The 51,097-nt window shown below is 43.4% G+C and overlaps 1 protein-coding gene across 1 annotated transcript; it reads left to right on the top strand.

Moving 5' to 3' along the window:
- The first annotated feature begins 2,807 nt into the window (after positions 1-2,807).
- Positions 2,808-45,389, top strand: erfl3 (Ets2 repressor factor like 3). The gene is made up of 6 exons (XM_088999417.1): positions 2,808-3,071; positions 3,164-3,362; positions 32,572-32,806; positions 40,808-40,923; positions 42,441-43,531; positions 44,305-45,389. The coding sequence occupies exons 2-6, from the start codon at positions 3,341-3,343 to the stop codon at positions 44,905-44,907; spliced, it is 2,067 nt and encodes a 688-aa protein (XP_088855543.1). The 5' UTR covers positions 2,808-3,071; positions 3,164-3,340; the 3' UTR covers positions 44,908-45,389.
- The last annotated feature ends 5,708 nt before the right edge of the window (positions 45,390-51,097 follow it).

Consider the following 51,097-nt stretch of genomic DNA (forward strand, 5'->3'; position numbering starts at 1 on the left):
CGCTGCTATCCCGCAGAAAAAAAATATCCTGTGACTGTGTCTTTGAGGTAACATCCGACTTACGACCGAGTTCCTTTCCGACCAAACGGTCATAAGTCAAAATGGTCGAAATCTGTTCAAAATATTGAATAGAGACTCGGAGGCTAAATGACTCGCATACTCCACCCTCTGGTGCCATCACGCGGTCGATTGCTGTGCGAGATTTGAGATGCTGACTGGCCAAACTTGTCGTACGCGTTGCCGTGTATGAGAATTAAAATAAAAAAAAAATAGAGTCTGAAGGTCGTGGTCGTGAGTACGGCTGGTCGTAAGTCGAGCTGGTCGTAAGTCGGATGTTACATGCAAAAAAAAAATAAATAAATAAAAATAAAAATAAAAATAAAAATAAAAATAAAAATAAAAATAAAAATAAAAATAAAAATAAAAATAAAAATAAAAATAAAAACAATACAATACAATACAATATGATACGATGCGATGTGATGCGATTCAATGCAATGCAATGCAATAAAATAAAATAAAATAAAATAAAATAAAATAAAATAAAATAAAATAAAATAAATACAATTCAATACAATACAATACAATACAATACAATACAACACAATACAATACAATACAATACAACACAATACAATACAATACAATACAATACGATACAATATGATACGATGCGATGTGATGAGATTCAATGCAATGCAATAAAATAAAATAAAATAAAATAAAATAAAATAAAATAAAATAAAATAAAATAAAAAATAAAACGGATCTGAACTCTGTGTCCACTGGAACAGATCCTTCATTCTTTGCCCCTGTAGACTGCATGTAGTCGGCGCGCCACGCAGGATGACAACATAGCCCCTTTGCCTTTGTTTTATTTTGGATCCTGCTTCTTATCAGGCGGCGCAGAGCTTGTTTCCTGCGTCTGTCAGAGAATAGCCAGTGAGCGCAGAGGGGGGGAAAAATCCTGTTGGTAAATCACACCGCAGGGACACTTGTTTTTGCTGGGGGGTAAGGCGGAGGGCTTTGTCGATTTTACTACTACTGTTTCAAGGGCTGCAATGCAATAATAATAATAATTTGGGGCATGTATTAGTGTTTAGGATGAACTAATCACATTTGAACCCATGTCAGTGAGACACACTCAGCATCCGGTGCATTGGATGAACTCCAAAAAAAAGTTCAGCTGTTCTAGTCGACTTGTCCTGACATTTTTAAATACTACTTAGTGACTAAATATGTATTTTTGGTCACTGATCATTGAAGCTTCAGCTCTCCACACACTTACAAATGATTACAAGTCCCGTATAAAAATTGTAGTGTGCCGTTCATGATCTTAAATAATAACAAATGCTAACAATGCCAGGTTAAAATGTACAAATTAACTAGATGGCTATCTAGCTGGGTATCTATCTAGCTAGCTATTTGCTATCTATTAGCTATCTGGATAGCTAGCTTGCTATCTATTTGCTATCTATTAGCTATCTAACTAGCTAGCTGAATATCTAGCTCGCTATCTACAGTATTAGCTGTTGAGTTAGCTATCTACTGTATTAGCTATGTATTAGCTAGCTAGCTAGCTTTCTATCTATTTGAGTTACTTCCAGGATGAGTGAACGCTGGTGCGTGTGGCTGCCGCTGCTCACCCACAGAAAAACTTATTCTCTGACTGAAAAGTGCCCTGGAGAGTTTTGAAAGGCGCATAGAAATGAAATATATTATTATTATTATTATTATTATTATTATTATTATTATTATTATTATTATTATTATGAGTTAGGTTACAGTTAATTTTAGCCTCAGGATTTGGATGCGTTCACAATTAACCAATTAACATTTTTTTAAATGACTTTAGATTGCTTTTATTATTTCAAGATGGCGCCGTGAGTGTGGCTGACTTTCCCGCAGCTCCTGCATTTTATTTTTCTACTTCTTTCCTTCCTTTCCTCTTCCTTTCACGACTTTGCTGCTGTGTTACTTCCAGGTAGAGTGAACGCTGGCTTGAATGGCTGCCGCTGCTCAAAAAAAACAACAAAAACAAAAGTTCTTATCCCGTGACTGTAAAGTGTCCTTGAGAGTTTTGAAAGGTGCTTCGAAATTAAATGTATTATTATTATTATTATTAAATCTTATTTAATGACTTGTGTGGTTACAATTAATTTTAGCCTTTGGATTTGGATGCGTTCAGAATTAACTAATTAACATTTTTTTAAATTACTTTAGATTGCTTTTATTCCATAAACACTAGCATACGATGTTTACACGTTTTTTTTGCTCACACCAAAACAACCATTTACGATTTAATGGAGGAAAAAAACTTTTTTTTTCAGCAGTGAAATCAATCATCAATATCAAAACGCTGTTCATAACATATTTTTCGTACCCTAAAATCATACTATGTACGATTCTTCAAAACGAAAATTTCAATGCGACAATCCGGGTCACAAATATGAGACACGTGACGTCGGATATGACGTCACCACGCCAGCTTGCTTGGGCAAGTGTCCATGGCAACGACGTGCTTGTGCTGGACGCCCCTGACGCCAACTCAAAGCGAGGAGGGGGAGAAAGAAAAAGTAGGAGAGAGAGAGAGAGAGAAAGAGAGAGAGAGAGAGAGAGAGAGAGAGAGAGAGAGAGAGAGAGAGAGAGAGAGAGAGAGAGAGAGAGAGAGAGAGAGAGAGAGAGAGAGAGAGAGAAAGGGCGGGAGAGAGGAGGGAGATTAGCCACATTAGCCCCTCCACCAGGTTACGAAGCCCTCCGCCCTCGAACTCCTCTCCCTCCCCGCTTCCCACTCACTGTGGGCGGGCTTCGCGCGGAAGCGAGGGAGGCGAAACACGACACCCAGCGGACAGATAGATCTAGGCGAGAGGGTAGAAGAAGAAAAAGAAGAAGAAGAAGTGAGGGGGCAGGACGGAGGAGTAGGTAGAAGAAGAAGAAGAAGAGTTGCCGCGAGTGGCGTGAGCGCCAGAGAAGCGGGAGGCTAAGCAAGGGAAGAAAAGAAAAAGTCCGACGAAAGCGACGTCAAAACTCGGAGACATGTCGAACAGCGACGAAGATGCGGCCGAAGCGAAGTAAGCATTGGCCGGAGAGTTCGCCAAATAAGTTCCTGGAAGTGGGAAAGCGCTTTTCACATAACCTCGACCGCCTTTTTTGGGGCTTGTAGCTGAGAGGAACTTTACCAAAAGCACCGCCGAGAACTACCGGACGGGACCATAAGCCCCCCTTAGTTCACCGGAAAGTGAGCCCCTTCGGTCGGGCTCGGACAAGCCGAAGTTCTCCCGCACCAAGCGGTGAGAGTCGAACTCCAGTCACCGGAGTTTGACCAACTTTTACGGGGAAAATGAAGACACCCGGAGACAACGGTAAGTGTATTTTTTTCCCTACTTGTATTTTTTTTGCTTCTTTAAACAAACTTCTACATCTTTTTTTGTAGGTATACGCATCCGAAACGAGTGTTTAAAAAATCATCCCAAAAAGTAAAACGTATACTCTGCCATTTTCCCCTTTCGTCGTCTACACTTTTTATTTTGATACATACATATTTTGATACATATATACGTACATATTTGATACATATGTCGAACGACCACTCCGAACCTGTTGATTTCAACCACGCAACAGCGTGTTTCTTGTCTGGGTGGCTACGAATCATTTGCCATTTATTTTTCTTCTGTTTTGACAAGGAAGTGGATTGTGTTGTTTCCTGTCGGTAATCGAAATGCTTTGAGGTATATTAGAAGATATGAATTGAACGATAGAAAATAATCCACTGAGTATTTACAATATGTTCGTTGTATGTATAACAAAGTGTGTGTGTTTGTGTCATTAACTGAGACTGAGAGCTTACACAGACGTTTGTGTCCAATTCTTCATCTGGCTAAGACAACCCCGAACCCTTTCAGAAACTAAAAAAAGGAAGCGTGAGTATTTGTGCCCGTACATAGTTTATTATGTGAGTGAGTATTACAAAATAAACTTTTCCCCCTAGATCTAAAAAAATTTACTCATCTTCTATGAAATCCCTTTCAGGCAGTGCGATCAGACGTATCACATGAATTTTCTGTGCACATATTTCACAATCCCCCCCCCCCCCCCTCTGTGGAGTAGTGGGACCACTTTTTTGGTCCCTTCCCCCCACCGCCATGTCCCCTCCTGACTCCCACTGCACCCATGGTTCAACCGCCCCCTCCACCCCTGGCTCTCTACATTCCTACACACACACACTGCAGTAAGACAGGGCTATCAGGACATCCCCACGGTGAACTTGTCGACCTTTCATTACAAGGAACTCCCGTTAAGTATGGCCTTCTGGGAAGATACTAAATATTGATTGTGTTTATGGGTTTGATGTTTACAGCCCGCGCGCATGCTTGAGTGTTGTCTGTGGGTCATATGTTGTGTGAATGTCAAAAGTTTCCTCTTCTTCTTTTGTTTCTGTTTGTGTTATGGTAAGGAAATGTTTTCAGCAACACTGCAGATTTGTTATTGTGCAAATACGAGGCGTCGAATATGAATGTCACTTTCGGGTGAATTTCAGTGTCTAATACAGAAACTTTGTAACAGTGTCTGAAACCCATGACAAAAAGTTAGCGGACACCAGGGCAGACAACTCTGAAAACTTGCCTGCCCAGCCATAAAGTTACCTGCCCCATTTTTCTCAACTTGAAACGCAATAAAACGACTAATCGCAACAACAAAACAAAATATGGTTGTGAAGTATATATTTTTTTTTTAATTAAGGAAGTACCTACCACAAACGCTCCCTTGCTTAATTTATGTTAAATATACCTTGCTGAAGATTTTGCTCCAGTTGTCGTCATGGTGCACAATGCAATGTTTGTGTTACGTAGTCTGCTAAAAGCCACGTGGACTCCTCTTTCTAAGCGGCTTTCAAAACTCTCGAACGAACGTTCGTTTGGCAATTTGCATAGTCGGCACGGCAGCCAATCAGAAGCCGGCTTCGTGTTTCCGGACTATACCCTGACTGTAAAGTGGACTTGAGAGTTTTAAAACGCCCTTAGATAGTGGAGTCCACGTGGCTTGTAGCGGTTTGCTTGTAGCTTTTGCTTCATTGAATAAAACAAACGTTTGATTTGAAAAAAATGTTTTTTTTTTTTTTTTTTTTTTTTTTCTTGAACTTGTCGGCCACCCGGGCCGAGACGTTTTGAAAGTTGTACGCCCGACATAAAAGTTGTACGTCCCGGGCCTCCAGGCAGATGTTATTTCGAACACTGAGTCTAAGTACCTCGAGGTACTTCCATTGGGGATTTTAGTCAACCTTTGCAGAGGACAGGCATGGTTCTAAAGTCTCAAAAGTCAGTCTGAAAGACCCACTTGCCTTGAAAAATTAATGGATCTGCTCATCCGCACAAAAAAAATCATGTGACTGTAAAGTGTCCTTGAGTGTTTTGAAAGGATAAATTAAATGTATTATTATTATTACAGTAAAGTCTCGTTATATCGATATAAGTTATATCGCTAGTACTGCTTATTACGATACTATTTCTATGAATGCAAGGAGAACATTTACATGCCGCAGGATTGGGTATATCGATAGTCCGGTTATATCGATATTTTTTCCGACTCCTGAGAAATTCGATATAACGAGTCTTTACTGTATTTTGTTTCTTGAACAGGGTGACAAGATTCCCCCGCCCCCCCAAAAAATGGCAGTCTTTCAATAGGTCTGGTCGGAATGGTCGCTGTAAAACCGGGGTATCACATACACAATGAATTTTGAAAATTCAAGATGGGTTCCAAACAACACATCATCGCACCTCCATGTTGCCTATCTTTCCTTCTTTTAATTGATTAATCCCATGTGGATATGTCTCTGAGACATTGCCCAACAACAAATCTGACCTTTTGTCGTGCCGTTTATTGAACTATTTAATCTGCCGCTGCCCCCTAACCCTACTCCCTGATCTCCTGCTGTTCCCCACATCTGCAATCAGAACGCAAGTTTTAACCCTTAACCCCATCCTCTGCTCCGCTGACTGAGTTTGTTGCAAACGATTACGCCGCTTGTTACGTGAACTGTTGCTTTATTGCCCGAGCCACCGGCACTGATGGCTTTGCTCTCATTTGACGACATGCGCTTTGAGAGGGCATTGCAATTTAGCAGTTTACATTGGTCTGGAATTCAAATTCAATGCCCATATTTGCTTTTTTTTTTGGATTGTGTTTTTACATGCGTGTTTCACATATGAAGAGGCAATTGACTTGGACAGATGCCCAACCTGCACACCTCATTCACTTCATAAACATCAACGCCGGGTGGAAGTAAATAATTATAGAAACAACAACAATAATAATATATAATTATACCCCCGCGACCCTAATGAGGAATAAGCGGTTCGGAAAATGAATGGATGGAACTAAATCTAAATCATCAAAGTCATCCGAACATAAAAGTACGAAGTATCAAAGAAAACCATGAGTAAAAATCTGCCAAGATGAAACAAACCTGACAGGGTGCAGCAAACACATACAATGACCCGACACGGAATGGTCGTGCCGGGAGTCCTTTTAACTGCCCCTGATCGGAACGACTAACACCTGTGCAGGTGCAGGCGGGGCCGACAGCGCCACACGTTGGTCGCCAACCAGATCGTGACGCATAGAATGTCCTCGCATTGGGCTGCTGTTCACCACAGCTCGCACCCAGACGGTCACTCTGGACCATAACCGGCCAACCGGATCGTCCAGTTTTGTTCCAAACCTTGTGAACCTTGAAGACCTGTTTTTTTAAAACTCTGATGACTTTACCACCACTATCACGTACTATATTTTCCGGTGTATTCCATTGCTTTTTGTATAACAATTCACCACAAGTCTCGCAACTACTGTCAGCAGCCACGACTCACTTTGTAGTAATGCCTCTCTTGTAGCGCCTCATAATGCGGTGCGCCTAATATTAGAAAAACTTTAACATACTACATATATTACATTTGGAAAACTTTTGTCATTCATTGAAGGTGCGCCTTATAATACCGTATGCCTTATATATGGAACAAGTTTGAACATACATTATTCATTGGGGGTGCGCCTTATACTCTGGTGCTCCTTATACACCGGAAAATACAGCACATTGCTGTATAATAATAATAATAATTAATAATAATAATCCATTTCATTTCTAAGCGCCTTTCAAAACTCTCTAGGTCACTTTACAGTCACAGGATAAGTTTTTCTATGGGTGAGCAGCGGCAGCCACACGCGCTAGCGTTCACGCAACCCGGAAGTAACTCAAATAGATAGAAAGCTAGCTAGTTAATAGAATGCTAGATAGTTAGCTTATAGATAATTAGCTAACTGGATAGCTAATATGTTTCCTGACTCAAATAGCTAGCTTGTTAGCTGAATTGCTAATAGCTATCTCTCTAGCTAGTTAGCTAATAGTTTTCTAGCTCGATAGCTAATGTTTCCTGACCCGTCTTGTTGCAAATGTAAGGCGAAAAGTTTGTCTGACAAACATTTATTTCCCATTAGAAACCATTAAAATGAGAATAATCCGTTCCCAGGTCCCCATAAAACATCTTTTTCTACCAAATAAAACTACACAAAATATACCTTATTTTATGTATAATAAATCTCCTATTGTATTGTAATTAAAGAAATAAACTGTACTGTATAATAAAGTCATTTTATTTACCTTTGTGATGATAGTTGATGGCTTAATGGATTTTGGCTTAGATACAAATTCGGGTCACTTTGCTACCGGAGGAACAAAACTTCACTATGGTCGTAGAGTACTCTACTACTCCCTTCTCCTAGATATCAGCGCACATGTACTTAAAAGTAGCGTACTGTATTATTATTATTATCCTTGACGACACACCCGTCTCCATTTTCGTCCTTTCAATTATCTCTCCCCCTGATGCGATCCGGACTGGTGTGTGTCTTTGTGCGATGGAATTGCATAGTAGCTGGACCCCTGGTCTGGAGTGGCCATTGTGCGTTATGTGTATATGGAGGGTGGGTAGAGGGGGGGACAATGGTGGTAGAGGCAAAGCAGGCCCCCGTGGCTGATTGTGCGAGGGCTCGTGGGGGCCAGGGACCTCTCATTGTCCACGTAATGGTGCCGAGTGGCGGGTTGCGTGCCGCCCGCGTGGTGAAGAGCGGACACTCCCATGAGCAACTTTCGCCGTTCAACAGTTAATTCATCAATGACCTCTCGGAAGGCCCCACTTCGAGGTGTAGCGTGAAAGGACTGCTCGGTTAGCGCAACGACCATGCCTACACTTTTGCTCTCGCTGCTGACTGCAGCAAAAAAAATATATATAGATATATCAATATATTTCATTTATTTTCTCACCCATTATCCAGAAACAGTTTTATAGAATGATTTATGGGATGGTAAACCCTCCAGAGATCACGCTCGGCCAACATGGCTCAAATAGATGGCGTCTATTATGAAAAAACACTTATCTTCTCTACGATCAGCAGCGAGAAACACGCAAAAAGCCCTGAGGAGTGACATCTTGTTTTTTTATTTTTTTCAAAGATTATTATTATTATTTTTTTTTTAACTCATTTTATTGTACACAAAAGCGTGAGTTTTATGGAATCGTAATAGTAAACGGCCCCGGGGTAACGGTACTTTCAATAAGTTTTGTTGTGATAGGCAGTGAAAGTAGCCAAAGTACACTGCCATTTTTCAAAAGCCTTTCACCTTACACAAAAGTGTAAGGTGAAAAGTTCGTCTTTCAAACATTTATTTCCCATAAGAAACCATTAAAATGAGAATAATCCGTTCCCAGGTCCTCGTAAAACATAATTTTCTACTAAATAAGTCTTAAAACTACACAAAATAAACGGTATTTTATGTATAATAAATGTGCTATTGTATTGTAATTAAAGAAATAGACTGTCTTCTTCTTTTCCTTTCGGCTTTTCCCTTTAAGGGTTCGCCACAGCAAATCAGTTTCCTCCATCTTTAGAGGTTTGATCCGCAAACTCTACTGCATAGTAAAATCCATTTATTTACCTTTGTGATGGTCGTTGATGTAGTTGCCTCTTGATGATATCCGAGTGAAATTGTTGTGCTTTCTCGGCGATACTACCCTCACTTACACTGTCCCCTGCTAGCTGCTTTTCGTTAATCCAAATCAAGAGTTTTTCAACCTCTTCTATTGCCAGAGACCCTTGCTTCGACAACGCAGAAGCACCCTTAGCGACACGTAGCAATGGTTGACTTAGCATACTGGTAGTGGGACGCTAAATTACACAAATGCACACCTTGTTCGTGTTTTTCGATGATCCTGTGAGAAAATCTTCAAGATCCATTTTTGCATAAAATGTTTATCTGGGGCTTGAATGCGCTTAGCATATTGACTAATGCAAAAATAAATGCAATACAATACATATTGATTTAAATAGCATTTTAACAACAGCTGTAACAAAGCACTTAACATGGACAGCTATCATATACAGGAAATAAAGCAGTCACAAAGATAGTAGAAAGCACCAAATAAAGAAACAAAACAATTTGAAACAAATTCCACGTGTTCTAGTAAGATGACAAATGGCTTTTTGAGTGCGGTAGAAGGGGGGGGGGGTCTAATTGTGAAAATATCTGTATTTAGTCAGGAATGTGACCAAAGGGAACAATGTGCTCAGCCAGTCGACACTAATGGACCTCCCTGCTATTAGTCGCCCTTGACCATCAGGACCACTGGGGGTGAACAGAGGTTGGGTTGGGTAAGGGGTGACATGTAGAGGCCCCCCGCAACCAATGACTAACAAGGTGACGTTACCCTTGACAGAAACCACATTAACCCCCCGCCCACCCGAATCTGGCTATTGAAATGTTATGGATTATCTCCTGTTGCTGCACCAAATAGCTCCTGAGTGAAGATGTCCATTTCAAAGTTTGCTACACAGCAAATCCCAACGTGTCCTCAGGGTATGTCATCAAACCATCGATTACGGACACGGCGCGACCCCATATTGACCGTATTGGTTACTGGCTGCCTGTGCATGCCCGAGCGCGACGGTGCTGTTGACTGATAACTTTTGGCAAACGCGTACAAGTGAGTAATAGCGCACACACAAACACACAAACTACCATTTTCTTGTTTTGTTTTTGTTATTGGAATTCTTGGACCTCCCACATTCCTGCTTAGAAGGTTAATAGTTGCCGGCTGTGTTGGATTACGCACGAGGGGAACCACAACAGTCGGTATCTCCGAAAGCCGTTCCAGAACCCACTCACGGTCGACTCGCAGGAGGCATTACGTTTGTACACTTGTTTATTCCTGCTGCCTCCCGCAAATAGTACTCATAATAATCCTAATAATCATAATAATAATACATTTCATTTATAAGTGCTTTTCAAAGGTCTCAAGGACACTTTACAGTCACAGAATACGAACAAAAAAAAATGTTTTTCTGCAGGTGAGAAGCGGCAGCCAGACGCGCAGTAACACAAACACATTTAACGCAGAATTCCCACTTTTAACTCATAATTCCCACTTTTAACTCAGAATTCCTACTTCTAACTCAGAATTCTGACTTTTAACTCTAACTCACTAAAATGACGTGTAGGGCCAGATCTGGCCCTCGGGCCTTAACTTTGACTCCTATGATCTAGCACATTTCTGAAGTAAAATTAACCTGCACCTGCCCATGTCGGTATTCATTGCATGCTTGCACATTTTATTGTGCGTGCGTGCATGCGTATGTAACATATAACGGGGGTGGTTACATGGCGGCATTGGTGATTTTTCTGTAAGAGTATATGGGGTGTATACACAAAAGAGGTGATACTTTTCTGGCTGGCTGAGCATCTGTGACATGCACGAGGCAGCTCGTGTGAAAGGTATGACTTGTGAACAAAGTGCGTGGGGGTGTATTGCAGGTGACCACAGCGTCGCCAAAACTGATCTGAGCACAAACACACACACACACACACACACACAGATCCGATAACCGTATTCCCGCAATCCTTCCAAGATGAGAGCTTTTATCACGCACGCAAACAAAACGATCACCTGGCCCGGAGACTTTCTGCTTCTTTCCTCGGAACAAAGTGACAAAACGGCCGCGTCGTTTAGCACTTGAGACGCCATCTCTAATGACATCACAGCCCCCCGGGTTTCTCATAATCCCGCCTTCGCCCCACCGACGGTAGCCGGGGCCGCTGTGGCGCCGTTGTAATGTATCCTCCTAATCGTCTCGGATTAGCCCCAATAATGCCGGTCATGCTGAGGGTATCGTTAAAATGGTAATGGCTCAGCGAGCAAGTCAACCTGATCACGTGCATTCCAGGCAGCAACTGGGCTGCGGACCAGTCTGGGATTCTGGAGAACATGAAATGTGACCCAAAAAAACCACCCTGGGTATCGGGAAAGCAATAATAATACTATAATACTTTAATACTAATACTTTAATACTCGCGCTGAATCTTCAGGAAGTCTTGTTTATGAGTTGGTGATGAGTCCTCACGTCACGTCACTGAAGGAACGCCCCTGACCGAGAAAGGACACATTGTAGCAGTCCTTTCATCACGCCAATGCATTTTACGGTACTTTGTTTGGTCTGAAAACTTCGTGTTGATGGGGAAATTAGAAGGAAAACACATAAATAACCCGCTGGTGAATCCTTGTGTGTTGCTCCGAGCATTTGATATTTGCTGACAAAAATTCTGCGGAAATAATCAGCCCGTTTCCACGGACTTTGTCGCCATCTTCTGCCTATGTAAGCTTTACTCTTCAGAACTATTTGAATCTGGATGAGTAACAAGAAAGCATCTTCTCCGAATCTGAAGCCATTGCTTTGATTCTTGAGCAAGGCAAGACATCTTGGCGTGACACCACGAACAAGGGGGCGGGACCTTCTGAAACTGGCCAAACTGGCTGGAAAAGGCTAATAATAATAATGTTTAAAAAAATGTAAGTAAAATTGAACCCCCAAAATTTGATATCTAACAGATTTGTGTTTTGTGTTGCACCAAGACTACTATTCGACACTAGTTGACAAATTCCCAGCAGACAAATCAGCACATTTCCAACGGAGCTTGGGCGCCATCTTGTGCATTTTCTGGGTACTACATTGGAGTTGGTTGTCCTTTAAGAGTTCTTTTCAAGATCTTATTTGTTCTCAAATCTTTAAATGGCCTCGCTCGTTCTCACCTCTCCGAGCTCATCCACCTCTACGCACCTTCCCGGCACCTCAGGTTTGCTGACCAGACATTACAAGATGTCAAAAATTAAACGGAGGCTCAGAGGGGATGCAGCCTTTCACTTGTACTCTTTGGCATAATTCCCACTTGATCTTGATTTCACTCCCTGGTGCTTTTTGCTATCTTCGTGACTGCTTTATTTCTTGTATTTAAAGGTTTGTCCATGTTAAGCACTTTGTATCAGCTTCAGCATTTGTTAAAGCGCTATATAAATCAATATGTCTTGTATTGTATTGTATTGTATTATCCTAATCTCAAGTGCTTGTCAGTTCCATGTCAAGTAACGCTCACGTTACAGTCACGGCCTACCCACGGGTATACAATCAGGGTGGGGTCTGTGTGTGTGAGACAATGATCAGACTGACCTACTGTCCCCGGGCTGTCAAGGCGACGAGTGGTCCTCCTAACCCCTCTCTAACCCCTCAAGTCCACTCCCTAAAGAAAGCCAGCGGTGTTGGAATAGTTCCCCCGGCTATTTTTATCTGGGAATCTGCCTCTATGCTGGTCCGGGGAAGGAACGGGGGGATTTGGGGGGTTGGGGGGGTGGATCGTGCGTAGGACAAATATTGAATCTAAATTTGGCTGATGGGAAGTCAGCAAAAGAACCTCAGCCCCGCTCGCAGAGTGGCAACTGTACGCGTGTCTGCTTGGGTGTTGGGGTAATGAAATGCCGTCTGGCGCCAAGTTAAACTTACCCCCCCCAACCGCCTCACTTTTCCTCACCCCCCCCTCCACTAACCCGCCGCCTCACACAAGGAATGCAAGCTCACGTTTGGATTTTTCTCAGCCTTTCGTCTCAACCTCCGTGTTCAGACTCGTTCCCCCCTTCCTTGTGTTTGTACTGTGAGCCGCCGGCTCGCGGTGCAACGTGCCACGTGTTCTAAAAGGTGCAGCTTTTGGGTGGCGTTGCCGCGTCAAAGCTAAAACGCGCTGTTGATCAAGAGTTGGAAAAGAGCGGGTGAACTTGCGGCTTTTGAAACGCGTTGCTGGAATTCTCGTTTCGTGAGCTCAACAACAGCTGGGCTGTCTTTGAAGGTTCAGGTGCAGATGCTGCCCAGAACCGCATGCCCCTCAAAAATGCCGCTTGTCTGGTTCGGTCGTAAAACTTTATTTATAGCTACGTTTCCACCAAGCTAGGGGTCCAATGAGGTTCTCTTTGCAATGGTATCATTTGGAACGGTAAACCCTGATCTGGCTTGATAAACCTGATCTGAGTTTCCTTTGTGGGTAGTGTTGGCGTCGTTGAGTTTAACTGAAACCAGATTTTTGCTATGCATACTGTTATTGTTTGTACACGTATGAAATAAGAGGAAAAAACTAAAGACTGTAAAGATAGTAGGCACAAGATGAAATTGTCCGATTTTTTGGCAGCACCTGCGTGGAAGTCAACGGACAATTGGTTGAAGTTGATCAGCGAAATTTCCCAGCTTCTGACGTATCAAAAGCAATTATCACTGTCCCCAAACAGCCCAGCTCGAACTTTCCACGTGAATTTCTTAATCGTTTCCGAATCAACTCAGCGACGATCAAACGAATCAGCCCGAACCTCCGACTGTTCAAAGTTGCAACGACTGTGACTGCGCGTCGCTTTGGTGGAGTTTCTAATGATTTGAGTTTTTCCCTTCATGCATGTCACCACCGATTTGATTTATCGAACTGATTTAATTGAGTTTTAATTTCATTGAGGTTACGTACGACAACCAACCAACCGCTGACTTTACGGAATCTCGCTCCACCCTGACACGCCGTGCCTCACTTCAAACGTTTGGCGGTGGACACAGTCCGCTTTACCTCAGTGGCTTGGCTCTCAAACCAAACCAATCTTCTGTCTGTCTTTCTTCCAGATTTCTTTCGATTTACCTCAGGTAACCTCTCCGAGGATCGCGAACAATGGCTACCGTTCGTTACCAGGCGCAGCTATTCGACCGCTGGAGATGTTGTTTTGGAAGCAACTCCGGCGCGTCGGTACACGCGCTCACGCACGGCCATGCGCACAACTCTGCAGGGGGAGTGAAACCTTTTTAAAGCATCGATTGACCTTCCCATCCCTCCATCCTCTGATGCCTCTCGCTTATCGCTTGTGTGTCACCAATCCAAGCTGGAATACCCCAGTGGCGGCTTCTCTTCCATTAACCTCCTCCTCTTTCCAGCGCTTCCCCATTACCGCCCCTCGTTCTGCCTTTGTGTTTTTGTCTCTTTTTTGCTTGCACGGCGCTGATTTTGGCTTGGCAATACTTAGCGGCGATTATCTGTTGACGAGACTGTTCCTTGCCCAGGAAGTCACTTTCACAGAGATCTACTGAAAATGACGCCTGTAACTGGAGATATGGTGATACCACCCCCTTCGTTATCTATCTAGATATCTAGCTATGTAGCTATCTCTCTATCTTGCTGTCTAACTCTCTAACTCTTGAGCTGTCCAGCTCGCTAGTTCTCCAGCTCGCTAGCTATCTAGCTCTCTCGGTCACTAGCTCTCTAGCCCTCTAGCTCGCTTGCTCTCTAGCCATCTAGCTAGCTCTCTAGCTCGCTAGCTCTCTCGCTCGCCAGCTCTCTAGCTCACTAGCTCTCTAGTTCGCAGCCCTCGAGCTTGCTAGCCCTCCAGCTCGCTAGCCAATCTAGCTAGCTAGGTCTCTAGCTTGCTAGCTCGCTAGCTCTCTCACTAGCTATCTAGCTATCAGTTTATTTGTTTATTATTTAATCTGTTTATTTGTTTACTTATTGTTTATTTATTTAATCTATTTATGTATTTGTGATTATTCATTGATTTTATATATTTCTTTGTTTATTCGTGTATTTCTTTATTTTATTTTGTAATTTTTGTTTATTTAGTTGTGTAGTTATTTCTTTATTTTGTTTTTTTTAAGACCGACAAGTATTGAAAGTTGAGGACTCGGGGAAAAAAGTCGCCGATACCAAGCACCAATACTTGACAATAGTCATAGTCATGGCTGACGATTTAACGTTTTTCAAACAGGCTAGCCATCCGTTCACCTAAATTTGATCTATACCAGTCATCCCCAACAAAAAAAAAAATATTTTGGAATCTAAAATCTGTTTTATTTTGAAAAATACCAGATTACCCGTAATCATAGGCCAATGTCAAGCACACTGATTAGAGTGGCAGACCCACATCTGCAAATTCGGAATTTGCAGTAATTGCTCGGCTTTGTCATTGCACGTCTAATAGTTGTTCATCGTGACAAAAGGAAAAAAATGACAATGTCAAGTGCTACTCAACAATCTTGTCCCGCCGTAGAAAAACTTTCTTTGGCGTCTCACCGCTGTTCTTTGCTCTACAATTATCGAAGAATGTGGAAAAGTACCAGGCCGACTTTGTCTTGGTCGACGGTGTTTATACAGAACAGACATGCAGAAATGTGTGTGTGCATATATGTGTGTATGTGTGTGTTTGTTTGTTTGTTTGTTTGTGAGTGAAATGGCATCTGACTCTGGACCTACAGCTGCTACCAGGTCCACATGGCTTCTTAAATCTTTTTTACCTGCCAGCCCATCCACCTCTTAAAAACACCATTTTTGTTTTTCTTCTTTTCTTTCCCGGTGTGTGTTCAAGTGTTAGCGCGCGTGTGTGTGCGCGTACGCTGGCCTAAGAGAAACTGAATAATGCATCCGATCATCGGAAAGGTATTTATAGGAAAGCAGAGGGATAAAATTTTAATGAGCGCGTCGGCCATCAGCGGCGAGCATCATGTAGCTGGTCGGGCTTTAGGGCGCACAAACGTCAACGGACACACAAGTGGACACGCACTTGGTAGCCGACCGGTGGTGTAAAACCTTTCGGGGGGGGGGCTAAATCGACTTCCGCGTTCCGTCATGGAGTGCTGTTGTGGAAATCCTCCTTCCTGAGTTTACGTTTACTTTTTAGATTGAGCTCATGGCGAGTGGTTTGCACGTCAACAACACAGAGCAGAGTTCGTGACTTCAAACCTGTATCCGGCCTTCCTGCGTGAAGTTTGTGTCTTCTCCATGTTACGGTCATTATTAATGACGCAGGAATCAAAAGTAAAAACAAAAAGATTCTTTAATCTTTGGGATGGCATCAAATGTAACTGCTTGACTTCGAGGGGCAGGCAGTGGAGAGAAAAAGCTGAGAGAGAAAAAAAAGTGGGAGGGGCTCGTTGGAGGAGCTTTTATAAAGACGGACAGGATGTGACATCATGACAGGAAGTCCGAGAAAATAAAATGATGTAAAGACGGACAGAATGTGACATGATGACAGGAAGTCCGAGAAAACAAAAAAAGATATATAAGGAAATCGAAAAGATGTTTAAAATGTGTTCTTATAGCGAACACTCCACAACCCTGTGTGGGTTTTCTCCGGGTAGTCCGGTTTCCTCCCACGTTCACAAAAATTGCATGGCAGGCTGATGGGACACTCAAAAATTGTCCCGAAGTCTGATTATGAGCGCGGATGGTTGTTTATCTCTGTGCGCCCCGCGATTGGCTGTCAATCGCTTGAGGGTTTCTCCCGCCAACTGTCCGTAGACAGCTGGGATAGGCCCCAAGCTGGAATGCTGTAATGCGCCCTTGCGTCTATAAATAAAAACCACCTCATTAACAAATAGTGACGCTCGCGTCACTTTTGTCCAGACAAATTATATTCGCAGAGGAAGCACGTAGCCTATACACGACTTTTAAAAAGCTTTGCGCCTCGGAACAATTGCTGACATTTGTACAAGATTATTTATACATCTAAACGTGGTTTTGTCGTAACCGCATTATGACAGATTGGATGCCGTTCGTTTCCCACGACTTGAAAGCGGCGTAACCAGTTTGGTGTGGCAAGAGGGGAGCGCGTGAAGATTCAAAATCGCTTCCGCTTGAGCCTTGTTGCTATAATTTGATGAGCTACGTTCAGATAGCCGCCTTAATCCAATCACATTTGACACATGTTGACTACTGGGGCGTTGTGAGAGTGTGTGTGTGTGTGTGAGAGAGAATGAGACAATACCCTCTGTGTATGTGTGTGTGTGTGTGTGTGTGTGTGTGTGTGTGTGTGTGTGTGTGTGTATATATATATATATATATATATATATATATATATACAGTAAAGTCTCGTTATATCGATATTCAAGGGAGTCTGAAAAAATATCGATATAACCGGGACTATCGATATATCCGACCCTGTTTGCATGTAATTTTCTTCGTGCGTGCATAGAAATAGTATCGATATAACCGGGACTATCGATATATCCGATATCGATATAACGAGACTTTACTGTATATATACAATAAAAATAATAATACATTTTATTTCAAGCGCCTTTCAAAGCTCTCAAGGACACTTTACAGTCACAGAAAAGCATCGATGCAATAATAAATAAAATGCAATTATAAATAGAAACAAGAGAGAGCTACACAGAGAATGCAATTTTAAATACGTATATATATATATATATATACAGTAAAGTCTCGTTATATCGATATCGGATATATGGATAGTCCCGGTTATATCGATACTATTTCTATGCACGCACGGAGAAAATTACATGCAAACAGGGTCGGATATATCGATAGTCCCGTTTATATCGATATTTTTTCGGACTCCCTTGAATATCGATATAACGAGACTTTACTGTATATATATATCTGACAGTGATGCCGCGTGTTTGTTGTTATTCCGCGCCAAGGTAATTGTGCGTGTGCATCCGTACACGCTGGACGCTTACGTAACTGCATGCAGCCACTGACTGAGGGTAGAAAGTTCATTTCTCACTCTGCTGCTATCCCTCGTCTTCCCGCTCTGTCTTGGGCAGTCGGTCTTTTATCTCTGCCAACTTCCTTCCTCTCCTTGACCTCCTGCTTATTGGCTCGCACTTGCTGCTTTGGTGGTTTTTTTTTTGGGGAGGGGGGGGGGTCGGTTCAGACTTACAGGAACCGTTTCGCTGTCTTCCCTCGCTATGTCACAGGTCATTGCTGGGTGGCTCACCAGCTCTCTCTCATGTTTTCGAGAGATTGTCAATGTGTATGTGTCAGTGTAGGGACACTCTGTATGTTTCTCTGAGGGCATTAGCGGGCATTGGTCATCTTGTCTCTCGGGTCCTTCAGAGAATCCTGACGAGATACAGTAAGGGACGGCCTCTGTCTCTCTCTCGCTGATACCCACTTGCCTCCATTTGCTGTGTTTTGCTCGCCGCTTACATCATCATCAGCCTTTCACTCAAAGCTCTTGCATAACATCCAGCTTTATTTTCCTCCATTCGCCGATTCTAATCTTCCCCGTTGAGTCAGAGCGAAGCTGACTTGCTGCTCTTTATTGAATTAAAGGTGAGGCAAAAAGGTTGATAATGATACTGACTTGCGAGTCATTTCGCCTCCGAGTCTCGATTCAACATTTTGAATGGATTTCGACTTACGACCGTTTGGTCGGAACGGAACTCTGTCGTAAGTCGGATGTTACCTGTATTTATCTATTATATTTGGAAAACTTTTGTCATTCGTTGCCTTGTACTCCGGTTCGACTTATACATGCGAAACAAATGAAAATACACTCATTCATTTTGGGTGCGCCTTATACGCCAGTGCTCCTTATACATGGGAAAATACGGTAATTATTCTGCTTTTCACTCTATATTGTTCAATGATAAATGTGTAATTTTAGATTATTATTATTATTACAGTAAAGTCTCGTTATATCGATATCAGTTATATCGATAGTACTGCTTATTACGATACTATTTCTATGAACGCAAGGAGAAAATTTACATGCCGCAGGATCGGATATATCGATAGTCCGGTTATATCGATATTTTTTCAGACTCCCGAGAATATTGAGACTTTACTGTATTATTATTATTATTATTAGTAGTAGTAGTAGTAGTATTTGTTATTACAGTAAAGTCTCGTTATATCGATATTCAAGGGAGTCCGAAAAAATATCGATATAACCGGGACTATCGATATATCCGACCCTGTTTGCATGTAATTTTTTCCGTGCGTGCATAGAAATAGTATCGATATAACCGGGACTATCGATATATCCGATATCGATATAACGAGACTTTACTGTATTAGTCATCTTATTATTATTAGTCATTGCATAATTTCCCACAGAACCCCGACTGAACTCTCATCGGCACGCTGGTTGGGAACCACTGGTCAAGCAACGAACTCACTGACCTGAAATGTGATTGCTATGGGTGCCGGGAACACAATGTGAATTTATCATTAAATGGCACACTTGTCAAGTGAATCAACAGCCAGGTAGCACGTGCCGCACTTACGGACTCCAATAAAGTTCATTCGCAAGGTTCGATGTGTGCGCTACAAACACTGACGCTTTCATTCATGCCTCAGATTTTCTCTGAAAGATTTCTAACACACACACAGACACACACAGAAGCACAAGAGAGTGTTGCGACTGGCACGCTGGATGGCTGGCAGCGATGTCTGTGCGAGGTAAGCGTTGCGTAAGGCCGCTCAACAATACTTAAGCGCACCCTCTAAAGCTGATTAACAAGCCGGCTGGGCGGCGGGGACCACGGGGCAGCGTCGGGAAGCTGGGTATGGGGTGGCGGGGGGTTTTGCTAGCACACGTAGGGAACACGGCGACGGGCGTGACGTTTAGTGTTTACGACGAGATCAACACGGACGCATAAACACGGTGGGATTTGCCCTTTGTGGCGCACTCTGAACTTGTAAACTCGTGTGTACTTGTGTACGCATCGACTTAAGTATTTTTACTGTATGGCTATGAGAGCCAAGTTGACCGTAGGTACCACGGGGTTCTAAATCCACGACTGTCAGTGCTAACGGTTAGCATGTTGACGCCATTTTGCGTAGTTTTTTTTCCATCAAGTTAATTTGACAGAAATGCTGCCAAATGTTAGCTGATCAATTGGATTTTACATAATATGAGAGTGCTTAGCTTATTTGAGTTATACCAGGTTATTCCAGGTTGAGTGAACGCTGGCGAATGTGGCTGCCGCTGCCCACCCACAAAAAAAAAACGTATCCTGTGACTGTAAACTGACCTTGAGAGTTTTGAAAGGCGCTTAGAAATTAAATGTATTATTATTATTATTAGCTTGCTTGGGCAATGTTAAAGACGAAGTCACTTAAAAAAATATTTTGCTATTTTAACTCTATACATACATCTGCTTATGAAATTAATTGGTTCCAGAATAAATTTCGAAATGAGAAAATTTTGTAAATACCGTAATCAAGCCCTCTCAAAAATTTAGACATAAATAATTTTTTAAGCATAAAAATGCATTCAAAATATGTAACAGAAACATGATACAAATAAGATTAGAACACAATAAATTACGGTTAATCAAGACAAGAGCCCTGAAAATCCTACTGGACCCTATGCACCCTGACCACCACCTTTTCCAGTGGTACATCTAATGAAATTAATTGGTTCCAGAAGAAATTTCTAAATGAGAAAATTTTGAAGACACCATTTCCATGTAAATGCCCTAATCCGTTTTAAGCCTTCCAAAAATGTAAACATAAATATTTTTAAAGCATAAAATGCATCAAAATATGTAACGGAAACATCTTACAAATAAGATTAGGACACAATAAATAAGGGTTACTGAATAAATAGACATATATGTATCAAGACACACACACATCACACAAGACAAGAGCATGGAAAATGCGACTGGACCCTCCGCACCCTGCCCACCACCTTTTCCAGCGACTCCCCTCATACAGGCCAATAAAGATGATTATGATTCTGATGATTCTGATTCAGATATACGGTAGAGGTCCCTCTTAGCCAATGAGGTGCCAGACTGATGCTAGGTCACATCTAATGGCAGAGTAGCTAAAAGTATGTGGTGTTCAGGAAACTGACCATCCTGTATTTTAACCTTTCGTATCTTGAAATTCCATTTGTAACTAAAGGCAATATTTTCCTGTTGAGGCTTTTCATAACTTGAAAATTTTACACGAAGAGACGTTCATAAATTGAGGTAACACTGTGCTTTGATTTATTGAGGTTTTGCTCGCGTAAGAATTGAGCGGATACATCCACCATTTTGTATTGTACCGCCCTCCCCGCTGTTTACAGAAAGTGACATTGAACCGGCCTTTGGGCTAGTATTGCAAACGATACGTCTCCTGTGTCACGTGACGTTTACAATGTGTGCCCAAGGGCACTTTGACATTCATCTTGGCTTTTTTTACAACATGTGTGATGTCCTCAAAATGAAAAATGACATTTACATGACTCTCGTCCCCGCTTCTATTGCACAACAGGGACGTCAACTCGGACGGAACGCCGTAATTACCAATGGATTAATTGTCAGTTGATTTTTTTCTTTATACAAACCCCACATGCTGCTAAGTTTGTCTTTTTTCTCCAGATGACATTTTCCCACTTCGCCTCTTTTAATACCCACCCTTGCTCACATAAAAACGCACGCTCTCACACACACGCACGCGCACACCTTTTCGAACAGATGCGGCCAAAGCTTTCTCGCGCCTCCAAAATTAACCGCAATAAAAGAATGACAGGAAAGTACACAAAAGGGATGGAAGCACAAACACAACCGATGGACAGAAACGGAGGAAAGAACGTCGGGTTGATGGGACGCGTTGAAATAGCCCTGGTGTATTTTTGGGTGCTGTTGACACATGCTGCTGACGCACAGGAAGTGCTGAGGGCGCAGACGCTACTTGGTATTTATTACGTATTGTTTGTCGGACGGTGTTAAAATCGTTAATGTGGCGTGATGCCTTTTAACAGTCTCATAATATTCGATGTAGAATCAATGGTGGGTTCATGAAATCTGCTGCTCAGATTAGCAGGCCATGTTTTATTATCTTTCATATCTTCAAATTTCTTTCGTAACAATAGGCAATCTTTTCCCGTCAAGGCGTTTCATAACTTTTTGTAGAAAATATTGTAGGTCGAGCTACCACCGTCATAAAGTTTGTCTTTCATGAAGACACAATACTCCCCCGCCCCCGAACTACTTAACTCAATCACTGCCAGAGGATGTGGAAAAATGTGTCCACTCCAGTGCCAGGGTTTTTGTCATTGTCACTCCAATTCCAGGACTTACAGAATATTGATTTTTTTTTTTTTTTTTTTTTTTTAGGACTAGATAAACATTCAATGCAGCGTAAAAAAATGGATGGATAAATAAATGGATAAATAAATTCATAAATGGATAAATAATGGATAAATAAATGTATAAATAGATAAATGGATAAATGTATAAATAGATAAATAAATGAATAAATTGATAAATAATTGAATAAATACATAAGTGGATAAATAAATACATAAGTGGATAAATAAATAAATAAATGGATAAATAAAAAAATTAAAAACAAATAAATAAATACAATAAATAAATAGGTAGGTAAATACATGGGTAAATAAATGAATCAATAAATGGACACATAAATAAAATTAAATAAATTAAATAAAAACACGGCTGTTTGCGCTCGGTTGTCTCTGATAAACAGCCATGTGGCCTGTTATTTTTTTCCCACACGGCGGTCGTGATGTGAAGCTGCCGAGAGAAAAGTCATTTTTTGTAATTGTGCTTCCATTAGCACCTTTAATGCCACACGCGCCCGCCAACGCCTCCTCTCCCCCCCCTAAGCGTTGGGAAGGTGTTAAGGACAACATTGCCGGTTGGCAAGATGTCTATGTCCCCTGTTCTCTCAGCACCCAAGGGCCTATTTTTATTTCGATTACACCGATGATGGACAGCGGCATCAGTGTCACTTCCACCTTGTTGTCCTCGTCGTGTGGGTTGTGTTGTTTTGCCGCTCGCTTTAGAAAGCACTCAGGGCTACTGTTTGCGCAGCTTGCTCTCTTTTTTTTTTTTCACCCCTGAATACCTTGCGAGTGTCAGAGCCATAACCGGGAACAGCGCGGCGGGGAGAAAAACACCGTTCCCCCCTGGGGGGGAGGCGGCCAACTATTCTACTCACAACAGCGTTAGCGCTCATAACAAGAAGCACACGCAAAACCCAAGCGTGTAAAATGCGTCCCGTGGCTGACAGGGAAGTCTTCATCTCATTTTTATTATTTTTTTTCTTGCCACATGAAACAAAAGCGTCCAAATGAGCCTATATGTGGCGGTCCGGCATTATTTGGATTTTGGATTTGCCTTTATTAGTCTCGCAGTGGAGAAATGTACATTTCACAGCAGCAAAGTTCTGAAAGATGAAAGCAGTATAGTATAGTTAGAAGTAGAATATTCTACAGTAAAGTCTCGTTATATCGATATTGGATATATCGATAGTCCCGGTTATATCGATACTATTTCTATGCACGCACGGAGAAAATTACATGCAAACAGGGTCGGATATATCGATAGTCCCGGTTATATCGATATTTTTTCGGACTCCCTTGAATATCGATATAACGAGACTTTACTGTAATTATTAGTCACGCAGATGATTGCTGTGCGAGTGAGTGACATGCTGGCTGGCCAAAATTGTAGTATGCATTGCCGGCTGCTTGCGCGTTGCGGTAAGTACAGGTGGTCGTAACTCGGACCGGTCGTAAGTCGGATGTTACCTGTAATATAAAAATTGGCGCTGAAAGTGGCCGCCATGATTCAAGGTGAGACTCACCTGTTGAACCGGCTGCGTTTTCTCGCCACGACAGCTGGAACGAATATGGGTGACGGTGACTCAGGATGAAAAGAACAAGAAAAACGAGTCAGCGGCCGGCGATGCTTCCAAACTAATAATCTGCGTAAAATTTGTATGACGTGTGCGTGCGTGCGTGCGTGCGTGCGTGCGTCAGTGCTGACTCAGTACGCCAATGCGTTTGAAATTTCGCTCTTGACGACGCAACCCACCATCACCCTGGTCTCTGTTTCGCACTCTCGCTTGGCACCGTCTGGTCTCCTAGCAACCAGACATTTAAGTCCTGAATGCCCCCCCCCCCCTTACGCCCCTTGCCAAATAAATGCATTGAACAAACCAACAAAATAAACCAAATGAACGATAAAGATGGCGATCCCTCCGCGGTTTTTGTTTTTTAAGAGAGCAGGACTTCACGAGCGCCCGGCACAAATGGCAACAGGTAGTTGTCAGGAGACGGAGCACACATGCCGCGTGGGTGTGCGTTGACTCTCCTCCATGATGCCGCTGCTCGAGGCAAACAAGTCTGAAGCAAACGAGCCTGGCAAAAAGAAATCATTCACATTTCAAATCATCCGTTCCCATTTTCTTCAATGGGATTTTTTTTAATCTGTTCAATCTGCGGCGCATTTCCTCTTTATCGCCATCTTCCTTTTGGAAAGCCTCACAATGCGGCGGCCGTTGGTTCTTTACATGCTCTGGTCTTCCTATGTGGAGTTTGCATGTTCTCCGCGGGCTTTGCGTGGGTTTTCCCCGGGTACTCTGGTTCCCTCCTACATTTCAAAAGCATGCATAACAGTCAGATTGAACGTCCAAAATGTCTGTAAGGTGTGAGCGCGGGCGGTTGTTCATCTCTGCCTACCCTGTGATTAGCTGGCAACCCATTCAGGGTGTCCCCCACCAAAAACACCCCCCCCCCCCCCCCCCCGGACCCTTCTGAGGATTGAGTGAAACAGAAAATTGTGCCACAATTTATTGACTCATCAACATTGCATTGTGTCATTTTTAATAATAATAACAATAATAATACATTTTATTTCTAAGCGCCTTTCAAAACTGAAGGACACTTTACACTCACGGGAAATGATTTTTTTTTGTGTTTTTTCATGTATACAATGCCCCCCCCCCCCAGCACAGAAATGAGCACTCAGGCAAATGTGAGCAGAGCAGCAGCAGTGAGTGTAGGCAGCAGCGTGTTGTTGAACCGGAGGTGAAAGTGTCAACTGGCAGCTCTCAAACTGCTGGCTGGAGAAGTGCATTAACACCAGTGCGCCGGCGACTGAAGAGGGGTTCGTGGTGGGGTGGGGTGGGGGGGGATACAGGCGCCTGTGGCTTGTAACATTCTCCTGAAAAGCTTTTCTCCAAAAGTAAAAGGAAGAAAATTAAGACCTCGTCATACAAAGACCATTTTTAAAGTTATTTCTTTATGTGATTTTTGTGGAATTACAAAAACTCAAAACTCGTCACTTGAACAAGTGTTTTCATCCTAGACAAAAAAAAATTGGCTTCTACGCACCTCATGGAATGTTTTAAAAGACAGTAATTCTGAATGCCGAAGGTCAGTGAGAAATGGCCTGTAGATGCGCAAAATTTGGTAGACGTGACCCACTAAAATGTCTCAAGAACCTACACCCAAAATCACGCAATAATGTCTTCAGCAACACATTCCTCATTAAAACTGTATGCGATTACTTCAAAACTTACACTTCCACTCCAGTGCCAGGGTTTTTGTCATTTTCATTCAAATTCCAGGACCCGTATAATATTGAGTTTTAGCACTACATAAACATTCAATGCAACATAAGAAACCTTAGACCCTCTTCTTTCATCAGAAAAAAAGAATTAATAATAATAATAATAATAATACATTTAAATTATAAGCGCCTTTCAAAACTTTCAAGGTCACTTTACTGTCACAGATTAAGTGTATCTGTGGGTAAGCAGCGGCAGCCACAGACGCCAGCGTTCACTCAACCCAAAAGTAATTCAAGTAGATAGCTAGCTAGATAACTTGCTAGCTAACTAGAAAGATATATAGCGAGCCAGCTAGATAGATCAGAATCAGAAAGATAGATATTTAGTTAAAAGATAGCTAGCTAGGTAGCCAGCTAGATAGCAAATAGAGGCCGGGGTTATGCACGACTTCTTCTACAGGGGGAGTCGTTCGCCGCTGACAGTAGTTGTTAAATAATTTATTCCATGTCATTTTGAGGGGGAAAATGTGGCACAGAATGTGTGTCATCTGGAGGGGGGAAATGTAGCACCGAAAAGAGGCAGAAGAGGGCGTCAAAGCTCCGTGGAAAGCTCCGTGGAAATGGGCTGATTAATTCCTTACAATTTTTATCAGTGTATATCAAATACAGTAAAGTCTCGTTATATCGATAGTCCCGGTTATATCGATACTATTTCTATGCACGCACGGAGAAAATTACATGCAAACAGGGTCGGATATATCGATAGTCCTGGTTATATCGATATTTTTTCGGACTCCCTTGAATATCGATATAACGAGACTTTACTGTAGATGCTCGGTGCCACACACAAGGATTCACCATCGTGTTATTTATGTGTTTTGCTTCTAATTTCGCAAATCAACACAAAGTTTTCAGACAAAACAAAGTATTGCAAAATGCATTGAGGTGATGCAAGGTATGTCCTTTCTCGCTGAGGGGCGTTCCTTTAGTGACGTCCTGTACGGACTCGTCACCAACTCAAAAACAAGACTTCCGGAATATTCAGTGCGAGTCTTAAAACGTAAAATATAGCTATATGCGGTGGAATCTTTGTAAAATACGCTCTGTAGAATCATTTGAAGCTATTTTACAAATTATGGACACAACTTGTCCGGAGACGTCGGTTGTCCTTTAAATGTGGCTTTCTTGCCCAAAAAAGAAACAATGACATAATATTGTTCTGATCTGTTCTCTTCAACACACTCGGGGGAGCACATTGCCACACACTCCCACCAGGCTTGTTTAGAAGTGTGATTATGCACCTTAAAAAAAAAAGTCAGAGGCACCTGAGTGCCGCCTCAGGTGCAACGCCGCTGGGCATTTGCGTGTGTTTGCTCCCATGTTTTTTTTTCTCTTTCTCTTCTGTCCGCTTGTACTCTTTTTAGCCGTGTCGTTCCCGTGTGAAAACGCTGGCCTGTGTGTGTACCGTATTTGTGTGTGTGTGTGTGTGTGTGTGTGTCTTTTCTTAGAGCTCCCAAGAGCCGGAACGCCCGCTGTGTCTGTGTGCGAGCGTGTACATGTCGCTTAGTTGCGTGGTGTGCGTTTAATCTTCCCAGGGGATCTCAGACCACTGCGTTGCTCGCCCATTATCTCACCGGTGAGTTCAGGCTTCAAAACAGGTGTTTAAAAATTCATCAATTTTAACGTCAACCCTTGCGTTCTGTCACTCGTTAAGCACATACAGTAAAGTCTCGTTATATCGATATTCAAGGGAGTCCGAAAAAATATCGATATAAGCGGGACTATCGATATATCTGATATCGATATAACGTTACTTAACTGTACTTATGTGCCTTTTTATTGACAAAGTGGTGTCCGCACATGCTGATTTTTCTCAAAGACATGTCCGCGCACCTAATACCAAATCCACAATAATATTTTCGATTTTTGCTGATTTTGATCAAAAGAGATAAAAACGCTTAAATGAACTAATAAATGTGCAAAATTCTGTCCACTCCCACTGTAAGGTTTTTTTGTCATTGTCACTCGAATTCCAGGACCCACAGAATATTGATTTTTAGTACTATTAGATTAGATTAGATTAGATTAGATTAGATTATCCTTTATTCGTCTCACAATTAATAAATGTGCACTTCACAGCAGCAAAAACAAAAAAAAAACTGGAGCTGCAGGAAAGGCAGCCACTCGCGCGGCACCATCTTGGAAGTCAAAAACAACATTAAATAAAACAAAAAAAAATGTAACACAACACAAAGGACACAGACAGTCTTTCAATCCTAAGAACTTTCTGCAACCTCTTTAATACATGTAGCAGTTCTAGATGAAAGAGGAAAGGATAAAAGCCTCCTTGTCACCAGTGGTTCAGGGACGTCATGGTGGAAAGTGCACATTTGCTATAAGTTAAGTTATATAAACATTCAATGAAGCGTAAGAAACGTACACCACAAAAGAGTTTTTTTCCTAAATGATATGGGTCTGGAGTTATATGAGCTTGAAATGAGGGCAGTTGTCCAAAATACAATGCATATTGGTTTATATAGCTTGAACAACAGCAGAAGCTGAAACAAAGCGCTTACATGGACAAAAAGGAAATGCTGCCCCCTTGTAGAAAGAAAAAAACATTGCCAGAGGCCATGACCAGTGCTTTATCGGCCCCCAAACATGAAAAACCAAATTCGGCAATGGCGCTTCTACGTATATTTGTATGAAAATATACAAATTTGTCCTCAATTGTCAGCCAACATATATGTGCCTTGCTCGCTTTCAAAGTGAACTTGGCACACTTTGAAACAAACGTCTCAACTAGCGGCTACTTGTTCGGACACAAGGGGCTGAATGTCCGGGAAGCGGCCATTTTTTTTCCTCCGCTGCCCTTTAATTCCCGTTGGCTGCAGATGTCGTTGTCCAGCGAGCGACCACATCTGACATCTTGCCGTCCTAAATCTTCCCTTCTTCTCCTCCCTTCTGTCCATCCTTACTTTTTGCTCATCCTCCTTGGAACAATAACGCCACTGTGTGTGTATGTGTGCATGTGTGTGTTAGCAAGAAGCTATTTTTGGCCTTCCCAAGGCCACAAAGACCTCTCTTCTTCTCTCTTTTCTGCGGCTATATGGCAGCTCATAAAAGCCTATAGACGACCTCTAGGAATGGCTTAGCAACCTTCTCTCCGATGTTTGTTTAAGCGTACCTACTCGCGTCTTTGTGAATTATTCAAAAGAAAACATCCTATCGCGCATATCACTGCGTGAACGACGCGTTTTCCCAGAAACGAGCATTGAACTAAGTCAAGTGAAAAAGCAAAAAACAACAACTAAACATTGTTTTTTTTTAGTTGCAGAAAATGATACGTTCGTGGGGTTAAAACCTTTCTGTGTATATTACGTAAAACTTTGAATCTGAATGTGTACTTTGTCACGTTTAAGGGCTACCTGAACTCGGACAATTTGCTTTAGAAAGGACGGCTTACCATTCACATCTATACCGTCCACCCATTATCTGTCTGTCTGTCTGTCTCTCCGTCTCGATTTCTCTCTCTCTCTGTGTCTTTCTCATTTCATTCATTCTTCATTTTCTCTTTGTCTCTCTTTCCCTCTGTCTCTTGATCTCTCTGTCTGTCTCTCTCTATCTCCCTCTCTACCTCTCTCTCTCTTTTTCATTTCCTCTGTCTCTCTCTCTTATATATCCGTCTCAATCTCTCTGTCTGTCTGTCTGTCTGTCTCATTCTCCCTCTCTGTTTCTCTGATTTTCTCTCTGTCTCTCTCTTTCCCTCTGTCTGTCTCAATCTCTCTTTCTGTCTCACTCTCTGTCTCTCTCTCTCTGATTTTCTCTGTCTCTCTCTCTTTCCCACTGTGTCTCTGTCTCGATCTCTCTGTCTGTCTGTCTCTTGTTTGTCTCATTCTCTTTATCTCTCTCCATGTCTCTAATTTTCTCTCTCTTTCCCTCTGTCTCTATCTCGATCTCTGTCTCTGTCAGTCTGTCTGTCTCCCTCTGTCTCAATCGCTCTCTCTCTCTCTCTCTCATTTTCTCTCTGTCTCTCTGATTCTCTCTCTCTGTCTGTCTCTCTGATTCTCTCTCTCGTTCTCTTTCTGTCTTTCTCTTTATCTCTCTGGCGCAGCAACTGCACTTTTGAATATTGTGTACTGTCCAAAAAATGTTTTTCGTCTGAGTTACTTTAAGTACATCGCACCTCCAAACTGCTTATAAAAATAATCATAAAAAACAGGTAGCAACCAGCAAATATTTGGACCTAAAATCAAAATTACTGATTCAAACTTCTTGGTGTCAACTGTTGGAACTGAGGTGGAGTGCATCAACCTCACAGTGTATGGGGATTTTGGGGCGGGGGGTGTGAAAGTGGGGGTGGGAGGCGTCAACAGCAGCGAGCAAGCAAGACCCAAATGACCGCATGTAATGTGAGCCACTGGGCGTTTGCTGATCTCTTTGACTTTGGCGTGGACGGCATAGCGGTCACCGGAAGGTGGATCGCGTTTGAACTTCCGCTTGTTGTTCTCGTCACATCATATCATTTTTTTTTCATTTATGTATTTATTTTTGTTTTTACCAAATCTGTATAGTACTTCTACGTGAAGAGCAGTGGAAGATGAGGCGGTAGTGACCTAACCCCCACCGTCTTCGCTTTGACCTCTCCTCTCCCTCTCTCAACCTCTTTTTCCTCCTCGACTCAGTCCCTGGGGAATTTAGGGGGGGGGCTGATACCAGATAGCCATTACGTCTTACGCACACACAATCTGCATCAATAATGTAGAGGTTTGTGTGGAGCCCTTGACGAAAGGGCTGCGTCTAATCTCTGCCCTGGGACGGTGAAGAGAGTGCAACAGCATCGTTGAGGGGGCAGGTGGAAGAAGGGGATGCAAAAGTGGGAGGGGGGGATTAGGGGTGAGTGGTTGGGGGGGACAAGGGGCAATAAAAGGGAAGACGAGATGGGGCGAACGGCCCGACGGGCGGAGAATCGAGGAATGAAAAGTAGCATGGAGGGGGGGACATTAGGGGAAAATAGTGTGACGAGCGCGGGACAATGGAGGCTGCGGGGGGGGGGGCTAGCAGGATTAAGGGAGCGATGAGATCATAGCTCGTCTGCTAGTCTGTTGTCATCCCCGATCGTATTGCTTAACCCCCTCACGACCACCAACACCCCCACAACGCCCATCTCCTTGTCTTCTCCTGAAGTGCGGATGGCGCTTTTCCTCATTGTGAGACCCTCTGCCACCCATGGGGGGAGGCAAAAAAAAAATACAAACTGGGGGATCAGTGGTCATGTTCTCACCGAGGGACAATTTTGAATGTTCAATCAGTTCTTGGAACGTGGGAGGAAACCAGAGTACCCGGAGAAAACCCATTCAGGCCTGAGTAGAACATGCTAACTCCACATCAAAAATTTGGACGCCTCCTCCCCTCCCATATAAAACCTTAGAACATCCATTTTCCAGACCGCTTAATCCTCATTCGGGTTGCAGGGGGTGCTGGAGCCTATCCCAGTCATCTTCGGGTACTAGGCGGGTGACACCCCAGACAGGGAGGCCGGGCCGGGTCTGGAACTCATGACCTCTGCACTGTGAAGTTGGTGTGCTAACCACTTGACCATCAGGCTGCACCTTTTAACTTTTTTTTGCGCTTCGGATTGCAGTCCAGAAACCTTTCTGAACTGGACAGCAGCACGCCCGCCCCAACCCCAGAGTCAGAATTTTTCTGCCCATCGCTCATTTATTCCTCTCAGCCTTGATTGGAAATTGGTCTGTCGAGCTCTTGACTTGAGTGTCTGGTGAAATCGGACATTTTCAAATGTGGAAATGGGGGCAGAATGTGCAATCGCAAAAAAAAATCCAACGACTGCTGAGGCTAACATGTACGAACCGCCCTGTCGTATGCGTGCGATCTTAGGTCGTTACCAGCAGGCTTCGTCATGATAATGAGGTGATACCTGAGCTAATGGGGCAATCAGATCCAGGCGTAGGACATTAGAGGTGATCGGACAGACCAAAAGAAGTAATCAGATTGAAGAAACCTTTTCAGCGATGGACCACTGAGAGCCTACACAGACGTGCTAGCTTGAGCACAAACAAGCTCATTGCGTCCCATTCTTAACCTCCAGTCGTCATACGGCACCTGAGACCCCCTCCCCCACCCGTTAGACCCCATCACGACACGCCAGCTCAACTCTTGTCCTCCCACGGGCCGCGGCGTTCTCCGCCGCTATTAAAATCTCGTCTGGATCGTTGGAGATGGAAAAACGTGTAGGCATGTCGCTCCAGTGTTATTTTGATGGTCCGAATTGTGCCGTCGAATCTCGAGTAGGCGGCAGCGAGTGAGTCACCGTCCGCATTTCACAATTACCGTGGCGGCCGCTTGTCAATAACATCGGTGAAAAGGAGGGTTTGAAAGCGCACGCTTCTTCTCTTGGCGTTACGTAAGAGCCCAAAAAAGAAAACAAAAATGAATGTGCAGATTCATAACAGCGCGGCAGATGTGCCAGCGACATGATTGTGTTACGCAAGCCACCAAATGGTTCTGGCCAGGTTAGCGCCGCACAGATTATCCGAGTCATCTATCTCGCCTCGGCCTGTCCAATCCGCTAAATCCATTGACATCCGTAAGCGGACGATTTGGATCTGTTTGTCTCGCCGTTTCCAGCTTTGTTTCCTGCCCGTCTTAAAGTCGTACGCGCCGTGGCTAGCATATGTGCGCTGTTCTCACGTCGGAGCGGCGGGCGGGTGTATCGAGATGAGAGGTGGTGGATTTTGTTTATCCTCTGCATTGCGCTGGAAACCGAACAGCGTCAGGAAGCAGAGGGTAAGGTGAACAAGCAGACGTTCAATCCGGGCGTGAAATATGAATGAGGGCACTTCATCGCGGGCCTGACTCAACCGCACTCTTATGTGTGAGCTATACTTGTGCAGACACTCGTAATCCTCTTTGCTCTTGTAGACTCCACTCACCTGAAACGGCAACAAACTGCTGACTCCTATCAGGTCTAACTTCAAAACAACCTCTCCACCCCCCCCCCCCCCCCTCCATTTGACATCGGCGTATGAGCCCGTTACTAACGGGCTGCCTGTTTATAATTTATTTTCGTTGTGTGTTTTTTGCCCGTGACAGGTATCGCCTTCCCCGATTGGGCCTACAAGCCCGAGTCGAGTCCCGGTTCGCGGCAGATCCAACTGTGGCACTTCATCCTGGAGCTGCTGCGGAAGGAGGAGTACCACGACGTCATCGCCTGGCAGGGAGACTACGGCGAGTTTGTCATCAAGGACCCGGATGAGGTGGCCCGGCTGTGGGGGGCCAGGAAGTGCAAACCCCAAATGAACTACGACAAACTCAGCAGGGCATTGAGGTACAACCACCCCCCGCGCCGCCAAAAATAATAAAATAAAATATATAAAAAAAAGACAAATAAATATATATGTATATATATTAGAAAATACAGATATAAATACTAATACATATATTCGAAAAATATATATAGATAATAGAAATATCAGAAAAAGAAAATATATATATTAGAATATATATATATATATATATATATTAGGGAAAATATATATATGAGGAAAAAATTATATATATTAGAAATTATTAATTATATATATTAGAAAAAATAATATAGTATATCTAAAATAATATATATAATAAATATAATAATATATATGTAAAATAATATATAAGAAAAATGTGTGTTAGAAAAAATATATGTATGTTAGAAAAAGATTTTATATATATATATATATTAAGAAAAACATATCTATAAATATATATATATATATATATATATATATATATATATATATATATATATATATATATATATATATATATATATATATATATATATATATATTCGCGTCCCGGTCCGGCCTCCCTGTGTGGAGTTTGCATGTTCTCCCCGGACCCGCGTGGGTTTTCTCCGGGTCCTCCGGTTTCCTCCCACACTCCAAAAACATGCATGGCAGGCAGATTGACCATTCCAAATTGTCCCTATGGGTGTGAGTGTGAGAGTGACTGTTGTATGTCTTTGTGTGCCCTGCGATTGGCTGGCAACCAATTCAGGGTGTCCCCCGCCTCGTGCCGGAAGATAGCTGAGATAGGCTCCAGCAACCCCCGCGACCCTAATGAGGAATAAGCGGTACGGAAAATGAGATGAGATGAGAGAAGACTCGCACTGAATATTCAAGAAGTCTTTTTTCGAGTTGATGACGATCCCCTAAGTGACATCACAGAGGGAACGCCCGTGACCGAGAAAACACCGTGTTGATCGCGAAATTAGAAGGAAAACTACATAAATAACGCGATGGTGAATCGTTGTGTGTCACAGCCAAAGAAGTTGACACAAATTCCCAGCGGACAAATCAGCCCATTTCCAACAGAGCTTGTGCGCCATCTTGTGCATTTTCTGGGCGCTACATTGGAGTCCAGACGGTTCGAATTGATACAGAAGGAATTCCTTAATCGAATGCAAACATTTATGCTTTCCTCTTCAGAACTATTTGAATCATATTCATAACTGGATGAGTAACAAGAAAGCATCTTCTCCGAATCTGAACTCTCTGAAGCCATTGTTTTAATTCTGGAGCAAAGCAGTGTGTGACCAATAGTGACGTCACAAACAAGGGGGCGGGACTTTCTGAATCTGCCCACTTCCGAGCTCATTTTGTGGCAGTTTTGGGATACTTTAAGTCATTTTTACTGGTGTTTTGCATTTGACTAAAAATATTATCCTGTGTGCTTTGGGTATTGTAAATGCCATAAAACGTTTTTCTGATGTCAGTTAGGAAACAAAGAAAATGGTTTCGGTTGTCCTTGAAGTTCGCCAACCGTCCACACCAGCGCCAAAATTTATTGGCGAGTCACGCGGGGAGATTGGGCTCAACTTTTTGAGCGCTCCACAATCTCGCCTTTTGAATTCAACCTACTTGCATTAGCTACGTAATGGATTCAAACAGGATTTACCTTGTTCAAAATATTTTTTTTAACCTTTACCTTTGAGATTAGCGCAAAGTCACAAAATCTACATTTAGAACTCCTCCACAATACAGGAAATGAATGCCATCCGGGGACATCGGCGGTCATGCCCATTATTTATAGCGAGTCGTGACAGATTTCAAGCTTAAGCACTGCTAAGTGCTTAAATATAGCCAGTCTTAGCATCGTTCTACCTTCTTGTTTCGGGCTACTTGGGGGGATATGAATGGAGCAAAGTCACCTTTGATGTGACAAGGGCGGGACAACAAATGCGCCCCTGACATAACAGTGGGAGGGCGAAGGGGGGTGATCTGTCCTCGATGATGCACATCCAGAGTCATGTGGCAGCGGGATTAGCTAACTCTAAAGATGAATGAAGCGACACACACACACACACACGCATGCATGTGTCTGTTCGGGAAGGGGGGGGGCATCTTGTGCCCCTCATATGGAGAAAATCTGGAGTCCACTAATCACACGTGGCAATTAGCATCCCCATACATGCACACTTTGAAAAGTGTTTTGAAGTCTTGCCTTTTCATCATCCCCCCCCCGTCATTACTCGCACCTTTTGTTATTACACGCCTGCCTGTTAAACACATGGTGAAATTACCCCCCCCCCCCCTTCAATCAGACCCCCACCCCCCAACACACACACACACACACACACACACACACACACACACACACACACACACACACACACATGCACTTTTGTTAGTGATGAAAGCGTTTTTTTTTTTTTTTTTTTTTTTTTTTTTTTTTTTTTTTTTTTTTTTTTTTTTTTGTCGTAACTCCAGTCGTCCCATATGAAGTTTGTGTGTTCTCCCATATTTTCCTCTTTTCGTCCTCACACCTCCTAAAAAACACTTGTGTTCAAAGACGGGAGCGACCGTGGGTGCGTATGCTCGTTTGGCCATGCCGACGAGTGACTGGAAAACCAGTCCGAGGTGGACTCCGCCCACATTTTATAATCGGCTGAGTTAGCTACAGTATCTACAGTATTAGCTATCTGTTAGCTAGCGAGCTAGGTTTCTATCTATTTGAGTTACGACTGGGCTGGCGCGTGTGGCTGCCGCTGCTCACCCACCCAAAAACTTATCCTGTGACTGTAAAGTGACCTTGAGAGTTTTGAAAGGCACTTATAAATAAAATAGTATAATAATAAAGTATTATTATTATTATTAATAATAATAAATGTGTATATTTATGTATCTATATATTTAGTTGGTTAGCTAGATAGTTAGTAGATAAGCCTTTATTAGTCTCGCAGTGGAAAAATTTACATTTCACAGCATAAAGTGATGCAAGGAAAGGAAGAAGTAGAAAAAAATACAGGAGCTGCTGTAAATGCTGTCACTCTCTCCGCCATCTTGAAGTCTAAACAACAACAAAAATAACAAATAATGTCACACAACACAAAAGACGCAGACAGTCATTCAATCTTAAGCACTTCCTGCATCTTCTTTGTTGTATGAAGCAGTTGTAGATGAAAGAGGAGAGGATCAAAGCGTCCTTTTCACCAGTGGATCAGGGACCCCATGGTGAAATATGCACGTCCGCTACAAGCTAAACGTTTAAAGCAAACCGGAGGCTGTAGCATCCATTGACGAAAATAGATTGTCTCACATCTCCTGTCCCACGTAAATCCGCATCAATTCCAAGCCGCGACAGATCCACGTACGCATCGGCGGTCTGCATTGATGGTTGTTGATGGACACGTGTTGATAGTTATTTAGTTGGTTAGCTAGTTTTGTAAGACAATTGCTGAGATTGAAAAAAAAATACTAAAATTAACATCCAAATGTTTGTTTTTCAGAATTGGTGTAAAAAAAGCCTCTAATTATGAAATTAATATCTTCTTGAAAAAAATTCTTACCAAGAAAATTTTGCAAGTTGCTAAACTTAATTTTATTCTGGCATCGCATACATCCAGACAGCGACTTAATGACCACCACCCCCACTCTCAAAGGACACATCTAACGGTCAGCAATAACGCACTGGCTTCCCGAAACAGAGGTCAAAGGTGACTGCCGCACACAGCTGGAAAAGATTAACAAGCCAACACGTGTGCACATTCACATATTTACACAAACGCGCCATTGTATCCGAGACCGCCTGGCCGACGTGCGTGTTTGCTTCCTTAGCTTTCATTTCCAAAAGTATTTGAACGCCGGCGGTGGACCACCACGACGGGTCAATGTTGACGCCGGCCGGCGTTGTTATCGATTTGTGGTCAGTGTGTACGTGCCCCCGCTGTGTGTGCGTTTTTGGACATGTGTTGGTTTGATGTGTGTTTGTGTTTATAGAGGTGTGGGGGGTATGTGTGCGCTGTCCTGACTGGAGGTGGTCCATCGATGAAAAGGTTTCTTCAGCCGTTATCTGTACTTCTTTGAAGGTGACGTACATTTCGCTCCTCATCCGAAAAGCTTCGTCAGCGAACTAAAAATATTTTTGCTAGTAAGCTCTGGCACCGCCACCTCTGGACATTAGGGCTATACATATAGGGCCAGAGCTACCAGCGAAATTTTAGTTAGCTGACGAAGCTTTTCGGATGAGGAGCGAAATGTCCGACACCTTCAAAGAAGTACAGATGACGGCTGAAGAAACTTTTTCATACACCAACACATATTAGCTCATTCATTGCCAGACGATGTTCAAAAATGTGTCCACTCCAATGCCAGGGTTTTTGTCATTGTCACTCGAATTCCACAATATTGAGTTTTAGGACGACATAAACATTCAATACAGTGTTAGAAACCTTAGACTTTCATTTTTTTCCATTAGAAAAAAATAGTTAATTCCTAAATTATATGGGTCTGGAGTTATATGGGCTTGAAATGAGTGCGGTTGTCCAAAATACAATGCATATTGGTTTTTATAACGCTTCAACAACAGCATAAGCTGGAACAAAGCGCTAACATGGGAAAAAAGGGAAATGCTGCCCCCCTTGTGGAAGGGGAAAAACATTTCCTGACGTCTGGCAAGAGCTTTATCGGCACCAAAAAAAAAAAAAAAACTAATTCGGGAATGGCGCTCTACGTCATATTTTCACTTCCCGTAATTAAAAACTCGGGTTGAACCCACTCTCCCGGATGCTAATAAGTTTCTGATTATACATGGAAAAAAGTGAAATGCTACCACCTTGTGGAAGGGTAAACAAACATTGCCTGAGTTCTGGCCAGCGCTTTAACAAGCAAAAAAACTAAACCCGAACAAATTCGGGAATGGCGCTCGACGTCATATTTTAAATTCCCGGAAAAAGTTTGTGAATGGCAGTGAATGAGTTAGCGTTCACACGACCTGTGATCAACAGAATCAGACCCTGAGCAGGACCACTATACCCTCCCACACACACACACACACACACACACACACACACACACACACACACACATTCAAAGACCACGTAACACTTTGACTAATCACCACCGCCCTCCTACACCAATCCCACACCACCACACATTTCAATTCTTCAGTGAGATGGTAAACACTCATCATTGATGACTCACAGCCAAAAAGCTAGTGTGTTTATCTTACTCGCAGGCACGCACGTGCGCACACGCATGTGTTGTTCATGTACGACAAAAGAAGCAGAAAATAAACGGGTCTCACAGGGAGTATTGTAATCCTGACTTCCTGTCACCGTCAGCGCCCATTTACGGCGCAACAATGGGCAAAAGGCGCAGCCGGTGCCGCACTCGCCGCCGGGTCGCTTTCCACAATGCTTTTTTTGTGTGTTTGTTTACGGGACGACGCGATGGTGAGCTCATGCGTGTTATGGGGTGTTTGTGCGTAGAGGTCGGGGGCGGTGGGGGGGGGGGGGGGGGGGTTGCTCTCATTGAGAAACTTCTGGAATAGGTAAGGCTGGTTTAGGACCTGAAAAAAATTAATAAATACAGTAAAGTCTCGTTATATCGATATTCAAGGGAGTCCGAAAAAATATCGATATAACCGGGACTATCGATATATCCAACCCTGTTTGCATGTAATTTTCTCCATACGTGCATAGAAATAGTATCGATATAACCGGGACTATCGATATATCCGATATCGATATAACGAGACTTTACTGTACATACATACGCAAATAAATACATACATGGATAAATTAAAGTGATAAATAAATGGATAAATGAATTTAAAAATAGGTAAATGTGTGGTTAAATGAACATTAATTTACTCATTGGATTTGGATTTGCCTTTATTAGTCTCGCAGTGGACAAATGTACATTTCACAGCAGCAAAGTGATGAAAGGAATGAAAGTAGAAAAACAAAACACATGAGCTGCTGGAAAGGCAGCCACTCTCGCGGACAATACCAGACAATGTGCAAAAATGTGTCTACTCCAGTGCCAGGGTTTTTGTCATTTTCACTTGAATTCCAGGACCCACAGAATATTGAGTTTTAGGACTACATAAACATTAAATGCAGCGTAAGAAACCTTAGAATCTCTTCTTTCATGGGAAAAAAAGGCATTTCCTAAGTAATATGGGTCTGGAGTTGTCTGACCTTGAAATGAGGGCAGCTGTCCAAAATATGATGCAACACATACATATTGGTTTATATAGCGCTTGAACAACAGAGTGCTAACATGGAAAAGGGGAAATGCTGCCACCTGCATATTCTGCCGCCGTTGATTCAGGCGCGTAATAGAGTGACGGCCAGCTAAACGCAGGAACTCCAAGAATCTCTTTCTTCTCTTTTGAAGTGAGTTCAAATACTTTTCAAAGAGCATCTGCCCGCATGATGGCGAAGGGCGGGAGGAGGAGGAGGGTAGGGGGGGGCTCAGGGGTGGGGTGGGGTCACAGGAAGAGTGTATTTAACCATGTGCTCACTTAGTTGTTGCCCTGCTATATTTGGGTGTGTATGTATGTATGGATGGGCGCATGCATGTATGTATGTACGTCTAAATTCCTTTTCCAATCTGCTTTATTCTGGAGTCTGTCCCAGCTGTCTTCGGGTAGTTGGCGGGGGACACCCTTAACTTGTTGCCAGCCAATCGCAGGGCACTCAAAAATGAACAACCATTCACACCTAAATACAATTTTTAGTATGCAATCAGCCTCCCATGCATGGAAGGAAACCGGAGTACCTGCTCGAAAACCCACGCTGGCCCAAGGTAAACTTGCGAACTCCACTCAGGAAAGCTGGAATCGAACCTTGCACCTCTGCACTGCGAGGTTGACGTATAAACCGCTAGGCCACTGGGCTGCCTGTCAGCAAAACATAAAAAAAATATGTTTTAAAATTCTATTAACTGTATAGTGCACAGGTGTCAAAGTCAAGGCCCGCGGGCCAAATCCGGCCCGCCACATCATTTTTTTCGGCCCGCGAAAGCAAATCAAACTTGTTAAATTCCATGATGATTGGTAAAATCTGAGCCAAAATGTCATATTTTTGGATGTCAACCACAATAAAAGTCATTATTCTTGACTTCAGATTTGAAAACGAGTTATTCGTTAATTTGCTGTGTGCTCTATATGTAATATTTGAAGGAATTTAAACATTCTAAGGGGTTCCCCAAATTCATAACGGCCCTCGAGAGGAAACCATAACTACAATGTGGCCCGCGGCAAAAAAATGACTTTGACACCCCTTTTATAGTGCCTCCATTTTTCTCCATTTTTTTTTTGGGATGATACTAGTGCAGCGTGTTCTACCGGAGATACATTCCTTGTGTGTTCTACATACAATAAAGATGATTCTGATTCGGATTAAGCTATTTTTTTGAATTGGTTCATAATGTGTAAAAATAACAGACCGATAGTCTGTTTCCCAATAAGTATGCAATTGACCATATTTGGGCATAAAGCACCCCCGCCCCCCTCAAACAATAATATGTTCTGTCTATACAATGTTTAATTCTGACAATTCCGGTCCAATCTGGAATGTGTCCCATATGATAAACAACTTTCACACTTTTTTTGGTACAAACTGGACGTCCGTGCGACTAAACGGGAATCCTTTGAGCTGACCCGTCGTCCTCCTCCTCCTCTTACATAAAGCCGATGCGGATATCCCGGGAAGAAAACAAAAAGGGTGGCCGTTACATAAAGAGATGTAGCCGGACAAAGGTTAATAAAAACCTGTGCGGCCTTGTACGGTTGGCGGGAGAACAACGCCGGACGAAAAGCTTATTCGGACGCGGCTTACGTAAACAAACACATGACGGTGGGCCAAATTACTCGTGCCTTGCGCGTTATGTAAAGAGATGATTCCATGCCGGCATGTGAAAAGCCAAAATGATCCATTCGCTACTTCTCAACCACCTTTTTTTCTTTCATTCCGTCGTCAAAACGCCAGCCATGCCGGTATCTGTCGTGCATGTCAGAGGATAAAGAATCCATGCCCCCCCTTTTTTTTTGTCATCAGATACTACTACAACAAAAGAATCCTCCACAAGACCAAAGGCAAGCGCTTCACCTACAAGTTCAACTTCAACAAGCTGGTCTTGGTCAACTACCCGTTCATCGACATGGGCTCCACCGGTAAGCGGAGCGCTTGTAAGACGCCGTGGGGGTGTTGGATAAGATGTGAAGTAATAATAATCATAATCCATTTCATTTATAAGCGCTTTTCAAAACTCTCAAGGACACTTTACAGTCACAGGATAACTCAAATAGAGAGAAAGTTAGCTAGCTAATAGATAACTAATAGATAGCTAGTTAGGCAGATGTTGCCATCAAATCCTTTCATAACTTTGCTGCTGCGTTACTTCCGGCTAGAGTGACCGCTGGCGCGAATGGCTGCCTCTGCTCACCCGCACAAAAAAAAAAACATCCCGTGACTGTAAAGTGTCCTTGAGAGCTTTGAACAGCGCTGAGAAATTAAATGTATTGTTATTATTATTATTATTATTATTATTAATTATCACCCAATTTCCCCCGGCAAAACATTTCTAGCTCCTGCCTCCGCTGGAGAAAATCTGCTTAACGCTAATCGACATTGACATGCTAACAGTTAGCATCAACGGTTTTAGGACCCTTTAAGTGAGGGGTGTCAAAGTCATCTTTTGCCGCGGGCCACATTGTAGTTATGGTTTCCTCTTGAGGGCCATTATGAATTTGGGCAAGCCATTAGAATGTTTAAATCCCTCCACATATTACATATAGAGCGCACAACAAATGAATGAATAACTAGTTTTCAAAATCTGAAGTCAAGAATAATTACTGATTGTGGTTCACGTCCAAAAATATGAAATTTTGGTTAGGATTTTAGTAAGCATCATGGAAGTTTGATTTGCTTTCACGGGCCGAAAAAAATGATGTGGCGGGCCGGATTTGGCCCCCGGGCCTTGACTTTGACACCTGTGCTTTAAGTGATAGATTTGAACACGTCAACAGATGAAATACAGTAAAGTCTCGTTATATCGATATCGGATATATCGATAGTCCCGGTTATATCGATACTATTTCTATGCACGCACGGAGAAAATTACATGCAAACAGGGTCGGATATATCGATAGTCCCGGTTATATCGATATTTTTTCGGACTCCCTTGAATATCGATATAACGAGACTTTACTGTAATACTTATGAGCAACATAAAGTTAAAAAAAACAAATAATATGACATCATTCGTTCTTCAGCACTTTCTGCACCCTCTTTGTCACATGAAGTAGTTCTAAATGAAAATGGGGAGGATCAAAGCGTCCTTTTCAGCAGTGGATCACAAAAAAATAGTTCGTATGCCAAGGTAAAATATTCATAAATTTAACGTTTGTAAACCGAAAAGTTCGTCAGCCAAGGCGTTCGTAAACCGATGTATCACTGTATTTCCTAAGTTATATGAGTCTGGAGTTATCTGAGTTTGAAATGGGGGCGGAAGGGAAAAACATCGCCAGAGGTCTGCCTAGCGCCCCATCGGAATCCTCCCCCTCAAGAAAAAAACCAAATTCGAAGTAATTTGGGTATGACGCTCCACGTCATCCTCTCAATTCCCGAAAAAAATTTGAGAATGGCAGTGAATGAGTCAACGTGATTGTCACTCTGTTGTCGTCAACAGGAAACGGCGTCCCTCAAAGTGCCCCTCCGGTCCCCTCCGGCGCCGGGACCCACTTCCGCTTCCCCCCCTCCACGCCCTCCGAAGTCCTCTCCCCGAACGAGGACCTGCGCAGCCCCGGGGGTCTGTACGGTTCGGTGGCCCGCCGGGTGGCCCGCGGCTCGGTCAGCGACTGCAGCGACGGCACCTCGGTCAATTCCGAGATCGAGGACGGCGTGACGGGCGTCGGCGAGGACAGGGCGGAGAGGAGCGGCGGCGGCGGCTTCCGGAGCATCATCCACCCCCGTTTGACTCACGAGTCTCTGTTCCGCATCTACGGTGGGGGCGGCAACCCCGGCGCCGCTCACCCGGGTTCCCGCGGCCCCGCCGGGCACCACATGCACCCGGAGCCTTTGTCCCCCTTCCCCGTGTCGCCCCTCCCCGGGGCGGGGGGGGCGGGCCTCCTGGCTCCGCCGCTATCGCCGGCCCTCAGCATGACCCCCGCGTCCCACCTGGCGTACACCCCCTCGCCCACTCTCTCGCCCATGCTGGGCTCGCACTTCTCCTTCAACCCCGAGGACATGAAGCGCTACCTGCAGGCCCACACCCAGTCGGTCTACAATTACGGGCTGAGCCCTCGGGCGTTCCTGCAGTACCCCAACATCGTCATCCCGCAGCCTCACCGGCCCGCCGCCGACAAGGCGGGCGAGCGGGGCGCGGCCGAGCGAGGCGAGAGGGAACGGGGAGGCGAGCGGCATCATCACGCCACCCACCACCACCACCACCTCCACCAATCCCAGCCTCACTCGGCGAACCCCCACCCCCAACCTCACGCCCACCCGCTGCACCACGCGCTCCACCTGGGCGAGGATCCGGCGCACGCGTCGCCCTTCAAATTCAAGCTGCAGCCACCCCCGCTGGGTCGCAAACAACGGGATGGGCAGAGCCAGAGCAAGGGCTCGCTGTCCTCGGCGTCGGGGTCCATGTCGTCCACGTCCGGCCTGGGGTCCTCGTTGTCGTTTGGCAGCGACCTGAGCTCCGCCGGGGGGTCCGGCCTCGTCTCGGCCTCCTCTTCCACGCAGTCCCTCAACAGTGCAGGTCTTCCTAAAATCAAGGTTTGTGTGTGGTTTTTTGTTTTTTTTTTGTTTTAGCTTTTATTCTTGTACGAGGAGCGATAAATCATCATGGCGGACCAGGATTGCGTCCCACTGTCAAAAAATAATATTATATATACAGTAAAGTCTCGTTATATCGATATTCAAGGGAGTCATTTATCATCATCATTATCATCATCACATAACATACAGTAAGGTTATGTAAAGTAATGTAAAATAATAAACATAAAAAATAAAAACACATACAAAAACATGATTATTATTATTAGGGAAAAGCCGAAAAACAAAGATTACTATTATTATTATTATTATTATTATTATTATTATTATTATTATTATTATTATAATCGGGATCTTGACGTACCTATTTGGGACGCTAGATGGCGCCAGATATCATTGACGCGAATGCTGAACTTGATTCCCCAGGCCAAAGCGAATTAAAAAAAAAAAATAGTGGTAACATGAAGAAGAAAAGTACAGAAAATAGCGGTTGAGTAAAAAAAAAGGAGAAAATAATAATAATAATAATAATAATAATAATAATAATAATAATAATAATAATAATAATAATAATGATGATGATGACAAGATAACAAAAAATGGAGAAACGTAATGACCGGTAATTATTTTCGGAATAACAATTCATTGTGTTTTCAAAGTCTTTTTTCAAACTTTGTCTTATATTTGGACCAATACGGTGATCCGATAAAACAACGTGTGTGATGTAGCTTAAAAACCTCGAATGTTTTCTTTCCGTTTTTCTTCAACTGTAGGTGGAACCCATTTCGGACATCGAGTCAGAGGAAGAAGTGGAGGTGACTGACATCAGCGACGAAGACCCCGACGAGCGCGACGTCGACTTTGACATCTTTGCGCACCGCCTCTCCGCTGCCCACCCCCTCATATCCAATGGCTCCGCCCCCCACCCGCCCCCCCCCGACGAAGACCTGGACGAGGATGTCTTCAAAGCCCCCGCCCCTCCCCCACCGGGCCTCCTTCCCATCTGGGCCTCGCAACGCGGTCCGCCCGCCCTCAAGACGGAACCTGGCGAACCGGCGAACGCCGGCCCCCCTCCACACCCGCCGCCCCAGACCAAGTGCATCCCCCTCAAGCTGCGATTCAAACGACGCTGGAGTGAAGACCAGCGCATGGAGGCCTCGCAGGAGGAGTCGGACGACAAGAAGGTCCGCCCCCAGGAGCAGAAGGACCTCCTCCGTCGGAGTAACGGCCGGGCGGACATGGACGAGGACGCCCCCGGCGAAGTGGACGGACCGCTTTTGTCGGCTTATCGGAGCGCCGCGGGCCAGACCTTGCGGGCGAGCGCCGAGTTGCATCGTGCTACGGCGCAGCTGTCGCTAGAGAACAAAGATTGCTGATGGCGGGGGGGCGGGGCTTGGACCTCCACAGGTGTGTCAAGAAGAACTCTGTCAGCCTCTTCACCCTGTCCGACCCGGTTTGACCGTCACCTCAACCACCTTAACTCTTAATCGCCTTACGCTGACCGCCTCCAGGCCCTCACCGACAAGTTCCACAGGATTCTTCTGGGGCGCGTGGTTTTTTTTTTTTTTTTTTTTTTTTTGGGTGGAGGTCCTTTGCGCGTCCACCGCCTGTCAAGCCGCATTTCCACCCAGTGGTATGATTCCGTTTTTCACACCGTCGAAAGCTAAATCGACCCCGATCAAAGGGGGAAATTGGCGATACTTACACGACAGTGACGTGAATACCCGAAGAAAACCCACGCGGAGAATGAGCAAACTCCACACAAGGAGGCCTCAGATCTGGAATTGAACCCACGACTTCTGCACTGTGATGCAGCCACGCTAACAACTGTTCAACATATTGAAAAAAAATATTAAATAAAATAGTAACAATAGTTTATCTGTTCCAAACATTACACAAACACGGAAAATGAATTTGAAACAAAAAAGGCGTAAAAACAACAAAATTAAACACATTTTATCGGCAATAAAGTCTCCATAATTAACTCACTCACTGCCATGCAAAAATGTGTCCACTCCAATGCCAGGGTTTTTGTCATTGTCACTCAAATTGCAGGCCTCACCGAATATTGAATTTTAGGACCACATAAACATTCAATGCTGCGTTAAAAAAAACCTTAAACTCTTGTTTCATCAGTCAAAAAGAGTTAATTCCTAAGTTATATGGGTCTGGATTTATCTGAGCTTGAAATGGGGGCGGCTGTACAAAATATAATACATATTGATATATATAGCGCTTTAACAACAGCCGAAGCTATAACAAAGCGCTAACATGGACAAAAGACAAATTCTGCCCCCTCGTGGGAGGCAAAAACATAGCCAGAGGTCTGACCGGCGCTTTATCGGCACCAAACGCAGGCAAAAACAAAACCCGAACGAACACGTTTGCACTCGCCACTACAACTCACCTGTCAGTCAAAAAAGGATTAGCGCGCTAAAATGAGACGCGTTTGATATTTACACTCCGAAAAACGGAGTCGTTACCGCTGGGTGGAAACGGATCGCGATTGCACTGGAATCGAACACAATCGTTGGACGCTTCCTATTTCCCAAAGCCAGTCAACTCCGAAGCGCAGCTCGTGCCCCGTTGTTCCGTTTGTACGTCGGCGCCCATCGTGACAAGTGCCTGCATTTATTCGCCTCGCATGGCGGGGGAAAAATGGGGGGGGGGGGGGGGGCTTTCGGGATCCTGAGGGTGTCAGGTGCCATGGCTCTTCATCCTGCTCACCCCCCCTTACCCTGACATCCCGCCTCCCCCCCACTCAGGGAAGCCATTTGCCGTCTGGAAAGGGAAAAACAGAACGGGCGTCCTCTCAGAGCTCTCTTGTGGCCCCGCCTGACCTCCGACGGTCCACTCTCGGTGAAAAAGCTTCTCTCTTACACACACACACACACACACTCACACACTTTGACATGCTCTCACAGGATATTTTTTAATGCACTTTTTTAACACTTATGAAAAATGAGATTGAGGGATGACTGTGAGCGTGTGAATGAATGAGAGCGAGTGAGCGTGTTTGAGAAAGTTGCATAAACGAAAGTGCACCTGAAAAATGATGGGTATGTGTGAGAGGCTGAGTGTATGACAAAGTATATGGAGACAAATTCAAATGAGAGTTGGTATGTGTGTGAGTGAATGACTTGAGTGTGTGTGTTTTTGTATACATATAGCTTCGCCACTCGCAATTAATTTTCTCATGACTGTATGTGTGAGAGCGAGGTAATTCGTGATTAGATTGGTGTCATTAGTAAAGCCCTTCATCTTGTTGCTATTTACATGAAAGTGAGTGGGTGAGTTTGAGAGATTGTGTGAATGAAAGACTGTATCTGAGTAACTGATGGCTATGTGTGAGAGGCTTAGTGTATGACAGAGTATATGGAGACAAATTCAAGTGAGAGTCGCTATGTGTGAGTGAAAGACTTGAGTGCGTGTTTTTTCATATACATACACCTTCACCTCTCACGCTAATTTGTCATGACGATGTATGTGTGAGAGCAATGTAATTCATGATTAGATTGGTATCATTAATAAAGCCTTTCATCTTGTTGCGATTTACAGAATGAGAACGAGTGGGGGTGTTTGAGAAATGGTGTGAATGAAAGAGTGTATCTGAGGAATTGATGGTTATGTGTGAGAGAGGCTTCGTGCATGACAGGGTATATGGCAACAAATTCAAGTGAGAGTTGATGTGTGTGTATGAGTGAAAGACTTGAGTGTTTTTTTTCACATACATGCACCTTCACCTCTCACGATACTTTTGTCATGACAATATGCGTGAGAGCGATGTAATTCACGATTAAATTGGTATAATTAGTAAAGCCCTTAATCTTGTTACTATTTACAGTTCTTTTCACACTGTTCACTGCCTGAGCAGTGTCACCCCCCCCTCCTTCCTTCCTTGTCGTCTTCCCACAAGTGTGTGTGAGTTTTAGTGTGTATGTGAGAGAGCGTGAGACTAACAAATTGTACGTAGGATGGCTCGTGATCTCTTAATCTTGTCTCTATCTTCTACTAGTCCTTTTCACAGCCACACCTGAACACCTGGAGTTTTGTATCACCTCGCTTGTGTGTGTGTGTGTATGTGTGAGAGTGAGTGTGTGTGCGAAAGATAGCCTACAAGGTTAATCATTACTGTAGGAAAGCATCTGACTCATGTCCCCAAATGCCCTTTCTTCTCTAATGTGTGCCCACACCCACATATACCCACACATCCACACCCACATACACTATTGGCACTTATTGGTGTCACGGGACCAGACAGATCCATAAGACCCCCCACCCAGGCAGCTTTGTGATTAAATTCCCCCTCACTCTTGTCTAAATGAGAGCATGTCACTCACACATACATACACTCACACACGTGTGTACTTGTCACTTAACCACTGCCTTATTGCCGACCCCCCCAACCCCAAAGCATTTTTCCCTCGCTTACAAAATGGAGCACAAAAATACCCAATCAAGAGGATAAAAGTTTATTTTTCTGATGTGAATATTGTTAAATTTCCCCTCGCTTGGCATTATGATGACTTATTATTCCATTTTTTTTTCTTCCTCTCATGTACATCCAACCCCCCAACCACCGCCCCCCTTTCGCCAGGCTTATTTTACCCCCTTTTTGAGACACTTAACCTGGTGTCTTCGAACTCAAATGAGCCTGATTTTTATCCATTGTATCTTTATTTTTTTACATACTGTAAAGTTTTTTTTTAATCTTGTAGTTTTTACCTTGGGAGAGATTGTGTCATTTTTGGGGGGGATTTTTTTTTTTTTTTTGGGGGGGGGGGGGGGTAACTCAGATTGTGCAGACTATTGTTTGTGTAAATGTTACGATCTTGTTACATAACACGGAGAGGAGCTGAGATAAATTAATCCCATGATGTAACATTATCATCATCATCATCATCATCATCCCACCCCCTTTTCCTTGTGTTTTTATTTTTATTTTTTTTCTCCCCTCCCCAAAAGTTGTAATTACGCTGTAATCAGGGTTAATTAAAAACCGTTAAAAGCCAAAGCTCTCGTGTTGTTTGTGTCTGCTCAGCTCACTTGTATGCAAATGTAAATTGTGGCGATATTAAATCGTCAAATCGGCAGTTTTTTTTTTTTTTTTACATTAAACAAGATTACTAATTGTTTGTCAACAAAGAGATTTCATTTTTAAAAGTTTGTGAGTTTCACACACTTTGATTCGATTGACTTTGGACTCGGGGGTCCTCCGGTAGTGATGTGTCTTTTGCAAACGAGACGGTTCTTAGAGCCGGATCTCGGAAGTGAACGAAGAGAGCCAGTTTCTAACAACCGGCTCTTTGTTGGGAGCCGATTTGTTTTTTTTCCTGTATTCCCCGGTCTTCGGTTAAAGCCGCACGTTATTGGTCGATATTTGTTGTAGAGGAGGGAGGGGAGAATTACAGACACACGCAGCAGTCAGGAGAAGGTGGGAGGAGGGGGGGGGGGGCGTTAGGGTAGACAGGTGGACAAATGTTATCACATTATACTGTTATTATTATTCAATTATTATATTTTTTTACTAGTTGGTATGATAGCATTATTGATATGAAAAGCAAATTTGTGACAGCTAATCATCAGACCAGAGTAACCACAGGGAAAGTGAAAGTTAGCATCCACTAACTCTGTCCACATATAAATGAAGCCATATCAATAAAAATATTTTATATGGTGTATTTTTTGAGGTTTTTCACATAATTTTACATGATTTTTTGAGGGAGTTCATTAATTTAAGCAACAAAAAAATAAACAAACCGAAGAGCCATTTGGGAGCCAAAAGAGCCGCATCTTTGTAGTGAGCCGAGCCAAAACAAACGGCTTTCTGAAAAGAGCCGGAATTCCCATCACTAGTCTCCGGGTCCACGACTTCCTATGCTCGTCTTTTTATCCCGTGTTTACATGTTGTCGTCCTGCCATCTTAAATCATTTGGCGCCATCTGGCGGCGCCATTGTGACATTACAGATTCTTTTTTTTCTCACTATCCGAACAAGCAATAGTGGGGGGATATCGGTTTGTTTTTTGTCTCCTGTTTTTATTTGGATGAATGAAACACGTTCAGTTACAAAAATGACAAAATGAACAGCACTGTACAATGAACAAGCAGAGTTTTCCTTCTTTTTTTTTTTTTTTGGGGGGGGGGGTTGTTTTTGGAGTTAAACACTAACAAAATCGCTACTACCAGAGTGTGGGAGGTGGGGAGCTCACACGATGGAAGACACAAAAGGAAGTCAACATGATATTATCCAGACATTCACAGACTGTGGACGGGGGGAGTTAAATAAAACGACACGAACAAGAAGTTGACACGTGATCACTCCTGGAGAAACCTCTTCAACACACACTGACACACACTCAAATACACTGTTGGGAGAAAACACCAGGACGCGTGGGTGGGGGAGGGGGGGTATACTATGGCATGAAAATGACGAGAACTCAAAAAAAGGGTTAGAACAGCTACAAAGATACCAAAAGGAAATCCGTTGTCGTCATCAGAACTTAGATTACACCCCCCCCCCCCAATGACAAATACTCAAAAATATACATTTCAGCATCATTATCTTCATTATTATCCCTTTGGCTCGCTGAGGTTGTAAAAGAACGGCGGGTCGCTAGGTGGCGTGATTTGACAGAGGAAGAAAGTTGGAGCTCTTTGACCAAAAGAACGACCATGTATAGTAAGGCGTTTTTGACCAAAGGAACGACCATGTATAGTAAGGCGGGCGGCCCGATAGTCGAGTGGTTAGCACACCGGCTTCACAGTGCAGAGGTCGCCGGTTCGTGTCCCGGTCCGGCCTCCCTGTGTGGAGTTTGCATGTTCTCCCCGGACCCGCGTGGGTTTTCTCCGGGTACTCCGGTTTCCTCCCACACTCCAAAAACATGCATGGCAGGCAGATTGACCACTCCAAATTGTCCCTAGGTGTGAGTGTGAGAGTGACTGTTGTATGTCTTTGTGTGCCCTGCTATTGGCTGGCAACCAATTCAGGGTGTCCCCCGCCTCGTGCCCGAAGACAGCTGATAGGCTCCAGCAACCCCCGCGACCCTAATGAGGAATAATAAGCGGTAAGGAAAATGAGATGAGATGAGATGTATAGTAAGGCGTTTTTTTGCTGAAAAAAAACACCATGTATAGTAAGGCGTTTTTGACCAAAACAACGACCATGTATAGTAAGGCATTTTTAGCCGAAAAAAAACGACCATGTATAGTAAGGCGTTTTTGACCAAAGGAACGACCATGTATAGTAAGGCGTTTTTAGCTGAAAAAAACGACCATGTATAGTAAGGCGTTTTTAGCCGAAAAAAACGACCATGTATAGTAAGGCGTTTTTGACCAAAGGAACGACTATGTATAGTAAGGCGTTTTCAGCCGAAAAAAAAAACGACCATGTATAGTAAGGCGTTTTTATCCGAAAAAAAAACGAGCATGTATAGTAAGGCATTTTTAGCCGAAAAAAAACGACCATGTATAGTAAGGCGTTTTTAGCCGAAAAAAAACGACCATGTATAGTAAGGCGTTTTTGACCAAAGGAACGACCATGTATAGTAAGGCGTTTTCAGCCGAA

The sequence above is a fragment of the Hippocampus bargibanti genome, linkage group LG06 (genome assembly GCF_051943395.1).
Source record: "Hippocampus bargibanti isolate YZ-2025 linkage group LG06, ASM5194339v1, whole genome shotgun sequence".
NCBI lineage: Eukaryota > Metazoa > Chordata > Actinopteri > Syngnathiformes > Syngnathidae > Hippocampus > Hippocampus bargibanti.

What these genes read in the sequence shown, in the direction of transcription:
- erfl3 (XM_088999417.1), top strand. Translation starts at nt 3,341, where the DNA reads ATGAAGACACCCGGAGACAACG. An exon ending in CATCGACATGGGCTCCACCG is followed by an intron (nt 40,924 to 42,440) that starts GTAAGCGGAGCG and finishes TGTCGTCAACAG; the next exon opens with GAAACGGCGTCCCTCAAAGT. An exon ending in CAGGTCTTCCTAAAATCAAG is followed by an intron (nt 43,532 to 44,304) that starts GTTTGTGTGTGG and finishes CTTCAACTGTAG; the next exon opens with GTGGAACCCATTTCGGACAT.